This window comes from Accipiter gentilis, chromosome 15, assembly GCF_929443795.1.
Source record: "Accipiter gentilis chromosome 15, bAccGen1.1, whole genome shotgun sequence".
Lineage (NCBI taxonomy): Eukaryota > Metazoa > Chordata > Aves > Accipitriformes > Accipitridae > Astur > Astur gentilis.
In genome coordinates, this window is record NC_064894.1 from 22,319,447 (window position 1) to 22,380,394 (window position 60,948).

At 40.1% G+C, this 60,948-nt stretch overlaps 1 protein-coding gene across 1 annotated transcript; it reads right to left on the bottom strand.

Moving 5' to 3' along the window:
• Positions 1–22,753: 22,753 nt before the first annotated feature.
• On the bottom strand, positions 22,754–60,562 carry RFX6 (regulatory factor X6). Its single transcript, XM_049817733.1, has 19 exons — positions 60,304–60,562; positions 59,864–60,020; positions 58,125–58,248; positions 56,519–56,580; positions 48,662–48,739; positions 45,518–45,545; positions 40,992–41,099; positions 38,523–38,600; positions 38,315–38,428; positions 36,194–36,243; positions 35,251–35,410; positions 33,619–33,763; positions 32,228–32,337; positions 30,064–30,181; positions 28,848–28,970; positions 27,259–27,468; positions 26,212–26,721; positions 25,002–25,220; positions 22,754–23,828 (listed from the first exon to the last, which is right to left on the bottom strand). The coding sequence occupies exons 1-19, from the start codon at positions 60,500–60,502 to the stop codon at positions 23,662–23,664; spliced, it is 2,760 nt and encodes a 919-aa protein (XP_049673690.1). The 5' UTR covers positions 60,503–60,562; the 3' UTR covers positions 22,754–23,661.
• Between the last annotated feature and the right edge of the window lie 386 nt (positions 60,563–60,948).

Genomic DNA, 60,948 nt, shown 5'->3' on the forward strand with positions numbered 1-60,948 from the left:
ATGGAAAGTGCTCAGGCCTCAAACCCAGCAGCTTCAAACGGGACCAACATAAAGTAGCAGAGACCACCAACTACCTTCTGGAGGCCGACCACTTACGAAGGATAGCTGTGAGTGAATGTCATCTACACCGAGGCAAGCTGAAAGCTTGAACGTCTGCCAAGGATGAGCCAAGCCAAGGGACATGACTTGGCTCTCCCTTCCAGACTCCTGACGGGGGCCAAGGGAACTTGCTGTGTGCATATGGCAAAGCGTATAAATTAAATGGGGTTTGATGGTGGCCACCAGCAAGCAGTGTCAGCATCTTGCCACTTGGCTCTGCTCTAGCCCAGCCTCACAGGCTGCAGCAAGCAGCTCAGGGTGAAGGAAGCATATAGCTGGATTACGTCTGAATCCACCCGTGCGTACTGCAGGTCATGAGTTCCCTTTGGTACAGCAAGGGATAAGACCAGAAAAAGCCCTCATTTCTTAGTCCAGGCTTTTATTTTGCCAACTAGTGGCAACTAACCGTGGAAGAAAACAATGTGGCTTTTTTCACTTGTTGCTTTGTTTTCAAAGGAGCAGTTTCCAGTGCAATTGAGAGTGTGTGAGGACAAGAAAAAGGAAGTATCGGCGCTGGCCTTTGTGAATAACTAGTCACCAGCAGCGCTGTTTAACATTTCACACCACATATCTGTTTGAATCGGAGACAAGCCTAAATCCCATGGAACAGGAGGCATGATCTTCCCAGGATTAGTGAGCACACTCTGTTAATATATGTCCTAACTTTTGGAATCTGTAGCTTTAATAATATTTATACAAAAAGAAATCTAAATGACGCTGCTAATTGGAAACTAATGGCAGCTGAATGTACCATAATTTACCTCTAAGTTATAGCTGAGCATAAGATTTACAGTGCCAAAAATGCAGAGAGATTTCCCAGATATTTACCACCAATGAGAGAAATGCCTGTAATGCCTGATGGCAGAGTTGGTGTGCACCGCTCCAGCTCTGGCGGCTCCGCTCAGGTTGGGAGGGATGTGCTGGAGGCAAGTGGGTTTATGATCCATCAGCCACCGTAGAGATCAGAATACACTTTCACTGCTGAATCACATGTTACTTCTCCACATTTTCTACCTCATATCGCTCAATAAATAGATTAGGTGAAGGATGAATATGTGAAATAAAGAGATGCTATTTACCTCTGGGTGTAAAAGATAAGTGAGTGGAAAGGGGAAATATTGCACAAATATTTTTATGCAAGTGCTAATAGACAATGTTGATAACTCTGTATAATACAGAAGTAACAAGTACCATAAAACACACATGCCAAGAACAGACACCCATTATACATGCAAAGAATAAGACTGTCAGTAAAACACAGGACCTAATAACTTCTTCACTGGACCTAATAACTTTAGAGATAGCCCTAACCTGTCACAAATAATAATATTGAGGAGAATTTGGTTTTTTAGACACAGAATTTGGAAGATCTTGGAAAAAAAAATAAATTATTTGATCATCCTAGACCACATCAGTGTTTGATCTGAAGCTGAGGGTATTGCCTCAATCATTTCACATGAAATGCAATGCTCTCAATCAAGAGACACATCTCACCCTGAGTGGTTGTCTAAAATAGGTCAGATGGATCGACCTATGGAGGAAGGAGTGCAGGATGCCTACAGAGGCTAAATAATTAGGGTTTCTGACTTTTAAAGTTAATGAAAGGAATCCTTTGCTGGGGAACTGTAGTTTCCAGTACACTGTGAAACAGGCCGTGCATTGAAGGCTACGTACAAAATTGAGTATTTTAAACATCCCTTCATCATCCCATCAGAATCAGCTGAAACACATGTTGGGGCAGGGGTGAAGCAGCACACGGTGATGTACTTCAAGGCTCTGTCACAGTGTGAATGTACAATGAAGGAGAGTTAAGATTGTTCAGGCAATTTTGTGTTTTAATTGATAACATGGAGTCATTGGCTTATATTGGATTTCCCCCAGTATAACTCAGACTGTAGAAGAACTTAAATTATCTTTTAATGAACTCCATCTTCACTGGTGACCCATGAAACAGTTTGCGGTGTACAAATCAGTGTTATTAACACGCTCGGCAAAGCTGCTGTTTTCACAGACAGCTCATGAAAGCACTGTAACAGAAAAGGTCGCTTCAGAGGAATGCTTCCTCAAACAATTCACTTACTTACAAAATACTTTTTCTTCTAAGTTTTGCACACTGGATGATATAGCTCAAAAAATCTCACTCTGGTTTTTTTTCCCCACCTTCAGTTCTGGGAAGAAAGCTCTCCCTAAATTGCTAATGAAGAGTGTCCCCAAATGTCCTATTTCCTTGATAATGTTCTGGAAGCGACAACTAGCCCCAGCTGTTGAAACATTTTGAAGACTGGTTGTACTGGTGAAGGGTTACTTCATGTGATGGAACTCTGATCAGTAGTCCAAATATAGGATTACTTCTAGCCCATTTGTTTTGAGAACTGCTTCGCTTACTACCACATGGGCTTAAGCACGCTGAGGGATTTTCCCCTCGCAGGAGTCGGTTTGGTAGGTCTTTTGCAGGATTGATAGTTTTGTAAGCTCAAAGCCTCAAAGCAGTGGTGGACCTGAAGGGGTCAGTGGTAGCGTAGCTGCATGCTAAAGGTATGCAAACATAAAGGCATCATATAGAAAAATCTGACTGTAATTAAGTCTTCATTGCCAGAGAAAAAGAAAAGGAGAAACCGAAATCTGATGTTTTCCTCTCCCAAGTTCTTTGTGTGAGCCTCTGACTTCTCTGCCTTCTTTGAGAAGAAGAAGACGTACAGAGACATACTTGTTTAGGTAAAACAGCACTTTGCTAACAATTTCTGTGTGAAAGAAGAAAGCACAAACATCACGTGGGCGATGTGAATATACATATATGTATAGGTATACATAAACATAGTATAAGTTTGTTCACCTGTAAATTAATAGGGAACTAATTATAAATACTCTAATAGAAAATGTTGTATATTAAGGTTGCCATAGTGTCTTCAGCTCACCCTGCTATGCCATGAGAACTTTAACCTACAGTTTATTAGCTGCTGTATGATGCAGACCTAATTCTTAATTTTGGTTCACGCAGGGATGCATAAGGGGCTTTCTTATGATTCACTTCAGGAAAGATGTTAAGGAGGTGAGAATGCTATGAACATTTTCTGAAGAGGGATTAGGGTTAAATGTTTATTTTCTGTTATCATTCTTTTCTTGATAATAAGTTTCTTTTTGGTGCAGGAGGAGGAGTGATACAAAGAACTAGGGAAAGAACGTATGTTACTATGGATTTTGCATTATGATAAATTTAACTGTGTTGTCAATTAGGGATACTCCTAGGTGAAAGCATGTGTTGAATTCACCTTGGAAGGCAGTAAAAATAATGTGCATCTCGTGACACTTGTGGTTGTAGCACAGATAATCAAAGCACAGGTATTTGCGTGTAGAAATCCAAAGTCCTTAATTCTATTATCTCCAACAGTGGTTGTGGTTTTTTTATCTCTGCCTCCTATAAGAAAGCCTCCACTGCTCTGTTTGCCGTTTACATTGTTGTTCCATTCTTTGACTCTATTCAACTCTATTTTCTTCTAGGCAAAATCAAGAACTAGAATGAACAAGGTTTATGCGCACACATCTTTGCTCATCCTCCTCCTATACATTTCAAAAGTGTAAAAAAATTTATTGAAAGTTCATGAAAATGTGCCTCAGTTTTCTCCTGCTGTTTACCTATTCTGCTATTTTGTCTGTTACTGTAAAATTTGAGGATTTCAGCACATGACAAAGGGAGAAAAGGTTTTAATGGAAAGGACCTTGCTGAGTGCTGCTGACAACTAGGAAGAAGTGGGGGATCTTAGAGATTTGGGTTAGGAGATTGGCACTACTGGAACAATGTAATTTGAATGATAAAAAATAGTTCATGATGATTTTTCAAGGTATTCAAGGAGTTACACTAGAATTTGTTTTTACATGCATTTCTATTTTAACAAACTATCATACGGTATTAGGAGAAATGAGCATGAAATTAAATTTCTGCCATAAATGAGACAGACATCAAGACACACTTTAGAAACACAGTCCTAAATTGAATTTGGCCTTAAGTCTATGCAGACACAAGGGTCACAAGCAAAAAGAACACAAAGCTCAAGCTAGGCTTAATGAGATACTTTTGAGCTTTGTAGTACATTCCCTAATAACAAATTTATGCCTGAAAATCTCGCTTTGCTATCATACAGCCCCTGTGAGTTAAGGATGTGTTAGCTATTCCATTAACCCTTCCCCATTACCTCTATGGTTGTTATAACCAAAAAACCCTCATGAAAATAAGAAAGTTCAAGGCTGAAAGTCATCATGAAAAGCTCAATTGTTAGGCAGGAGCCAGCATGCCCAGCGAGCAGCTGGCAGTTGCTCATCTCCCCGGACGGTACTCGGCAGGTAGCAGTCAATCCTTTGCAGACCGACGAGCCTTGAGGTCAAAATGGGCATTTGGGCCCCCATCCTGCCGGAGCAGGCTGGAGGACGCAAGGACGGCAGCGCTGCTGCGTGGTGATGCTCTGCGCCGAGAGCCGTGTGGGATGTTCGTGAGTGAGAGGAGCGTCCTTCCGAAGGGAGAGACGGAGCGAGCGGGGCAGCTGGGAGGTGGCGGGGCTCCGAGCGGGGGGAGATGAAAGGAGGAGAAACTGAAAACAAGTATGCACGCCTCCGGGTCTCCAAAGGCTAAAGCTGTTAAACTTTGGAACCACACTAGCTCCAGGAAATAGCTGAAGTTCACATCCTATCCCCACAGTCTGCATTTAGCTGCACGTTTACTCTTAAGTTTATTTTTAATTTTACGGCTGGTCCACATGCCACCAGTTGGCCTATGCTTCTGGCCCTGCCATATTAACTTGGGAGATTCAAATAATTCTTTTTTTTTTTTTTTTTTTTGTAGTGCAATGCTAAACCAAACAGAAACTAACTTCCACATTCCCCAACTTTCTTTAACCGTTAATGGTTAATGCTTTCCATAGTAACTTTTACTTTAGGAATATACAAGAAAGCAATGTAAGCAAGGTGGTTAAAAAGTTAATTAAGGTTATTAAATGATAATAACACAGGAATCTGTTGCATCATGTACAAAATTAAGTGCTTTAAATCATTATTAATCCAGGAACCGAGGAATTAAACACTTGGCCAAGTAGTCAAGTCCCAGCCCTTCCTAAAATTGGGAACTTCAGCTGGCACATCTGGATCCTGCTCACCCTGCACAGAGCGGGGATCCGGCCCGGGGAGGCCAGCCCCAAGGCTTTTTCACGTCCCGACTTGGGAGCAGAGGGAGGAGGAGGACATGGCAGGAGGTGGCCAAGATGTGCGGCCACTTAGCATTGCACAGCAGAAGAAGGATGAAGAGCAAAGGGAAGCCTGTCAGGGGATGCTCCCTCAGGCTTTCCTGACCCGCTGTGGGACTAGCGGAGAAAATCTATCACCCAAGGCAACATCCGTAGCAGATAGATTTTCCCCACAAACACTAGAGGAATCTGAAAACCCACAGTAGCTGTAATGATGGCAGTTTTGACAATAATATTCATCTTGGCTGAGGTCAGGAACACACTTCTCTGAATGTGGAACATTCACAGGGAGTTAGTCATATAAACCCAGATGGCAAAGCCAGTCACAGCATGGAAGATTTTACTACAGATCAGGATTGGAGCTTTGGTGAACCCATAGCGCATTTGAAAGAAAATGTCTGTAGAGCATCTCAGATTAGTACTCACATAACGGTCGAAGCCTTTGCACATTTGGTAGAGGCTTTTTTTTAAAACAATGCCTAGTTTACCATAGCATTTTTAAATTGGTAAGTCACATTTCCATTGAGCAGAAAACTTTATGGTAGTTGGATGTGGTTTCAGGAGCAATTTTTAAAGAAATCTTCTAGTCCAACTCCTTCAAGGATCCTGTGTTACGTGTATAGGAAACTCTCACACATTCACCTCTGTCGTTAGTGCTAACACCTCTCACCAAACCCTTGTAAACAGTACCCTGTTTGTGTGAAATCAGCGGTGCCAATTTCTGCTGGATTTTGTTAAGCGCCTAAGTACGTGGTAGAAATCTGGCAGAGAGTGGGAAAAAATGAAGGTTTAACTGGCACCACAACAGTGTTAAAAGGGGGATTAGTATTAGCATGTGCTTTGAATTCAGAGTAATAGAAGTAAAACCAGACACGTTTTGTTTGGCATCTATTTCATGTCCCAGTGAAAATGGCATACCACCATTTGATCAGGCACAAAGCCATCCCAACAGATGGTCCCCAGCAGCAGCAGCCAAGAGACCATGTATGAACATCAAATGTGTTTGCAAAGGGCAGGACTCCAGGCTGCCAATGTCAAAATTGTTTTCCATTCCCAGCTTTCGTGCCGATGGCTAGCGGGGCAATGCAGCCACTCCGCTGGCCTGGGGACCAACCCAGCGCTGTGAGGAGGGTGTACGGTCAGGAACGTTGTCAGACCTTTTGTGCCCACCTCCCTCTGGCCCCTTGGAGGAGACCTTCATTACATTGGCTTACAAATGCTCCTGGACACACTTTTCAGGTGTCGGTAAAAAAGATGGAAGAAGCATGGGCTTCCGCTCCATGATTTTATCAGGACCTGTGTAGGCATAAAGGCACCAAAAGTGCTTACAAAATAGGTGCATCTGGGAGGCGAGACATTTCTTTAAGGACCAAACGAGCACAGACGAGCACATCTTACTGTGCCAGCCACTGCATGTTGCAAGGAGAGATTTTTTTTCAGTTCCCAATTAGCTGGCTGCTGAGTAAACCTGTCGCTTGTGTTCCTGGGCTGTAGCCTCCTTAGGTTGTGAGTTTGGTTTGCAGATGTTTAGTTAATCCACTGTGGATCTGAATGAGCCCCAGCTCTTCCCTCTCCTAGTCATCACGCCTTTATGCGCAGCAGCAAATGTCCTTCAGGCTCTGTTGAGCCTTTTGCAGTCACCAGGTATCTTCCTCCTGTTGTACCCGTGCAGGCACGTGCTTGGGTTCCCAGGAAAGACTGGAGCACTGAGATTGCAGCCAAAATCTCTGCTTCTCCTTCCCCTTTCCATCCTGCTCCAAAACAGAAGGTGTTTATAACGCCAGGCCTGGCCTGGGCAGACCCACAGGCACGGAGCAGGAGCGGTGGCAGGAGCTGCCTCCGGACGGCTCCTCGCCGTCATCCCTCTCGCTGGTGCACCGTGCAAAGAGAGGAGAACCCCGAGGCCACCTGGCTCTAAGGGGCGATCCCCACGGCACACGAGGGTCACTGGCTGCGGAGGGGATTTTCCACCTCTTCTTCATCTTCTACACGTTTTTTCCACTCCACAGGAGCCTTTACCCTTTTGAATTATAAAAATACTCCCGAGTTCCTTTGGAGTTCACAGTGCTGAGAATCAGCCTCTCTGTACTCAGGTTCATGGCTTAATTGCCATCCACCGTGTGTCGTGGCGTTGTCCATCAAGGAGCTTCCTAGGGCTTAACAAGCCAGACCCGTAAGCTTCATAAGCATGCAAATATAGACATATGTATTCCAAACAACTTCTCTCATTGCTGAAGTGCAGCCACCCGCCATGAATTGTGGCAATTTTTCAACAATGTGCAGCTGCATGACAAAACTGTGCAGGATAGGAAACGAAGGATACCTCATTTCAAGGAAACCCAGGAGGAATCTGAGGTTGGCTCCATAGAATTAATCCCACGTGAATTTGTCTCCTGACCAGGTTAAATAGTTGGCAAGTGGAAAGGAAACGAGAACATTTTTCATTAATACTGGGGCTTTAATTTGCTTACATTTGAACCCTTTTGTGTGTATGAACCTTGAAAATAGCTTGTGATTCAACATCAAATGCTTTTGCGCAATTGTCCTGCCAAGTGAAACTTGTTTGAGCTCCATTGATGTTCCAATACCAACAACTGATACAATCTGGCTAAATCCTAAATTTCCATTTGTTACGCTCTTTGAATGTTTCCAATACTAAATAACGTGTCAAAAAATGAGATGGATCTATGAATATGCTGGAGAGCAAAAAAAAAGGGGTTGCATGCACTGATCTGTATATTCAGTGAATACCAAAAGGTCCTGAATACCAAAAGGTCTCAAATCCGGCTAGGGTGCCAGACTTGGTGCCAAACTAACTCCAAACAGCTTTTCCAATAGCATCGCCCCTCATTAAGGTCTCAGGTCGACTCAGCTCTAGAAAATGCTGACAGGGTCAACACGACGGCACTTCCAGCAAAGTCTTTCAGCACCACTTAATGAATTGTGAGGTTTTTTCCTGGCAACACCTGCAGGTCTGTGGGAATTCGTCAATCACAGACTGAGCGAGCCTTGAGTCTGGGGCGAGAGAGAAGCAAAATATGTAGCTTGAAAATAATACCTCTGCCTGCAGCTTCCGACTGAACGCTCATCAAGGAGTAAGTCAAAACCAACCCATTTGTAGTGACTTTAGTTTTGCTCAGGTTTGACTTAGCAACAGGTACTTTATGTTTTCTACAGGTTTTGTTTCCTTTGGGTTTTTTTGTTTTTTTCTTTTAGAATGAAATAAGCAAAGATTATAGCAAAACTGCATCAGCTCTGTGTGCGTGAAGCAGAATCTGACATAAGGCCCTGCGTATCACATTGGCAGATTTTAAAATACACCTTTTCCACCCATTTAAAGCAAATACTGGAAAACAGGGAAGAGAAATGTCACAGTTTTGTCTTTCTATTATGAAGTTTTATGGTTCTGTCGGTGATATGTGCACATCTCCATATCAACTGGTAGCAGCACTGAAACAATGAAGTCTCCCGTGGTATCTCTGGCCCTTCTTCTCTTGAGGGATTTTTTTTTTTTCTTTTGTGGCAGGTCACAACATTTTGGAGAAGGGTGTGCTGCCAGCATCATGCTTAAGGACTCCTGTGATGCACAGCAGCAATTTCAGGTTTGACCTTTCGCCGACTTCTTTGCAATTGTCGTGGTTTAACAATCAGCTCTATCCCAGCCGAAACCAGGACGCCAATCCGGTTCAGATACTTACTGGACACCTGTGTGGTTTTGCCTTTTAAATTCTTCTTCCAGTGGGTGCAAGGCCGCTTCGCTTCCCCGCGCCTCCCGCAATATTGCTGACAAGGAGCGTCAGTGGGGGAGTTTTTCCAGCTTTCCAGGACTGTGCTGCCATCTCCTGATCAAACCTGAGGCTTCCCCTGCTCGGGACGAGGCCCAGCAACCTTTTTCCTTCCCTTTCCAGAAAGGACAGCAAATGGCCTTTGACCTCTGGCTATGCTGCTGCCTGCTCTGCATCCCCTGCCTCCCGCCTGCTCGGTCTGGCACGGAGGTCCTGTCCACGCGGAGGACGCCCGTGAGCACCCAGGCACCGGGGCTGGAGGAGGAAGACTAGGAGGAGGAGGAGGAGGAGGAGGAGGAGGAGCAGGTCTTCCTCCTCAGGGCTCTCCCTGCCAGGGGCAGGAGAGGCTTGGCCAAAGGCCGTGCCCGTTCTGGGAAGATGAGGCCCATTTGCTGAATTTAAGTTTTCGGGAAATTCAGCCTAGATTTTTAGGAAGGCTCTTTTCCCGACACGTCCCAAACCCACCTTTTTCGCTGCGCTCGCTATTCGCCCACCTCCCCGGTAGGACTCGGAGGCCTGCGGGTCTTCGCCCCATCTCCCAGCCCCCCTGCCCCACCTCGCTGCCGCGACTTTCAGCTTTCTCTTTTCCCTGCGGCAGCACCATGCTGCACCAGCCGCCTCCCCGCCGCCCGGCCTCCTCCGCTTCCTCGCGTGGAGCCACCGCGCTGCTGCCTCCCTTCCCCCCGGCCCCGCACCGCGCCCCGCCGGGGGCCGGCAGCGCCGCACCGCGCCCGCCAGGGGGCGCCCCAGGGCCGAGGCGGTACCGCCTGACCCGGCCGCTGCCGTGGCCGCGCTTATCCACCTTCAATTTTTATTTTTATTTTATTTTATTTTTTTATTTTATTTTATTATTTTATTTTATTTTATTTCATTTTATTTCATTTCATTTTATCTTATTTTATTTCATTTTATTTCATTTCATTTCATCTTATAGAATTTTATTTTATTGCGTTTCATTTTATTTCATTTTATTTTATTTCATTTTTTAATTGAATTTTATTTAATTTTTATAATTTTTATTTTATTTTATTTTATTTTAACTGTTTTGCCTGAAGGCACCCCCACACACATACCCCTACGCTTGGTAGGTCTAAGAGCACGTTTTGCAGCAATGATTGAAGGGATACGCTTGCTAGCTTGAAAGGAACAAGTAAAACGCTGTCTGCTCTGCTGTACATTTATAATGGCAAAGTGTTTCCCTCTCAGATGGTCAGTGGCGCTCCTGCAACCAAAACCAGAGCGATATTTATTCTTTAGCTCCTACCTCCCTTATTTATTCAGGTTTGTTTATCTCAATAAGTGAGCCATTATTGGAAAATCTTTTTAGCAATAAGGCGTGAATTTGCTACTATGCTCCTTCTAATACAGGAGTAAAGATTTAATGGCGGCGCACCACCTCTCTTACAGTATGTTTTCTGTTACTAAAGTAATGGCAAGTGGAATAAGAGACAGGTGGTGGTATCTATAAACTCTGCTAATGGCCCCATCAACATATGTTTAATGTATTCTAAACTATACTTCACATCCTACTGTTGCAAGTACATTTCCTCTGGCACCTCTTCTCAACAAAGAAATTTGGAGGGGAAAGGAAACATTAATAAACCCAAAGCGCTTAATTTAAAAGCTGATATAAAGTGTAATACTGCTCGTAAGAAGGCTTATTTGACAAGAGATCAGCTCATTATAGACCTCAATAATTTTGTTGCCAGCATTAGTGAAAACCTTTGACAAAGCAAAGGCTTTTTAGATATAGTTATGGCCTTTCTGCTGCATTTGGTGTTTGATCATGTCATGCAACAGCATCACTTTCTAATGGATTACAAAAGCCGACCGGTCATGAGACAACCCTGGGTAAACTTTTGTTGGGAGAAAAAAACCGTCCAGGTCTACAACAACGGGTGCTCCATCGCTTAGCTTTTTAAAACATACCTTCCTCTATTAAAAATGTATTTTGTTATCTAACGCGCAGGTGTATTTCAGGCTGCATTCAGATCCCCTGCTTTTCGGTGAGGCTTTGAACAAGCCTGCCCTGCCGTTTCACCTCCAGACTTTCCGAGGGTGAGCTTTGGGTGGTGACAACTTGCCTTCCCCCTCCTCCCTGCCCCCAAGGAGCCACCAGCACAGCAGGGCCGTAATCCCCGGCAATGTCACCAAGTGTTTTGAGAGCACCGATAACAGCGATGAGGGCGCTGATCGTCCTTGCGCCGGCAGTACGTATCCAAAGCCTCGCCGATGACTTCAGAGTGAAAACAGCCATCTTCAGAGTGCAGAGCTCCCACGAAGAATTATTGCTGCAGAAATAGTCTCCTGGGAGCGTGTGAAGTCAAGACTCCGGTCATTAGGACCAAATTCTGCCTGATCCAGTCATGAAATCCCTACTGAAATCAACATTTAGTGTGGCAGAGAAAAGCAGAATTCGGATGCCGTAGTTTCTAGCTGCCCCGCAGAGATTATCCTGAACGTGCATCGTGTGAAACAGCTCCTGCCGGGCAGCCTGGCTTAATAGCACTATTACACCTCATCACCTGGCGCGCTTTCTTCCAAAGAGTTGTGTTTCTTGAAAAACACTGTAAGTGCTGTGTTAGCATGCTTGTCCTGGTGATGTGCTTATCTAGCAACGGTGACAGCCAAAATTCCCAGCTGTATATTCATATACCGTAGTATTCATAGCATGCCTCTGATTAGCAGTATCTAGTCTAAGCCGAAATCACTCGAATGGACCTATTTTCTCGTACCCTGCTCAGGATACAAGGCCCTTTCCAGGGGCCAGACATGGTAATTTTGTCCCACATGCACTACGGGGAGAGGCTGAGATCCGATACAAACCTGTGGGTTCTGCCCTGGGCTTTTTAAAATGCTGTGGCCGTGCCTCATTTCTTTGGATTGATTTCCTAGTTACAGGTACATGCTTAGGGTAAAAAAGGGAGGCAAGCAGGAGAATAAAAGAAATCGCCAGAAATTCAGAAGGCCTCTACAATATGCTCTAAAGGGCTGTTATAGATTGTTGTTATTGATAGTAACAAACCCATTCATTATCATATTCTAGGAAAAAATACAAATATCTTCTATTCATATGAAGAAATAATTCAAATTGCTTTTGTGTTGTCAGTGCTATGCCAGAGTCATGTTATGACTTCCAACGGAACATTAGTTTATGTTTTTTTCCGTTATTACAGAGGATCAGTTCCACACTAATGAAATGAAACACTTCAGCCTGCACTTAGCCTTAATTGAAAGTCAATGAATCTACTCATATATGTAAATCTAATTCAATAAAAGCAGGACTGGAATATACAGCAATCTGCAGGATCAGGCCCTAGGAATGTTTCCTCTTAATGATTAAGGAGGATTTTCCTTTAGATTCACTAGGGTGTCCCTTTAACCCCCATTTTAGCCAGTGCAGCTCTTTGTCCTGAATGCTGTTATTTACTAAGAACACCAGGGAAACAGATCAGCTACTAGAAACTCTTATTTGACTTAGCAAATACGATCTCAGACACCCAAAGTTACTCTTCATTTCTCAAACTCTGTAAAAAAAATTTTAAAGGGGTAACACAATTTCAATAACTCCTCTGTGTTGCAGTGTCACTGTTGGAGCCTGTTTTCCCTCTTGTTCTAGGTTCTGATTTTGCTTAGGGGTCAGTGAGGATCAGGGATGAGAAAGAGGTGTTGAAGATGATCTCCTGTTTGTCTATTTTTGCTTTTACTTTCACGAGCCCGTCTCTCTTGTCACCGGCTTGCCAGACCCTGCTTTTACCCATCTAGCTTGGTAACAGAGCAGTGCCTCACAGTGCTTCGTATGTAGCGTGGGTGGTGGGTGTCTTACGCAGTGTCACGATGGAAGCAGATGGGACTGGATTTTAGCATATTGCCAATAAAGCAGAGCCGGACTTCCTCTGACTCTTCCGGCTCCATGTTCGAGCTGATGTTTATAAGGGGTACGAGCCAACAGAGGGAGGGTTTGTCACTGTTAAAGAATATGTAGAATATGTACACACTCAGCAAAGACCAAGACCAAGGCTCTCAGCGGCAAGAGCACAGCTTAGGGAGGCTTTCCCACAACATGCTGTATAGGCTTGCTGCTTTACCTGCATGTGAAAGATCAAATCTGTGTCACTTGAAATCATCCCCGAATTTTCCTTTCCCTGTGCCTTCCCATGTCCTGTTATTTTTTCTATAAAATCCATAGTCTAAAATGTTGCAGATTTCACCTGCTCATCTTTTTTACCTCCGTATTCATTCCTGGTAAGGTGCTAGTAATTGTCTCAGTTGTACACTTGCAATATTGGACTTTACATACAAACTTGCTGAGCCTCAGCTTGCAGTATAGTATTGCAGTTTGTTTCCTTAAGGTTGTTTGTGGCTCTCTCACAGCCATCCATTGATACTGAAGCAGAGATGGTTAACAAATACAAGCTGGGAAAATCAGTTGATCTTCCGTTTGCTGAAGGCCTGATGGAGAGCTGTACTGCAGTAGCTAATGCAAAGTTCTGGTTAAATATTGTCCTACCGTTTGCACTATACCGTCTGTTGTTTTTACACTAAAGGCTTAGCAGAGGTTGGAGGCAGTATTGACTTTGTAATTAAACTATTTTAACTTCAGGATTTTGTAATCACCGTACTTAAACCATCTGTTATGGTACATGGGCAACTTCCCCACCCCCCGCTCCACCCCTCCTTTCCAGGAGCAAAACGCCATCGTGTTTTTAATTGCAAAGCCCCTCTTACGATGCGGATAGAAAGGGAAAATGAGGATAATTTCCATTTTCTAAGGCAACGTGCAAAAGCTCATGGAGCATTCGCTCCTTGCGAGGGGAGGTGCATGCAGGACTTCCACTCCTGGCTCCTCCTGTCCCCTGGTCCCAGGGGCAAAGCAGAGGGCTTCTTAGCAGACCACCTCCCTTTCCTGCCCAACTGCTCCCCCCTCGCCGGGGAATTCCACCGGGAGAAGTGAGGAAAGGGGATGGAGCCTCAGGTCTGCCGGGGTTGCTCGCGTGGGGAACCACAGCTCTTTGAGGTTAGGGAAAGAAAACAGAAGAAAAGGTTAAGGTAGAAGACAAAGCAGTAGATTTTGCGAAGCTTTGCGTCTGTTGACCTACCTGTGTATCTCCCTGGCTGACCAAGACATCCAACACCTTCTATCTGAAGTTCTCCATGCTGCTCAAACAGTAGCGCCCCTGCCTGTATAATCTTAGACAAATCCCTCAGGATTTGCCTACTCCTGCAAGCTGCACTAAGTCAGTATGGAGAAAGCCATAGCAAACCATTCCGGGAGTATAACGATCCGGCATTCCCAGCGAAATGAGCATTAGCGCTTGGCAACACCAAATTCTGGACTTTTCACCAATGTAACTAAGTCAATGCAAAAAAGATGACCTTAGCCAAAACAGCTATGATAGTAATACTGCTAGGTATTAAAATCTGGACTGTCTTTCTCTGCACTGGTAAAACAAATTGTCAGCATCTTTTCCTTTCTCCCACTTGTGTGGGATTCTTTTGTTTTGTTTTGTTTCGTTTCACCGGGTTGGGTTGGTTTGCAGTTTCAGCAGATCCAAATGCATGCTGAATGTGTGCTGAGATAAAGTAGGGGGGTTCCTATTTTACATGTACAACGTTAATCAGAAGTCTAGATTTTTGATTCCTGGTTTGCTGCTCTGAATTTAAATCACTAGGTCAGACATCTTTGTGCACCCCTTAGTTAAAAATGTCTTTTAATTTTGCTTCGTCTTGCCTCAGTTTGCTGTGTTCACCTACATTTTCTTACAGGCAGTCAGCTCAGCAGAGCTCTTTTGACCAGTGCATGAGAGGAACGCGCTCTCACATCCTGTCACATAACCCTGAGGTACTGAAAAAACGAGAGGTACAAGTGGCAGGGAATCTTCCCAGTTGTACTGAGCAGAATTCACTTTTTCCCTTGTTCTAATTTGCCAAAGAAGATTTTTCTTTCAGAACAGATGAAAGTGCTAAATCAGACAGCAAATGTTCTATATACTTAAATATCAGATCCAATTGTTCTCCCATGAATCGTGCCCATCACACACATTGTGTAGACCTACGCTTTGATCACAGCCCAAGTTTGTTTGGCACTATAGCTTCTGAAGCTCTTTTTGGGGACAGCAGATAAAGCAGTGCTTGAGGGAGGCAGATATTTGCTGTTAAGCGGTGCAAGCACACCAGGACTCCTGAGGCTGTATTTGTGCGTGTAGATCGAGGGCTGGCCACCCTTTGGTGTGTCCCACATGGCCTGCCCCACTGACTCGTTTCATGAATCTGTCTCAGGAAAATGACAATTTCTTCAAAATTCCTGGAGGCTGAAAGAAAATTGGTCAATGCAGCGTGATTGTAGGTGGGTGAGAAATTCCATTTAATTCAATCCTGTCTGACAGCAATTACCGCTGTTATCAATGATACTGGGTTTCACTAATTTCTATCCCCTTTGTAAAAGAAACAGCATGTTTCTATTTACTTCCCTTGCTAAACAAGGACCCTTGTACCATGCTGTAGTTGTGAAAAAGTGTAGCATGTCACCTGGTGCTACCATAGGCAGGTGACATGAAGAAAGACCCCCCCCCCCCCCCCCCCCACGGCCCACCCCCACTCTGTGAATTTTGTTTATATCTCTGCGGCTCTTCAGCATGCACTTGCCTGGCAAGGCCATTTTGTTAATGCCAGTCAGCAGGAACTGCTGAGTGCGCAACACTTCGGAAGAACTGTTTGCTTACTTGAGAAACTAAAGGCAGATATGGAAGCCTTACCTTACCTTTCTGATTGTCCATAAGCTGAAAGAATGGAGGCTAGCATCTTCAGGCGCTGGACCCCCAGCTGCAAGGTTTTTTTACATGTTTTTATGTGTTGTTCTGCTCAGTATTGCAAGGGTGAAGGGTGTTTCTTTAAAGATAGAGAGGTAAGTATTGCTATAGAAGTAAGTTTTCTATAAATTAGGTGCCTGGATATTTTTAGAAGGTATCTTCTATTACTTACGGGATTAAGGATTAGATCCTCCTATGTATCAAAACCTCTCTGCACCCACCAGTGTTAATAAAGCTGAACTCCAAACTCCATTTTTAAAAATGCTTGGGCACTTGTTAGCTTATCTCCCTAGTCACCTCTCAGCTTAGCCACAGGGACATGTAACACATAGCTGGGTGTTGATTAAACACACCTTCTCCGCTGCACACTCTCTGGATATCATCCAATTTCAGCTGAGATGTTGTGTGATGCCCAGCTCAATCTGCTCTGCTTAGTAAGTGACTAGTATTTCTTGGAGGTTGGTGTTAACTCTCATTGATTGCGTTGTTGGAGGGCTGCAGCCAGCCTGGGGCAGGGACTCACAGAGTAAGCCTAAGCAGGTGGGCAAACATCTCACCCTGACCTCGCAGACTGCACTGAGACTTTCCAGGGCCAACAGCCATGAAGGGACTTAAAGCTTGTCATGTGCTCTACGGCATAACTACCGCGTGTCCTGTTGCCAGCCAGACTCCTCAGCCTCAACGGAGGTGTCTGGGATCCCCACAGGATGCGTGGAGAGGCTCATGGAAATCATGCAAGCCACAACTCTAAGAATCTGTGTGAGCAACAAGTGCTAAGCAAAGGGATTTGCTGAGCAAAAGCATCCCTTGGGGACAGCCACCTGCCAAACCCTATTTTGCCTGGAAGTAGACAAGAGAGGGACGCAGTTCCAGGCCTAAATAGTTCAGTTTTGCTTGTGTCTGATTTGTCCAGGACTCAGGGGTATATCACATACCTGTGATAGCTCATGCCTTGACTACTGGCAGAAGTAGCATGAACCTCATTCCCAGCTCCTTGAACGAGAGCAGGAGACGTGCAAGGCTACTCTTGGAAGACTATGAAAAGGCTCTGGAAGAAAATCTGGTTCACATCGATGATATAGAGTAGACGTGGACCTTGAAGTGGACAAACTTTTTTTTTTTTTTACTGTTTTCCTGCTGAGGGAACTGTTTGGGGTGAAGCCAGGTTGTACTCCAGCAGTTAAACAGGATGAACTGTATAATCAGGAGATAAAGACCACTCCACAAAGCACAGGAACAAACCAAGCTGACTATACAGATACGTCTTTAGCTTCTTCTCATGGCACTGCTCTGCTTCATGTAAGATTTGGAGCAGGATCAGAGATCTGATTTTCTTCCAAATGAGCAAACACCATGATCAGCTGGAATAGCTCAATATCAAACTTAATCTATGGCTCGGTTCACATTTATTTATTTAAGTGAAGTGTTACATCCCCAGTACAATGGACAGAGTCCATTTCAGTCTCAGCCTCAATATTTTACTCTTTTAAGATTTAATTTCCCTAGAATTTTCCACATACCCTTCATTTAGAATGCAATTCACCTTTCAATTTTAGAAGGAACCTAATAGTGTAGGTAACTTTTTATATTCTTTTCTAAAATTCTTTAAAAATTATCCATACTATCAATTATAAAATGAGGAGCATTTTGGTAGTTTCAAAAATGGAACTGAAAGAGAACTGTTACATGTAGGGTACTGATGGCAGTTCATCAGCTATTTTTCTGGACCCAGAAGCTGGATAACTGCTAGCTTAAGCATGCCTGGTGTTTGGCCATATGATCCCTAAAATTAAAGTACTTACCAAGAACTGAAAGATGGGGGCTGTCAGAAAATCACAGCCACTGTGGATCGGGTGCAGAGGACAGATCCAGTATATCAGCCAGTGGATGGCACGCTTACGTAGGAAAAAACTCATAGAGACAAAGTAAAGATGCTGTTAGAGGATGCTGTACATCTGGGCTAGTGTTTGAAGGGTGGTCATACTTTGAAAATGAAGCTTGGTAAAGACTGTATTAGAGAGAAAGGAAGGGCTGTTTATTGTCCACTTCTGTATTGCATACATTTGGTATTTTTACTGTAGTGGAGATTTTCTGAAACTTGTCATTTTAATTAAATTTTGAGTGATCTCTACGTAACTTGATGTGAAACAGGTAACTAATCAATAAAGTCAGCTTCTGAACAAAACTGAATGGCATAAGAAAATTAAATATGACAAGAATTAAAAAGGCATATAATATCAAACTCTAAATATACTATTTTACTGTAAGTCTCTTTTAACTGTAGCAACCAGGGCACAAGGGCAGTATGAACATGTGGCCCTTTATTTGATCAAGGATAATAATCAACTAAGCCAAAAGGAAGGGAAGTAGATTTTCCTCGTTCAGCTGGTAATATAACCTTTTACATGTTTTGAATTGTGCAACCATTACTCCATGCAGCATTGTAACATGCAGCCATTGTTAAATGGGGGAAAACTGCAAATAACAAAGAATCCAAAATGTAGAAAAATGGTATTTGTTGTCACTAATTATGCAGTGGGCATGATATTTTGTTTCCCTGCATTTCAGATCCCAGTCCAGCTTTTCTCCTGTTTTACCTGCTCATGCCTCCGTTGGCAGGCAAAGGCCCTGGTGAGAAGTAATTCTGCTGAGCCTTGTTATTGCTGCAAATGTCTGTTGACCACGGAAGCAGCATAGTTTGTGGTAGGATCTCCTGCTTTCCTGGTCTTTCACCATCCCAGTAATGTTGATTACTTGAGGTCTAATCATTAGTGATGATGCAGCATCTCTCTAGAGGCTACAGATCCTACAGTCCTTTCCATTAAGGCTATCATTCTCATCTTAGGCTGTGAAAGATGCACCTCTTCTCCATCAGAGAGGTTTCAGCTAATGATTACTTAGACGTGCATTGATCCTGGCTTACGGTTACTGACCTAGTCCTAGCCTTTTATTCCAACTTAGTCCAGGCCTTTTATTCCAACTCTTAACTGAAGCTAATGACTATGTCAGTGACTCTTACTAATTTCAATAATGAGCTTAGATCCTTGCAGGTCTTAAATTCATAATTAGTTCAGATTCATTGCTTCATATTGGCCTGAATCCCAACCATGACTTTAGATTCCCCAATGCCAGCCTTAGAAGTATGATTGACAATGTAGTCTCCATCACCTAAGCCCTCAAATTAGCCTCACTCGTTTCTCCTAGACTGGGCTTTAACCTAAATGGCTCATCTTCTTCCATTTCCAAATGTAAATTTCAAATCAACTTTAAGTCTGCTCTTAAGACTAGACTTTGAAGGAATCATAACTAGATCACCTGGTCTGGCAGTAGGTTTCATATAAGCTCAACAACCCCTGCTAAATGCAGAAACAACCCACCTTCACCAGTTCCTGCCCAAGTAAATCTTCATTTTAATTCTGACTATAATATTAATCTATATTGGTCTCCCTATATTCTGTTTTATCTAGAACTCAGCATAGTTTGTGGGTCCCTCTAAGCAGCAGTATTAAGCCGAGCTTGATGGCCACTTCTAAATCCAGTATTGACTCATGGTCTCAGCTTCATGTTGACCCAACCCCTGAAGTTAACCCTAATGCCAAAGCTAACTCAGATTTAAGCTCCACCCTGAGTACATCACTAAGAAGAAAGCAGCAAACTTTCTTGAATTAACTATGTTAAGTTAAACATACCACGCAGGCCCTACTGGCAAGAGCCATAAGCCAAGCTCAGGCATTATCCAGGCCAACATAGTAGCCTGAATCCAAGCCCATAAACCCAGTTATAGCTATTCCCAAATCCTACAAACAGAGCTCATCATAAAAACAAGACCCATGACCTATTTCAGACAAGTGATTTAGTATGGCTTTATAGGCCCTTATTTGCAACAGTCATAAGGCCCATACTAACCAGCCCACCTTTGCACAGACCCCCAAGGCCAATATCAAATTTAATCCAATCCCTAAAGATAGATTAGTGATTCCAATTAAACCATAGCCCAAAACTAGTCATACAAAAGTCTGTTAATTACAACCTGGGGCATATCAGCCCTAAAACTAACACTAATCTATCTCTTCCCAGTTATCAAAACCAGTTAAGGCATCCTGCATTACCTAGCAGGTAATTACTAGCAAGCAGCCTCCACAATTTTAAGTGTAGCTTGATGGCCCCTTTCATTTTAGCACAGTAATATTGGTTGCTGTGGAACTCCCAGCCATACCTCTTTGTCCTGAGGCATAGCATTAATGACATATATCGTTACTTTCTTGATTCTACATATTCTTGCATTTCTCTGGCTGACCTTTGGCTCTGTTCCTAACAGATTTAGTTTCTTTAGTGTCAAATATCTGCTTTTCCAAGAGTGATAACGTCTCTACGGTTTTTCTTTAAGAAGTGCTCCAAGAGTGGGTTTTTTTGTCATTGTTTCTTCCCTGGACCACTTGCTTCATAAGCCTAAAGTCCACTCAGTCCTGATCCCACACCGAGGGAAACAGCACTGTGCTGCATCATATAAAGCATCTGTTCCTATTCCAACATATCTGTGATCTTCTAATAGTCTGCCTTAAATATAAGGTTCTGCTAAATGGCTCATCTCTACCTGCTGCACTGCAGGCTCCCTTCCTCTGTGACCACTCGTCACTCACGTACTAGACAGAGATAGCTGGCAGCATGCTGGTCCGACCAGTAAGAGGCATTTGGCTTGTGGGTTGACGGTATGATACACAGGTTTACTTTTTACAAGTAATTTCACTGTTTTCACTACACATTTAAAGGCAAAGGCAAACTTTCTTTTGTTAATTTTCAGTCTGAAGCAAAATTCCCATGGTCCTAATTGCCTTCAGTGTCAAAAAACTGCACCTCTCTTCCAGCTGAATTCTGCGCTGCTAGACACGGGCTCATGGCACACAGGACAATCGGTTCTTCAATATTGCTTTGTCTTAGTTGATATAATTTGTATTAGCATCAGTTTTACTTTAGAATTGGAAGCAGATTTGACCTGTTCATCCATTTCTTTTGCCTTTTCTAGCACCAGTTCAAATTCACTGATATTGGCAAATAGATCAAAAGGATTTCATTTTTCATCTTTCCTTCTCAGAAAAAAACCCCCGACCTTTTTTTTCCCTTTAGGCAATATTCATTTGACACTGACTGTACTCAATATGTACAATTTTTTGTCACAGATTTTCTGGCATGTATACATTAAAACCAACATAGTAATGCATCCACAAAAATGCAACTGAGCTGAGTAATACAAGACCATCAAGTGGCAACTCCTTTGATTCTTCATATTTACTGTAATGCTGCTATACTACCAAAGGTAAAAATTTTCCCACGGGGTCTCCACAAAAGTTACGAATGATTTCATTTCCCACAGACAAAACTGACTGAATTCATCAAACCACATATTTGACTGAACTAATTGGTCATAAAATGGAAATTTCTCATTTGGTTTTGCTAGTTACAATTATTATGGGTTTGGTTTGTTCTGCAACGCTATGAGAAAGCTCTCTTAACTGGCTATTTGAATATTAAAATATGTTTTTACTCCCCTTTGCTGTCTATAATGAACTGCAGTTTACAACAGTGTGATACTTCATGCTACTCCGTTTTGTAGCCATAACAAGAATCTGCACATTTAATATTGTTTCTCATCTCAGATAAAGTACAGATAAAGTAATTTACGCCAAAAAAACAACCCACAATGCAAAATGGTTCACATGAAAAAACAGAAAATGACTGGAAATCATGCATATAAATCACATATGAGTCACTATGTACCATGAACTGTGCTTTTTATGTAGGGCCTGACGGACTAAGACCCTGTCTGCTAGTGGCTGCCTACTTCCTCTAAATTCTACATATTGGTCTCATGTAAATTCAACAATCTGGAAGTTTCCAGCTTAAAGGAATTATTTATGCCACGCCATTTGTCAGCAGAGGGAGCCAAGCATTTCAGGATAGCGACATATCCCTTTCCATAGTGGCCTGTCCCTTACCTTTGTACTCCCCTTCCCCATCTTATCTCACTTGGAATGGGAGGGATCTATCACTCTTCACTGACTATAGAGGTGACCCGCTTCTGCTCAGATAGGAAACCTGACTTTTATAGGACTAATTTTAGCAGAAAATATATCCTGTTCTGAATAACCATGAAGAAAGAACTCTTTTGCAGTACTTACTTTGTGTTCTGTAAAGCCTTACCCAATAAATATTTGTTTGAACAGCCTGTATTACCACTACATGTCATTGGGAATTCTTACGGAACCCAAAACTTTCTTGCAGCATTTTGGCATTTTTGGTGACAGAATAAGACTTCACCCTGAATTAGGAAGCAACTGAGCTGAAGCTTCTACATCTGAATTACTGAACTATGGTGTCTCATTTCTGCATCAAGTATTTCATATCAGAATTATTCTTTACCTAGCCCAGTCAATGTTCCTTATTACTTTTCTGCTGCAGTCAGACTTTTCATGATAGAAAACACTAAAGGATTAGAAACAAAAACTTCATCATGGTATCATCCATTTTCTTCCACCAAAAATACCCTACTATCTAATTCCACAATACCCAGCATATATTCAACAGACTGAATGGGAATATGGACATCAAGTAACATCTGAATCAGATGTTGGGACAATCTGATTATAAAATAATATCTGTTATTTCATGAATGTGTAGCAAGAAGCTTGTTTTGTAAGTGTGCTCTCTCCTCTGTCCTCTTTAATACCATTAGTGGATATTCTTCACCTGGCTTCTTCAGAAACATACATAAATGCATGTTTGTATACAGAGTATCATGGCACTTGTAAAATACTTTTTTATTAAAATAGCTGATCTGGTTGCAATATTTTTAAATCTTCTTTAAAGGTTTTGGTCTCAGTATACACAGTTGCCCTAAACCCAAGAGAGTTGATGGACATCTTTTTGTGGATTTTCACCAGTAGAAATTTGGGCTCATACCAAAAGTAATTTTGAAATCCCATGACATTTTGTGGCATAGTTTCATTTGTTTCAGTTATCCAGCTATAGTAGCAGGCTACTGCAGTTAGCTTATGATATTTGCATATTTTGTTGGTTTTATTTCAAGAGAAGGTGGTTTATTTCAGAAGAAAAAAAATTCCCCACAATATGTTTTATTTATTTCCTGAGGACTTTAACTTACATAAGTAGGCACTAAACATTTGAAATTGAGTTTCCAGAGCACAAAAGTAAAAAACTTAAGAATTTGGCTTAGTTTCATTTCAAACAGTAAAAATTGACCTTGTAAACATTTCCATAGGAGGTAGGATACATACATTTGACCATCTGTCAAATAAGAGAAAGTAAACAGTTACTCTGTGGTCCTAATAAATAATGAGCAACACAGGCATTAAATAAACATTTTTATACAAAAAGATATAAGTGAAAGACTAAAATAGCATTTTTAATAAATTAGGAATAGATGTAATAATTTCTTTACAACTTAATCTTGCTTGCAAGAATCACTGGCTCTTTATGTTCACCTTGAATTTCTGACTGAAAAGCTGTAATGGTGAGAACAATCCTGAGTGATTCACAAGCAGGACCCAATCTGAATATAGCTATTTTTTGTGTGTGGAGGGCTGCTAATATCTCTAAAATGGCTCCTTTAACACCTATATGTAGTATTTTTCTATTCCACCAATTTGAAGGGGGGTGTCATCAGAGCCTTAATGTCTGGATTTGGAAAGTAAGCTTAAGGCACTGACATGTCTTTCCCAGTTAGGTTCCTCCAGCAGCTGCTCCCATGAAGACAGTGTTGATTGGTGGTAAAGATGACACCATCTCTCTGCTTGGTGGGACATGGGACTCCAGATTTTCCTGAGAAGGGAACTGACCAGATGTTCCATACATACACTGGGAAGAAGATGTGGTTTGCATGTTTGAAGCTGTGGGAAAAAAAGGTTACAATCACTGAAGTTTTCTATCCACTGAATTTAACAAAAACCACTATCTAATTTAATCTGATGGAAACCCTTATCTACCAGGCACACCATCTGAAGGACTGAAATGTCAACACTTCTATAATTCACTCAATTTACCTATACTTCTACAATTTTTCTTCAGTGGCTCCTCACGCCATCAGGGAATAGGTCAAAACCCATATATAAGTGAACTCTGCTAAAAATCCAATTATGGGCCTGAAGTCTACAGCTTGCACATGAGCCATCTTCTATGAAAAGTGTGCAAGGCTATTTATGTGCGCTGTGTTTGTCTTCCCATATCTTGCACCATTTGGGTCCATATTCACTGGTGGTACCACTGCCACCACCTGGCACATATCAACATAGAATACAGAAGATACTTGATGGGCACAGTCACTGCATGGTGGTACTAGGTTTTTTCCCCCTCTTTAGCATCCTTTAAAGAAAGGAGCACTGAATTCTTGCAGAGCCTTAATGGGGCAAGTAATGTCTGATCTTCTGTGCAAGGTTAACAGGTAAGTCGTAGGCAGAGGTAATATTGTAGAGAAACAAATGGTGCCCTGGTTTATAACTTCCATGCAACCCTTTTTGGAATCCAAGACTAAACGCTGCTGCCATTTGTTTAATGCATATACCAAAGCAAACCCTTTGGGGTTAGGTAATTTCACCTAAAATTCACCGTCAGCGGGAGCTTTGCCTAATACACACAGTTGTTGAAGCACAGGACAGGAAGGGACTATACCACAGAAGTATATATGTAGACATCCCTGACCCCAGGGTTCGTTTAATCTGCTCGACAGTGAGGATCCTTAAGAGCCCTTAGAAGAGCCCAGTTTGTTATTAGCTCACTTAATAGTTAGCAAGTGTTTCCTAAAACAGATTTTTCTGCAATTCAGGCCAGTCATTCCACTCCTCATGGACAATGGATCATAGACTTCCTTATGAGGGCGAAGAGTTATTAAACCCACTGTCCTGCAATTTTAAGGAAAACACATCTTATGATAAATCCTAGGTACTGAGCTGTTTATCTCTACATTGCATCTCATATACTACATATGTGAGCTACAGATCAATACTCAGCACTTGTTAGGATGCTAACAAGTTCATAGCTTTTCCTCAGTTCTTGGCTATACTTACGCATAGGAGTCCGACAGACAATTGAAGGTGAGGACTCTGTGTAGTATGAGCCTGTTTGTTTTCTTCCACTGTCATCCAAGATATTCAGTGGATCATGTATATCATTGTACGATGGTAATGATCGAATGCTGCTTACACTGCTGATTACAGAAACATGTTGATCCACCATTGTTCCAAGTCTGTGAGATTCTGGATAATTTATATTGTTTCCATAATATCCTATTGACAAGAGATTGGAAAAAAAGCAGAGTGAAACTACTGTTGAAGAGAAAGGGTAGGGTAAGGGTAGGGTAGGAGCTTGTGATAACCTGGACAAAAGGTAATTGTTACCAGCCGAGTCGCTTAAGAATAAGAAAATTTATGCACACATACAGCCTAGTAACATTAATAACATATGCAGTGACAGACCCAGAAAAGGGGTGCTAACGAGGGAGCAAAAAGATCCTAAGAGTTCAGTCATGGCTTCAATACAGAATTGCCCTTCCATTCTAAGTTCAGAATCAAACAGTAGCCTGCAATCAGTGACCGTAAGAGACACCATGGGGACTCCTATCCACAGTTCAGTCCTCCCTTCTGAAGCACACAATCAGGAAAAACATATGTGGAAAGAAAATCTGCATGGTAATATCTACTGCATATACAAATCCATATAAAAGCAACATTTCCACTGTCTCCTCCAGAAGAGGGAGGTGGGTTTGCTGACTATATCTCTAAAGCAGACTGTGGCAATAACTTTACGTTCGAAGTATGAGAAATATTAAGTCTCAAAGTCTCAAACTGATGCTAACGCACATTTTTATAATTCGTTTCACCATCCTGACCCTGTGACTAGAATGGTCCATTATGCTGATCCCCTTGTGCCTGCTGTATTTCACAGTACATGTTTTGGGGGCTTTTCAAGAGATTATTAAATCACAAGGTCATCCTGGTTTTCCTTCCTTTGTGCAAGACATGGCGGTGGTGCCAAAGAAAGATTAGCACAGGTGCAGCAGATGCATTTGAGGTCAACTGAGGATTCATCAGAGGAAAATAAATCCTTAAGTAGCTTGTTAAGCTGCTTTACAATCTCTGTGTGTCATCAAAGAAGTGGAAAACAGGAAGGTATAAATAAGAGCTGAAAAAAATCTTCCATGGAAAAAAGCAGAGAAAAAGCAGTCTACTCCAGCAAGGAAAGAGAAACAGAATGGGAAAATAAAATATATATTAATACCATTGGAAGCATTAGCAGGATACGCTGCTCCTGGGCACGTAGACACTGAGTTGCTCAAGAAATTGAAACTCCCAGTATTCAGAAACTGCATATTGTGTGTGTCCTGAGACATGGATGAGGGACCATAGCTGGAAGGGGATCTGGCATTGTATGGAGACACAGCACAACTGTTGCTGAAGTAGTCCCTGGAGAACTGCTGTTCACTCAAGGCATTGAATCGGCTGTGCTCTGCTCTGTGGTGGTATACTCCTGAAGTGGAATGGGCCTGAGTTCTGAACATAGCCTGGTAATTGGAATTGTTTCCATAGTAATTCTGATTAGTTTGTGACAAAGTCTGATATAGGGGTTCTGAGTAGGAAGAGCACTGTGAATGCGTTGATAACACTGGACCTACACTTGGAGGTCTCACAGCCATTGGCCCCTGGTTGATAACACTTCCTCGGCTGACCATGGCTGGTGAAATGGGTGGAGTCATCAGGTGACCAGTGCTTTGAGACAGCTCCATCTGACCTGGAATAAATAAGCATTAGCTGTGATTAGCGTTCATCCTGCAGTACTGCTGAATAGAGAGGATCTCTTAAGACACTAACCCTTTAGTGAAGTGTACATTGCCATTTGAAACCTTTACAAAGGATATGCATTGGCCCCTACCTATACAACACACCTTCTTTAATCCATGGCTTTGGGCTATAAAGCTTCCCACTTTCATTCTCCACCTTGGAGGCTGCCACATTCACTGGGAAATTCCAGCAGTTACAAGCCTCATGTGCTCCAGGTGCTACTGTTCTTTCTCTCCTCACAAGAACCTCACCAAGCCAAGAGGTATAGGCTAGTTTTACCATTGTTCCAAGAGGATCTATTACTGGCAGGGCTCTACAATTGCCACCTTCCGTAGTCAGCCCAGAGGGTGAGCTCATGAAATGTTATTTACTAGAGGTCTTTATAAATGCATATACGGTCACTGCTCCTCCTACAGCAATGTGTTACTGTGGACTGAAAGACTAACAAGCAAATAAGAGAAAGAAGACTAGAAGAACTGATACATACCTGTCAGCTGCATATTCTCACTGTCTCCTGTGGCAAAGGTGTTCAGACCAGAAGGTACACTGCTGGGCTGGCTAGCTGACAAGGACACGTAGGTTTGCTCTGCTAGACACTCATTTTTGACTGAAGTGTCACTGGGCAGAGGAGCAGCTTTGTTACGATTTGCTAGGAAGCAAGAGCTTGGTGATGCGGTAAAGGTGGCTTTGCTTGCATCTGGAAGAGTAAGTGAAAACTCTTGGTGGCTGTTATGTATGCTCTTTGCACATAAATTCACCACTAGTATATAGACAGCATATGAGCATCTTTGGTTGCTTATTTGTGAAGCCTCCATATTTTGCACGTAGCCAATGAATACAAATATTGTTATAGTCTTAATCTTCCCAGTGGAACTGTTTGTATCACATTCCCTGACCACAGATCTGCAGAGTATCAGCTCCTTACTGAAGTCATCATAGTGAAGGTATGAATCAGATTTATTCCCTTGAAGTAAATGTCAGCAATGAAGTCAAATAAATTGCACTAAGAGTGAATGAGGCTCATGACACTTCATCTTAAAGAATTAACAATGGGAATATTAGAACGCTTGAACGTTATTTTCATACTGGTATCTAGAGAAAAGCATTTGTTATACTCAGTAGTTCTTCAGTTTTCTGCAGACTACTGATAAAGTCAGTGGAAGTTTTGCTATTCTTCAGTGGAAACCACGACCGCCTTACAGCTTCAAGTACTTCACCTAAGTATCCAAGTATAAGGCAACTGCTACATAGGACAAGTTTTTTTCCTGAAGGCTAAATTAAAAGAAAAAGCACAGCATCTACTGTTAGACAAACTCTATGCAAGTTTCTTGCAGCAAAGTGCAGATTTAGAGTAACAACAACCAAAAAGTTAAAGATTGATTGCTGGAGCTAATGTTAATAAAAAATAATTCAGCAGAACCCAGTCAAGTTTCACTGGATTTTTAGGGATTAATTTGGAACAGATTTTGATCCAAATCAATTTTCATTCATTTTATAGCAAAGAACCTGGAGCATATGACTTCAAACTGTCTAACCTTGAAGAAGCCTAGTAGATGGAAAATGTTAAGGATACTGTTTTAAATTCATTTTGTTTCTCTTCCACGTAGTAATACTTCAGCCAGATGCTAAATAGGGCTCCAAACTTGTGTTCCAACCTTGCAGGGATATTTGGATTTTGGTAACATTTAATACATTCCTAGTTCAAGGTGTAATTACCTATTTAAGCTTTGGCAGAAAAACTGGATTAGGAATTCCTGCCCTTTCTGCTACTTACACCTCTTTTCACACTTCAGCTTGTGGCCCTTCAGGTGTACCTACAAGTGTTTGTTGCATCCAAGATCATTTCAGTGATCCAGTGTATTCACATTCCCACAAAACGTTATTAAGTGAACTATGGTAGGAAGGTAGGAATTAATTGCTGTGTGAATGGTCACAAGCTTTTCAGTTGAATTTGACAACATTGCATGTAAGTACACCTTCAGGAGAAGACACTAAGCTGCTTCTGTTTAAAGTTAAACAAGTACATCAATTTCTAAAAATACAAGAGTACATTCAAAAGAACCAAGCTCTAGTTACCTGAATTCTTCATGTATTTGTCCAGTAGATTCTGGAGTTCTTGTTCTTTGTCATTGTTGAACTGTGTCTCCATGGCAAGCAGGATGTACTCATCTAGTAGCATGCGGATCAAATGAAAAGAACCTTTTGGAGGAGAAAGAGAGAGAGTAGCTGAGTTATCTTTGTGACCATCTCTCACCACTCTACAAGAAGCGAGTGAAACAAATAAATAATTGTGGACTTTAAATGACCTGGCAAGACCAACAAGGAATAGTGCCTAACTTCTAGCTCTAATCTCTCTTTGCACTGGCCCACCTAGCTCAATTGTTTACTGTCCTGTAGGCTATTTGACCACTAATTACATCAAAGAAAAATAGTGATGAAAGTGAGACATGCTTTATACTTGAAGAGGGCACACAGTGGAGCTAGATAAGGCCGAAGTCTGCTAGAATGCCTCTGCTCTATTTCTGTTTGCCTTGTGCTAAATAACCAGACAATAACTGGTGAAGTCTTTGACCTTATTTCAGGGATATATCACATTAAAATTGTGTCTCTCCTTACAGCCATTTAAAATACCCTCTGAATTTTAGATAACAATGTACCTATGACTAAAATTAGGAAAATATGTACTAGACTTAAAATGAGTTTCGCTTGCTCTACCATCTTCTATTTTATAAAAGGCTTCCTGAGAATCCCCCAAAATGTAAACCTTTCTAAAGATGGACACATGAACCTTAATTTTTAAAAACCATAAACACTGTTGAATTGACTGTCTGCTGATCTCAGAATTAAATGAGTTGTGATCTGCCTAATTCCTTTTGCTTTTATGAAAACATACCATGCACAAGAACTTCTATAGAGCACTAATTTTTTACCAAACTGATCCACATGTAAAACTAATAAATTAAATCTTGTCTCCTATACTGAGATATGCAGTTACACTTCCATTGCTATACCAAAATAAACAGAGCTTCTCGCTCTTAAATGGCAAAGCAGTATCAAACAGCAATTCGAAAGAAAAATACCTTTTAAAAATGAACATGTGACACAGGTCACCAACAAAATATTGCTAGCATTTAATGTGAAATGTTAGTTTGAGAAACATGTTACACAGCATTTAGGGCTTTGATCAAAGAATCTTCAGACTAGGACAGGTTCCTCTGCTCAGAAAATGGTGGAAAGCTTTAAGTGCTAGCACGTATGTAGAAAATATTAGTGTTTTACAAAGCCCAAGTACCAAAACTTGACGCGTTGTTTAGAGTTAGGTTATGCATCACTCGAGCACCAAAAAAACTCCATTTGAGAAGGAAGTCTTGAGCTCTCTTCTTTAATGACCTCCCATTTTGCTTGCTTGCCTGAAAGAGAATAGTAAAATACTGTTAAGTATGCTAACATGCTTTCTGCACACAGGAGAGAAGAAAGGAGAACTGAATATGCTTGAGAGTTCAAGGAGTCCTTGACTCAGGCTGATGTGGCAGGGTGGATTGAGCTGCCTGATTCAAACTGTCTTCATAATGTGTGTCCTAAAGTGATAAAGAAGAGCAGCATTCACTTTTTTCAGTGCAACCAGACTAGAGCTCTGTCAATGTTAGATGAAGCAAACTGTTTACTGCTTGGGCTCTGCTGTGCCCTGAAGGTATATAAATTACCTCATAGTCTAGTATTAGAGGTGCCACATTGTTCTGTAAATATACAGGTGTACAGGGCAGAAAGAAAAAACCCCTACCTTCTGGCACTATGTTAATCCACATAAACAGGGAACAGAAACTAATCTTTGTACTTTAATGTAATCTGTATAATACTGGCCAGACTTTCTCTTACAAAATAGTATGTTTACTATTGTAACATTGACACTTTTAATGCTGCTCATTTCATACTGTCACTTTGCTCTGGCAGTGATTTGTTTGTGTGGTAATGTATGCCCTGTTGCTTTCTCAAATGGCAAGCAGAAAGAAGCTGTTGTGTGAGTTTGACAGTAACCACACTTTAGCATGAACAGAAGGCAGACAGCAATGGAAGGATTACATGTTCTGTAAATTATTAGCTTCTGCTTAGTTGACCTAGCCTCATATCAGGACTTGTTGGTATTTCTTACCCTTAACTACAGGAAAACAATGCTAGGAACCATACCTGTTAACTTTAATAATACAGTATCACATAGTAGATGCTGAATGGGAGAGTGTTTCACCCTTTTTGACTGGCTTGTTTATGAGGAACTGTCTTCTGAAATTGTGGAATCAATTTCAGACCATAATCATTTGGTTCTAAAATAAGTTGTGACTGCTTCAGTGGGAGTTTTGTGTCTAGGTAAGTGTGTATGAGGACTTGCTTTGGCTCTGTTGCCCTGAATCATCCAAACTCCTCACTGTGCTGCTCACATATGACAGCACATGTTAAGAAACTCAGAGTGCTTTAAAAAAAAAAAAAAAAAAATTATCACTGTCTCCATTGAAATTTGGGAAAACAGGTAAAGAAAGGAAAAATGACATGCCCATGGTTATTCTGTAAGTGGCAGAATCACTATTCTGCAAGCCAGTGAAAGCTAACTGCACTGTCTCCTCTTCTTGCATCCTTTCATATCAAGATGCTCCCTAAAACAATGGATAAGATATTGCATTTCCAGATAGAACAAGACCTGATGAGAAGACCAGTGTTGAGCTACTAGCAAGCAATGTGCAACATTTTATTCTGCCAGTTTACACTCATTAGAGTCACTAATTGGGTAAATATCTCTTACTTGAGCTATAACTCAGAACTCAATTATTTTGTTCTTAGCTATAGCGTAATCATTCCTGTATAACTACATATATATAAAATACTTGTGATTATAAAGCATCTTGTAAATAGGAGGGGATCCCATCAAAACCATCAATTACTGTGTTAAGCACCTTATAAAGCAACAAAACTGTATCTCTGTATCTTCCATCCTGCTCTATAGAAATCCTTCTACAGGTTAGCTACTTCTGAATCCATCTGCTACATTAACTTATACCACAGAGAGTACCATCTGAATACTATGGAAGAAAGAATTGCTTCTCTAAGGAACAACTTTTGCTCACCTTACTCACGGAGCAATACCCCTGTGATTCTGCATGCACAGAGAAGGTGGATGGGTTTCTTTCATGTACAGTTTATGACAGTGCTGACTAATGTTTTAGTTAAGATACTTCGTAAGTTTGTCACACACATAAGATTGTTCAACAGCACTCAGCATGATTAATTAGAATTAACGGCACTGGAACCTTTCATACCAAATGAAGAACTCCCCTGTTACAATAAGCAGATGGAAGCAGAGATGAATCCCATGTGGGAAACCAATGGGACTGCATAAGTAAGGGACTGTGTAAGGAGTAAGGGGAATAGGGTTTGGTCTTGAATCAGGCAGAACATTTGAAAGGTACCTTGATAACCCTTTGCTCAACCACAGTATCCAACCATTCAATAAATGATTCCACAGTGGCATTCTTCTTTAGAAGGTCCTTCAGTTCTTGGAACACTGTAATAGAGTCATCTACCATGTAAAAAGGAGAACAGATCATTGCATGCTATTCTGAATGTGAGAAAAAGCCACTCACCAGCCATATGACAATATTGTAGCATGGAAAGAAAAAGCAAAGAATTAGAGTAGTGAAGAAACAAGCAATTCCCCAGCAAAGCAAGCAGACACACATCCATCACACATATATATTTTAATTACTTAAGCATTACAATGATACAGGCTATAAGACAATGAAGCTTTACAAGAAAATAAAAGCAAAAAAAATTTCTGATATTTTTCATTCCTTTTAAGTTTCAGCCTTGAAAACCTTTCTATTAATAAGTTTAGTAGTAAAGCCTTATCTGTAATGTGGCAGATTTGTATACTGTCTTAGGTTTCCCTTATATTTTACAAGTTTCTCACAATATAACATAAAGCTAACTTCCTCAATTCCCATTTTCAAAAAAGGTGCCTGAATGACCAGTTATTTCTCTTCTCCATTTCTTTTTTTTTTAAACTAGTATGAAAGAAAACAAAGAACAAAATGGAAAACAGTTACACAAAAAGTAGGAAATGGGCAACTCAAATGAAAATGTGAATAGGATTGTAAACCATTAAAGAGAACAAAGTTTTATGATCAAAGTAACAATATTTAGAGGACGACACATTGCAGTTCTTTCCAGCTCTCCAAACTCTGATCAACATGATTCCTATGCCAAAAGTTACTTTTTTAATAGAGAAAATGGCTATATCTTTTTTTTTCAACAACAGGTATGTATATGAAAATTAACACCCTCAAAATTTGTGCATGACTCCACTCTATTCAGTATAGGAAAACAGCTGTTACCCTTTGTAGAAAATGATGTATTTTTTTAAAGATCAACTTTCAGCAAAAAAAAAATCTATTCATACCAAAAAAAAAGTAAACTAGCTCAAATAGCCTTTAAATTAAGCCATAATGATACAGAATTTTTGAGACATCTTTCAAGAGTTGATCTGTGCTAATATCCCCATATAATTAGGACAAAACTTCAAAAGAGATTTTATTACACTTAGCAACTGACATGTAAATGATTTTTTCAGCAACCATTTAAAGTCATCTAGCTGGGATGACTTCCCAGCACAAGCTTCTGTCCTTGTAGGACATGCTAAGGCAAACAACTGGTTTTCTTAAGCTACTGAAATTAACATTGAGCTAGGCTAGAGAATGCAGTGCCTACGTGTGCCTTTTCTCAGTCCATCTCCAAGTAGACTAGTGTGGCATGGAATGAGTGAATTACTTTTAAGGATACAAATATATCACCATGGACTTACATTCACTGTAGACCTCCCCATCAGAGTCTGTGCTCCCTGAGACTGCAAGGAGTGCCTGAGAGCCAATACTATTCAAATCAACTTTTTCAATATCTGACACCATGGAATTTACCACATGCTGATCAAAAAGGGCTGGCCGAGCAATCTGTAAGAGAAGGCAAGGTAAAACGCTGAACCCTGATGTGGTTTATCCCCAGCTGGCAACTGAGCACCACACAGCTGTTCATTCACTCCTGCACCCCCCCACCCTGTGGCATGGGGGAGAGAACTGGAAATTAAAAGTAAGAAAACTCATGGGTTGAGATAAAAACAGTTTAATAATTAAAAAAGAGAAATTATGATGATGATGATGATAATAATAAGGAAAAGGGAAAAAAATAACAGAGAGAAAAATACAACCCAAGAAAGACAAATTATGTAAATGAGAACAACTGCTCATCACCAACAACTGATGCCCAGCCAGTCCCCAAGCAGCAGCCCCCCTGCCAACCTTCACCCTAGTTTTATTGCTGAGCATGATGTCATATAGTATGGAAAATCCCTTTAGTCAGTCATATGGTATGGAATATCCCTTTAGTCAGTTGGGGTCAGCTGTCCGAACTGTGTCCCCCACCAACTTTTTATGCACATCCAACCTACTTGCTGGCAGGGTAGTGTAAGAAGCAGAAAAGGCCTTGACTCTGTGTAAGCACTGCTCAGCAATAACTAAAACATCCCCGTATTATCAACACTGTTTTCAGCACAAATGCAAAACATAGCCCCATACTAGCTACTATGAAGAAAACTAACTCTATCCCAGCCAAAACCAGCACAGATCCACACCTGGGGATCATCTGAGTAACTCCTCAGAGAAGAATCATATTTTGTTTAATTTTCTTATCATGGCTGGGCTTTCCATAGATCAGGTGAGATAATGTTTCCCTTTCATTAGACTTCTAATGCTCTTCTAATGTGCCTTCCTATCAGATAATCTTCAAAATGTCACCCATGTGCTACTTTTGTCTTAATATTTGTGAAAGAGAAAACTAAGTCAAGATGGCTATATGGTGCATCTACAGTTAATCATGAGGACTATGACCTCAAAACCCAAGCTGTTAGCACTTAAGTTATCTGAAAGGCATTGTGTCCTTTTGTATAATCTACCAAACTATCACATGGGGGTGCCTCCTAATTGCAGATACCTGTATCCTGCTAACACAGGCTTGGAGGCCTCAGCTACCTGTCACTCATATGCTCTCCTTTCAGTCAAAACTCAAAAAGAAATAAGCTTACTAAAGGACATAATGGACAAGACAGTGAACCTTTGCTAGGCAAGAAGGATTATCTGTTATTTTCCAATTTGGAACTAAACCAAATACCCATATATTTCGCTTCATCACGTGATTGCCAAAAGTTCCCATGATAGTAGTTCATTATAACCATTGCCTTTTCTCTCTTTTCTACTACAAAAGTTTGAAGTTTTGGTCAGATCTATTTATGGCTGCTTCCTTTTTGATGGTTAAAAGTACAAGATGTAAGTCTTCCATGGCTAATGTTGAACCTTAAAAAAATAATTCATTATATTTCATAGCCAGCAAGGTGCACTGAACGTAATTGACAGGTTTTTTTGATGTATAGTGTTATTCTGTTTACCTGTGCTAGGTGTAGGAATGATGTCTGTCGTTTCAGGGAGGAAATAAATCTTCGTGCAATAGGCAGTTTCTTTTCCGTCAGGTTTTCTGGTAGATTTTCCAAAGAGGAAACAACCCACTGTTCCCAGTTTTTTGCAAAATTTCTTATATCTGCCAGTAAACTATAGGAAAATAATGTGGTTTAGAGAAGCATCAATAAAAAATGTCTTGCATTAGTTTAAATAATTGGGTTTCAATCTATGATTAACAGACTCCTGGACATATCTGTGAATTACTCCTCAGGTGTCACCATAAAGAAACAGGAAATGACCAATCATCAAAGTGCTAAAATTGACTATATATTGGTCTGTACCTCCTCTGAGAAAAGCTGTAAGCCATCTGCCAATTAAAATAGGTTGAAAAACACTAGCTTTAAGAATAAACCATAAGAAATCCAAGAACCATTAGAGATACCTGAAGCTAAAGGCCTTAGTCAGACATAAAACCCCAAACAAGATGCCCTTCAAGGGAAAGGAAAGCTAAAAAGATTCAGAGACAATTTACGGTAATCCTCTTATTAATGTCTTCTTGAAAAAATGCTTAGATATTATGGCGATGCATGATACAAACCTCAAAAGTATTCTGAAAAAAAGGTAACAATTATTTTTCCTTAAACAACACAAGTACATTTGTTTCCTTTTTGATTTTCTAGGCTTTAGTGTAGAAGAAACCTATCTCAAAATACCCAGCAAGCCAGTAAAATGGAACATTAAAATACTGTGTAGTATTTTAAGGCTGTTCTATAGCCATCCTCAGAGCTGACAGCATTTTGCCATACATACTCTACTGTTCTAAATATGAGCATAAATATTGTGAGAAAATTTCTCTAGGATATAGAATTTCTACTATTTACCTGGAATATGCCTAACAAACAGAATGTAGCATTATTATTGTCAAATACCTACCTTTCTGGCATTTCTTGCATTGTTGCAGGGATGAGTACATCTGTAAGGACCTTTAAAAAGTAACAGAAAATGATATTGAGCTTCCACTGGCCATTTATTCATTCATGTCTGTCTTGTTCACTTAGATTGCAAAGTGATTGATAAGGACAGGAAATTTATACAGAGTAAAGCCATTCAACCTATTGTCCAGATATTTATATACTTAGATTTCTCCTATCACTATTAGATAGGAACATATGAGATATTTATATACCTAGATAGCTCCCATTCTTAATGTATGCCAGCATGCCAGTAAAACAAGAATGTGCTATCATTCATGTCTTACAGTAGGGAAATCAGTAGAAGTGAGATGCATAAACACTTTGTCTTTTCTAGCATCACTGTGAGTCTCAGTATAGCAGATACTCAAACATCTCCCAAGTCTTTGAGTGCTATTAGCCACTTGACTCTTCTTTCTGCCACACTGGATGTGGCACTGAAGGTGTTCAGAGGTTAGGAGAAATCCCTATAGCTAAGTGTGGTGTGGAACTGTTTTGGCAAAAAAACCGTGCCATCTGGCATGCCTCCTGGGGAATGCTTTTAAGGAGGGCAAAGTTGTTAGCCTATATCCCCAAAATCTGTTTCCACTACTAATGTAAATGGTTTGATAACAACACAATAAAATTCCTCCTTCTTTCTGGCAGCTGTGCTGTCAAGAATATCTACCTTGATTCCAAGTGAGAAATAATGAGAGACAAAGAAGAGGCACAATAGTAAATTTATGAACTTTTGAGAAATTCTGTCTTATTCAATTTATAATTTAGTGCTCCTGTAGTATTTCTTCTTCTGTTACATATTTATTACAAATAAAGCTAATATTGGGCCTATTGGGACAGCATGTTTAGAGCAGGAAAAAACTCATAAACTCAAGGTACAATATAACCTCTACAAGTAAATGAGGCTTAATGACTTATCTCCAGAGTAGTAATTATGCTATTTGATGCTAATCACTTTACTTCACTCTGCTAACTAAGACACCTCTTCTTACTTTATAGCTTGATATGCTTCTAAGAAATATGTATTTTCCTCTTTTCTGGATTTTTCCCCATATTTTTGTACAGTAAAGAATGACAAACAGATGACAATAAGGCACTGCTAAACAGCCCCAAGTCTATTCTTGTTTTGACTGCTTGGTGTTTACTGTTATGCCAATAGTTATTTCTTCCCATCAATATGTAGCTGTGAAATGTGTTAGAGAGAGGATGACAATCCTTTTCTATTTATATGGCATGTCCTATCAGAGGAACTTAAAGTACTTTGCAGCTATTAATTAATGATCTCATCTGATTTTCCAAATTAAAAACTCAGGAAACTTTGGTGGCATTACTTTCTCCCCCCCCCCCCCCCCCCCCCGCCCCCCGTGCTCTATCACTTAATCCTGACCTTGAAATACTCCTTAGTTTCACTTAGTTTCAACTATTTGTGTGATCAAGCTGTGAACTAGATCAAAGAACTCATATGGCACATAAACTGCAAAACAAAACAAATGTTCCTCAGACTTTTTTTTAAACCCAAACCAGTTCAGAGTACAGCAGTTTTGCTGGTACATCTAACAGCATAGCAACAGAAATGGAGTGTAGCAGGCAGGAGAGGCAGGAATATCTTAACCCAGTATTGTTCCAGCTTTGTAACATGAAACCATGGCCTGACATAACCTGTGAGTAGCAGATTCACATGTGGAATCACCTCACTGCTCTGCCACAGACTCTCCTTGCTGGTAGAAATGGCAATGATATTTTAAGTAAAAACAAGGCTTCAGTTTTCATCCAGGTTTAATTTAGCCTTGTCAGTGAAGCACACAAGCGTTTCTTCCAGCTACATTCAAGCAAGTAGGTCAGGATTTCACTATTAATGTGCTGCCTGTAGTCACACATCAAGAGTGCAGCAGAGCTGAGACTGGAGTTCAGCTCTTACATATGCCAGCTTTATGTTCTTGATTTCAATGGAATCCTTGCTGATTTACACAAGTAAGAGGCAGAAAGCAGTCATGGCATCCTGTTACTCTAACTTCAATGCTGTTTTTACAAAAGTAAAAGCTGTAATGTGGTTGAGATTATCCGTATAGCTAAATGCTTAGCTTACCTTATACAGTATTGAGTCACAAACACAGAAGATGTCAACGATGATGGGATTTTCAAGCAGGGGAAGAAGATGGTCAGGCATTCCTTGCCAAAAATGCAATAAGAAATGCTGAATCTAAAGGAGTAGGAATCAGATTCATGCACTTAAATAATGCTTTCTTGGCTCCCTGTGAAATATATACCAAGAATGTGTGTTGAAACCACCTTACCTCTTCAAAGTTCCCATTAATTGCATTGTCAAGGACACACTGACAGTGTGTTTTGTACATCATGATAAGAGTATCTACCTATTTTGGAAGAAAGAAAGATTAAACAGAGTTTCTTAGCTCTCTCCTCTACTACTATAGTGATCTAGGTTTCTGCTTTCTGCAGCTAGTAGTTAAATGTAGAATATAAACTGTATTACAATGCACAGTTACAAATAGGCAGTCTGTATATCCAGAAGTGATGAAGAGGTCACTCATCTATAGTTTTGATTGACATCTTTAAGTCTCAATGCTGTTGTCAGAAATGTAGCATCTGAATCTGTATACAAATGAAAATGTGAATATCAAAGTAAAGCAATAGCTAGATTAGCCACTCAGATGGTAAAGTAAATTCACCTTTCTGAAGCTAAGATTAATCCCAAAGGGTAGTGCAAGTTAATCATTAGGCTACTATAGGCGTCTATGAGTGTTCTGAAACATCATCTAGTTGGACAAATGAGAAAATAGCTGCCAGTCATTTGGTCAAAGTTTAATCACTGCCTTACACGAACTGAACTTTAAAAAGCAGAACTCCCTTTCATCTCATCAGGCTAATTTATATGACTGGAGTGTTCCCTGATTTTAATAACTGTGCAGAGGTGTTACAAGATTTTGTAAAAAATGGTAGTAAATCTTAAAATTTGTAGCAAATTATAAAACAAGAAATTTGTAAAAAAAGAAATTTTAAGGAAAGAAAAATGCTAGCAAAACCAGTCTTATAGACCAGAATCACAGAAAGTTTGTCACAGCTTATGAACTTCTCTGGCAAACTAATATACGTTTTGAATGAACCTAGTACGACCTTATTTCAATACGTTTAGCATACAGATTTATTTGAAAATGGACCTTGCCTACTTTCAGGGCTGCTTTTATAACTACATATCTTTGAAAAACAATGGCAAAGTGTGAGATTCAAGAACATTTTAAAGATTTTTTTTTGGAAAGGGTTGATGGAAGTTTAAAGTTTGGGTAAGTTCTCTTCAGAAACATAAAATGCAGAAATTATCAATCTATTTTAATGCAGACTGCTACATTTATGGACTCTCCAGAGACTTAAGCTACATGCAATTTCTTAGGAGTTTAATGCAGCAGTCAGACTTCATGTACGGGCTCTCTTGAACAGAGTACATAGATATCTTCGGTTCAATAACCCTTAGTCAGATAAACTGAAGGAAGGGAAAGACAGTAAGGAAAGAAAACAGGAAATAAGAGAACAAGGAATGAGTAAAGAGCAGCAGGAAAGAGCAAGCAAGAGATACACAGAAATTCACCTCTCTTCCCACAGTCTCCTCATAACATCATGAGTCTGTCCCCAGACAGAGTCACTCGCAAAGACCTGGTGGGCCCTTCCATCATCTGGTTCCAACATCAGAGCAATTACATGCTGCTGACCCCAAAATGAAGAGAAAACGCATCTTTTTCTTCATTGTTGGAGTGGTAAAATCCAGTTTTGCTTATACTGCTGTGTTGGGTCTGCAAGGAACCTCAAATGCTCTTCAGATTTAAATGTTATGAGAATGCTGTATATATGAGAGATGTCAATTCACTGATGGAGACTATAGTAGCAGGAGATGCACACTGCTGAGTACACCAGTTCTTGGGTTTTCTTTAGGAATGGTAAGATTTCCAGCTAAGACCTCTGTACTACAGATGGCTCCTTTTGTTTAGCTCCTCACAACAGGAATCCTAGGCTTCACTACTTTCAGAGAACAAACTTAAGAGAAAGGGCTCATAAAACAAAAAGCTTTAAAGCAAAATATCTCAAGACAGCCACCATCATGACCTGTATTAGCGGCTAAATTAGAGAGTTCATAACGTGTATCAAAAGGTTTCTAGCACAGTTCAGGGATGTAGCAGCCTGTAATGTGACCAGAAACAACACAGTCGTAACACAGAGGTAAGGAGTCAAAGACATAAAACACGTCAGCAATACTTCTAACTGAACAGTTACCCTTAGGACGAGTAATACTTAGTATTGATTTGAAGAATACAATTTTACTAATTTAAAAAGAGAATATATGCTCAGATTTTCATAGTCTCTTTTCAAAAAATTAATGAGAGTAAAGTTCATATAATTATTTGTTGTGAATTATTTGTTCTGATCTAATCAGAACAACATTTACCTTAAATCCAAAGGCATTTGGAATGAATACAACTCTCAGTTATTTGTTTGGTTTGCTCTCCCCGTCTTACATACCATCAGTTTGTAAAATACTAGGTCAGTTAATAGGTAAATAATTCAACCACCTTTCCAGTGGACAGCCGGTTAATCGGTGTTAGTAAAGGTTTGCCCCCTCTATAAATCAGTCACCTCTGTTTGATTATGGACATTTCTGGCCCTTTCATGTCAATACCTCAAAGGCTAAGACATGAAGAAACATTCTGGGGCAATTTTTGATCTGTAAGTCAGAAGAGAAGTAGCTCACATTTTACCTTGTCTTTAGAAATGCACCCTTGAAGCAGAAGGTGTTGAGCACTTGGAAACTCTGGGAGGAGAGTTCCAGTTTTGGAACTCAGAGAATATTTACGAGTGAAACCACCCTGAAATGGAAGAGAAAAAACAGGAACATTGAAATAGCTAATATAGATTTAACTGAAACCAATAATTCATGCTAAACTTGTATATTATCTCATGAGTCTCCCAATGTTCTAGAATATTTACATTCAGATAATCCTTCAAAAATATTGATGCTTATCCAGATCTGGATTCCAGCTCAGGAAGGTAATTAAATATGTGCCTAGATCTAAACTCCACCAAATACAGTTTTTAGAGTGATGCAGCCTTTGAGCCACATTAATTCATGGAATCCTACAAGCTTGGATTTAATCTATGTTTAAAAACTAAAGTAGAATACTACTTTCCTCTACAGTAAGGACTATGACATCGTCAGGGAGACTTAAGTTTTATTTAATATATATCTTTCTAGTGCAAGGATGTAAAGTACTGGAGATATTGTTCTCCCCTGCAAACTTCCTGCTCTGATAGTATGGCAGTAGTGATTTCTGCTGTTTTACTATGGTAAACATTATTTTAGTTTATCATAAAGTTTGAGAACATTTTATGGTGTTATGGATGTCATGGTATGTAGGGTCTACGGACACTTCTGAACTAAGTATTTATTTTATTGCTCTCTGTGATCGTGGCAGACTTGACATGAAGCACCAGTTTCATATTTCAGTAAGAATGATATTCCCAGCCATTTAGTGTTCTTCAGTTACTTTGTTGAGGCATGGTCAATGCTGACCCGGAGACAAGATAAATTCCTCCTGAATTATGCTAAATTCTGCTGAACTGAGAGATTCTTTCAGTTCTTGGAGTTCACCTCCTAAGCCTGTTTAGCTTAAATATCTGAAATATCGTAGATGCATCTTGTACTAGTTACAGACTGAGAAAAGATCTTGAATAACTATTAGATGCTAGCCTTTGGAGAGATGGGATTGAAGGATGAAACAACAAGCAGCCTTGTATGTGTGGATACTGACCATGAAGCAATATTTGGTAAATCAACCCTTGACTCTTAACCTAATACTCTCACAAAATCTGAATTAGTCTACTTCTCAGTAAAGCTGAGCAGTAACATTCTCTAGTGATAGGGTTACTATGCTTATATTTATAATGCATACTACATTAAGCTTATTAAGCTCTCAAATGATATAATTAAGATGAAACCTTCACCCTCAAGAGAAGCAATAAAATCTGTATTATGATTCTGTACTTACTGACCGAATTGTACTTATTCTCATAGGATTGCATTCAAACCTAAAGAAGACTATTTGGCTGAAACCCTTTGTTAAATTTTAGCCCACCCAGTCTTTATGTCAAGGCAGTGTACAGAGCCTTGAGCAGGCCTTCTGCATATTCCTGCAGAATACTTCTGCGCAGATTCCCTTTGTACTAATGGATGGAATTTATGACCTGGCACGAGGCATTTGAACAGTACTTGAAGTGCTCTCTTCCTACCCCTTTGCATACAGTCAGATTTCACTGAAGCAGGAATAGTAGGTAAAAAATGTAACATACAGTGTAAAAGTGTGCAAAGGGGTGTAGTTTCCTGACTCATGAATTGGAGGCCAGTTTCAAGTGAAATTCTATCAAATACTGAATTCAGAAAACTATAGCTGTAACTGACTTATTCACCATTTCTATATCGCTACTTTTATAGGGTGATATGTCTGCCAAAACAGACAGCAATGAACAAAAGCATACATTATGTAAACACACTTTGCCTGTGCTATCTACTATCCAAATACACATAAAGCTCTAAGTCAAAGAAATTGTAGAAATTTAGAAACATTAGTACTTCTTCTGTGTCAATACTTTTGCGATGTTACAACTGCCTATCAGTATCAGGAGGTTTGTTTTTTTTAATAATGGGAGTAATCTTAATGATTTTATTATGCAATTACCCATTAAATATATTAAAAGCTCTGATTAAAAGGGATTAGTTCATTTATAAGAAGGCAGTGATGTGGTGGGAGGTTTAAGAGATGATAATCTGCAATGTTTTTTACCTTGCTAATGGATTTATATTACTGTGCCTCAGTTCTAGGCTTAATATTTTAACCCACTGCCACTTGCCCTTTCAATTTAATGCCATCTGTTTCTAATGGCCATTTAACATTAAGATAATGACAGTAATATTATCTGCCTAATTAACCATGCAGACTCTAATGGTGCACTAACTGGTTTAGATAAAAGAATTTGCTGATATCTCCCCCTACAGAAAGAATACTAGAAAATGTGATAAAACATACCAGAAGTAAACAGTGTCCCTGGCACTCAATAAGTGTTCATTCAAATGCCATTTACTCAGTATATTTAGACAATCAGTGCTTTAACATCTTTTCAATGTCTTTATGTTCATACTGAGAATTACACCTTATGCAATCATTGTAAATCTTTCTGTAATACCTAATTGCATGTACTTTCAAGCAAATGAATAAGGATATATCACCTGTTCACTTTAACGGAAAGTATGATGCCAAATTTTCAGTATGCTGAGATTGTTAAAACTCAGTTTTGACCACGAAAGACTTTTTTTCTTTTAAGACCTGCCTAAATAATTTCAGACAACACAGAGCTAGACAATCAAAAACTCATACTGATGTGCCCTTTCTCACTTATTTCTACCGACTTCTCTGTAATTCTTTTTCTGGGAGGATGAAGTATTGAACTTTGGGGCAGAAACAAGACAGGTTTATGGAACTGTCAATTCCCAAACAGACTGGGAATGCCACATCAGAGATGGAAGTAAATGTGCATTCATTTATGCCAAGGGAACCAGACATTTTCCATCCCCAAATTCTGGAAGAATGAATGCTGTAGTAGTGCTCATGAATTGTTGAGTATGTTGGGGATATCCCATGGCATAGCACTGTCTTTTTTTACAAGATAGCTGATTATCTGAACAGGGAAAATGCAACAGATCTAATCTATCTGAACCTCACTAAAATACTTGATGCGGTGTCACCATGGGAAATGATCAGTTATGCTGGTGAGAATGGGGATTAGTACAAGAATGTAAAATGTTTAAGAAACTGACTTCAGCTGAAATGCTAAGAAATTCTGTTGACAGAGAAACTACTGGGTTGAAAAGGGATTGATGTGAAGATTCTCAAAGATCAGACTTGGGGCTGATCTCATTGAACATTTCATAGATTAAATTGGCTGACATGAACTAATGAAATCATCAATAAAGAGGAAGACCAAGAGGTCATGTAGAAAGACCTGGATGGCTTTGAGATAATGGCAATAAAGGGGATGAAAATCAATAGAGCAAAGCTACACTCTCAGGGACCAATAAGAATTCCTGCTATCAGCTAGGAGTTGCTTATCTGGAAATGAAAAAGGAGAAAGACTTGCTGTGTATCAGTTGGTCACAGAGGGTATATTTAGTCTAGTAAATTAAACGGTGTCAGAAAACATTCCCAGGCAATACTGGAACAGTATTATTCAAAATGACCCCTGGCATTCTTTTGGCCCATGCCAGTTAGTCTCCCAAACAATTCCTAGTCATGCTTCAAGTTACTGCATCCTAGGGACTCTTCTCCGTGGCAATGTGGCTGAGATGTGCCTATGTTGTTGTGTAGGTTCAGGACTTTAATAATATGAATGCAGGCTATTCCATGCCAGTTGAACTTAGTGTCAAAGAACAATCCTGGGAGCAATCCTTAACCCTTAGGGTACAATAATCCCTAATTTTCTAGTATAATATGACCAGGGTATTTCTTGTATAATATGACCAGAATGACAGTGACTATACCATAGGATGCAGTAGTGAAAATGTAGGCTACTTGTGGAAAAAAAACACAAACAAAAAGAACAAAAAAGCAAATGCAGTTCTAGAGTTCATCAGAAAGGATATTTCCAATAGAAACTGGAGACATGCCATTTAGAAGACTGTATGATTTTTTTTCTATAAAGATATTCAAATAGGAACAAGTACAGTGAAAGGCTATAAGGCTGATCAGAAGTGACTAAAAGCTGCTGCTTGTTCCATCTAGCAAGTAAAAGCAGCAAAAAGACGTATCACAGGAAAATGTCACGAAGAGCAAAAAATAGAGAAAGACAATCCTGACCAGGAGGTATAAAATTCAGTTTATTAAAAAAAAATCTTTTGGCTTCCAGCCAGACAAATGAGATTCTGAAAAAGCCCTCCTGCAAAAGTAATGGATGTAAAAAATTAAGCTAGAGCTTGATCCTTTGCTTAAGAGGATCTATTATGAACCTCTGCAGTTATGGGAACTGGATTGGAACAGGAACCCCAGAAGGTGCCTTCCAATCTTATTTTTCTTTGAATATTTAGAGGAGCAAATACTCAGCTTCATAAAAAAAGGTTATGCAGGTTTTAATGAAAAATATTGCTGTAATTTTCAAAGAAATGAATGTGAAGAAAACCACAGGTCACATATTATTTGGATTATATCAGAAGTGAAAGGAAGCAGACTATAGCACTTACCTCATTCTTTAACTTGCTTCCAGAGAACCTTTGAAAATAAACACATTTGATTATTTTTTCATAAGCAGAATATTTTTAGAGTTTGTATATATAAACACACATATAAAATAGATATACAAAATAGATAAATTAGAAAAATGATCACACTTTTCCAAATGTAATTAAAATAAAAAAACATGCTTTTTTCTTAACTTCTTCCCTTGGTTTGCAAGTGCCTGAGGATATAAGGAAACCTACTGATGTCTTCTGAAACATGAAGATTCAGATCATTGACAAAACAGTAGAGTATAAAACTCATTTTCAGATTTTTCTCTGGATCTTTGCAACTTCACAAATAGCAAAAGGCCAACACAGCTGCAAGTCCATAAGGTCTTTATGACAAAATACTTAAAGTTTTCAATATAGATGATTAAATTCAGAGTAGAAAAAATATATCTAGAATGTACACTTCTCAGGAAAATGAAGAAATCATTGTGATTTTCCATTCTTTTTCACCACAGTATTATTTTAATGCAGATGAAATGCGTTTCTGAGGTCAAAGATTCATTAACTGGCAAAAATGTGTTGCAGTATAGCACATGTCCTATTAAGATTCCAGTTGAGAGATTCCCAGTGAAGTCACTGGACTATCAGGCAACTCTTCAGTGCAGAAATTAGAAAGCACATTTAAATTATAACTACTAAAGTAGAGGATGTGTAATGATAGAGATTCTAATGGATCAGTATAATGATAAATGTGTTTGATTATTGTTATTTCCTGTTCTGCTAGCTGCCAACTGATAAGATACTGTGGGCAACATGAGGTCTTATAATTAATAGCGGCAATATTGTGATTTCATGCTGTTGAGATGCTCTGCTGGCAGGGCAGAAAAACAGAGGCTGCGCGGTTGTAGAATTCCTCCTGCCCAGGCCAAGTGCCTGACAGCTCCCATCACGTGATGATCCAGTGTATATTACCTACAGAGTTCCCTTGGTTGTTGATAGATGAGTATGAAAGAAGGCATCACTCAGTTGATTACAACCTGGAGTTAATTAGCTTCATAGCTGGATGTATTTGTTACAGACTGGATTTCCACATGTGCAGCACAATGCACACAGAATGTACAGCAAAAACACAAGGCAGCATCTGCTAGCATTTCTCCTCCAGAGCCTTAATTGCTAGCTAAAGCTACCCTTCACACAGTGCTGTGGATGCTAATGATTTCTGGTCTTAGGTATGCTCCTTTCACAGTGCGAGGCTTGATACTTAAAGGAACCAGGAGGTCAAATTTACAGTGCAATTTAAGGATTCAGGCATCTGCAACCCTGCATTTAAGGACTACTGTACTCAGCTCAATTACCTAAATATTAATACATGAATGCCAATTAAGTTTGAAATGGCAGTAGAGGCCTATATTTAGGCAACTAAACTGAGGCCCATTGCCCCTTCTAATCTTTTGACAAGCTGCCATCTAACATGCAAGCCTGCTGGTAAAGGCTTCCATATGCCTACATTTGTGCATGGGCATGGTGTGATCTGATACCATTATCAACCCGTATATTTTCCCTGCCTATTTCTCCCCCAAGCTTGAGCCAGGAACTATTTTTATAGCTCACTACCGGAACAGATATCAGACGAAGGACAGATTTTATGATGGATCATTATATGCAGCAGCAAGCAACTGGGAGATTCAACTCTCAATTTTGAATCCCTACAATGCCTGACTCTTTCCTTACCCAGAAGCTTGTTCTTAACCTCAGGCTACTGTGTCATTCTCTTTACACAGACAAATCCAACTGCAATGATGGCCCAGACTGTGCAAAATGAGCATTTGAACTGCTATAAATCAGCTAGGAAGGCAATTTGACTCCTGGACCCTGAAAATTCAACACCTCATACATGAGACCACCAGTCCTAACACAAAGAAAAGGTTCCTAACCAGTGACTCTAGAGAATCCAGTGAATCTAGTGAGCTCTCCTGAAAATCTCAGAGAGCATCTATGCCATCTTTATGTGAGTGTATGCAGTCAGAAACCCAGACATGGGGAATTTTGCAGAACCTCCACTTTCTTTGCATTCATTGCTGCTAGATTGTGGAAGGACAGAGCTTTACATGAAAAGGGCACTGACTGACATAAAGCTGACGACTAAGAGTGATTATATTCCCTTAAATGAAAATAACTGTCTTTTAGTTAATTAAATGAGCAATTTGTTCAAGATAATTCTGTATTATGAGGAACCTCATCTGTCTGTGTACCAGTAACACCTCTGCAGCTCTGGATAAATACTGGATAAGGAAATAGCATATTCCAGTCTATAATACCTTAAGTCCTGCAGTGGAGAGATCCGTCCTTTTAAGCATCATTGGCAACATTACCCTCAATTTTTACACTTGTACTATTGTTTGGAAATAGTCTCTTTGGAAATAACCTAAATCTACCAGCGGCTGAATTTCATATATGTGATTATAAACTCATTTATTCCTTTCCTTTCTCAGAGTCCCCATTTATACAGGTATACTGCCATAGACAATGAAAGCCGTCATTCAAGCCATATGTGAACGGACACATTTGTTTTACGAACTATTAATCTTTGGCAAACCAACAGGCAGCTATCGTAACGTATTGATCCTGCTAGCTGTCCCTTAAATAAATATAATTAGAGCTTCCTGGGTTAGGTTTAAACTGATATTAGCCAGTCAAAGGACCTGTAAATATTAATCTACACTGACCCCTCCCTCCTGCCCACAGGTGCCAGCTTCACACCATTCTCCAGACGTTTCATAATGGGAAGCTGTCCTGGGGAAAGAACTCAGAGGGTGACACACAAGCAAACAAAATGAGACAAGTGTTCTGGAAATGGTGTTTTGCTACCTCACACGAACTTGAACAAATCCTCTGCTGTTATAAGTTGATACAGCTCTACACTGACTGTGGTGGGGCCATACTGGAAGACACTAGCAAAAGATCTAGATCAACCTCTTAAAACAAAATCAATGTCTTCAGGGAGCAAGCTGCTACTTGAATCTGGGAATGCCAGACATTGAGATATTCAGCATTACTAGTTCTGGCATCAGTAAAAATTAGTGTCCTACAAAAACCTTCCTAATGGAAGGTTAAAGTTAGACCTTCACTGACTAAGTCTCAGAATTTATGTTATTGTACCTGGTTAAGCCTTTTCCAGAATACACAGAGTGGTAGTATGCACTGCTTTCTTTAATGCCAATTCCATAATAGTGATACCTGTGGGAAAAAACAGAGGAGTGTTTATGAGTGACGTCTCAAGTAAAGCAAACTGCCAAATTGGTTTTCAATGCTTTCTGAAAACTTCTCTTAACAATGTCTACCAATACCTTTCACTGACATGGAACAAAATCTGGTCTCATAGAAAACAGTATTGTCATTATTTGATCCAAAATTCAAGGATAGGACCTTTAAGTTTAAAACACTTTCTTACAAGAATGTAGCTGGAACAGCAAATCTCCTAGAAACATGTTATATCTCTTTTCCCTAATGTGCATTCTCTCTCATTTTACTTCATTTGTTGAAAGGGTGCTGGGTTTGATCTACCAAGTTTATTTTATCAGGCTTACCACTGTTACATTTAGAAAGTCCCACAAAGGACTTCTTAGTTGAAAATAACTTGCCAGTGTACCCTATAAATTAGTGTTCAGCCTCCTATGACTAAAAATACTAACATGTCATTCATTCATTCTTCTCTCAGGTGGTAGGCTGACTGACTCTGAATTATTTAGCAGCGTAAGCAGTTCTCATCCACATTTGTCTCCCTTGCTGCTGTCCTGGAGATTACTGCTCCCAAATAGACCTGGAAGAAGGAACACATGCCTGTTGCTCAGGCTCTGTCTGCAGTGCTAAGCCCAACACCTCAACCAAAGACACTAAAGAGGGTATGTTGGTGCTAAGAAAACTGGCTATGCAGTAGATACTTACTGCTTTCCATTGATTTTGCTACAAAAGAAGTGACCTTCAGGAGAAGGGCAGGAGAGCAAGCTGGGGGCAGCTCTTTCTTTACCAGTCATAGCAAAGTTTGCTTGAGTTCATCTGTCAAAGGTGATAGGCCCTGTCTTATAAATTCCACTCAATAGATTTAAAACCTGATTGTGTTAAACCAAATTTGTCTAAGAATGTTATGGACAGTATACTCATGTTCATTTGTTTTTTACTAAAATTAGCTTGAAAACACCATGGCAGCTGTTTTAACTGAACTGCTTCAAAGTTAACACTTGTAGTTCAAGTACATTGCATGTAAACCAAGACTTAACACAGAGGTAACATTTTGCAACTTATTGACCAACTTCACTGAAACTTCTCAAAAGCTTGAAGACATGCACTCTTAAGACACAAGCCCCCCAGCAAATAGTTCATAGAACACATAAACAAAACTTTTCAGCTCATCTCTGCTGTTCCTGGTGATGCCCATTGAAAAAAATCACAATCTTAAGTGTTTGCTCTTGTATAGGACATTGACAGATAAGAACAAAACCCTCAAATGCTTTATATTGACAAAGCTGACTAAAGGCATTAGATACAAATGATGTTGAAGAAAATGTTCATTAGGGTGATTTGCTTAGCCCAGGTAGCTTTGAAAATCTCAGTTGAAATAGTCATTCTGTTTCTGGACAGTCTGTTGTGTGCATTCGGGATTTTACAGCCAAGAAACATAACAGAAAGTGGCTGCTGTTAAACATCATGGCTTTTACTGTTCGCCTGAAGCTGATGAGTCTACATAATACCATTAGATCGCACTTGGACCTGGTGACCTGTAGGGAAGGCCAAAAGTTTCTCCCCTACTTCTTTATTGTTAGTTTTCTTGCCCCCTAGGTGTATTTTTCTGAGGGATGGTGATGTGGTGAACTGACCATTTTTAAATGCCTGTTAAAACTCAGAAGCTCAGATATAGGACCATCTGTTCCTAACAGTTCCCTTTTTATCCATTAAAGTCAGAGTTGGCTGATCAAAGCAAAGTGACACCTCAGGGTGGTTTAGGAGACCAATGGGACCTTTCACTAAATGCCATAATGCTAGGCTGTTGTCCTCCGGTTCACATGCAGCACTGTGTCACCTATGTTGTGAGTTCAAGTCCTAATGTTTTTCAACTACTACTTTTGGTTTAGGAGTATTAAACAGATAGACTTGGGCCAGAGACCTGGCTGTGGAAACTCCTAATGTTTGACAGAGTTCTGACACAAATGCTAAAGGCATAGACATTTTTTATTCTTTCATGAAAATGAAGTAATTTTAGATGTGACACAAGAGGTATTGAACATATACATGTATGGATTCTTTGAAATAACAGCATTTACTTAGTCTTGACATTGCAAAGGTTGTGCATTGAACAGGATGAAAAACAAAATAGAGCTGTAACTGCTTCTTTAACAATGTTATCTGCACTTTTGTCATTGGCCATGTAAGCAAGCAGTTGCCTACGTCTCATTCGAACACCCTAAACCTCCCAGTTTGAATCACATGCCATTTTTTAAATTCTAAAAATAAAACTTCACACTTTCACCACAAATTTGGAATTCCCTCCTGCTAAAGTTGGAGTGGGCCAGAGGCAAGGAAAAGCATTACTTCTTTACATAGATAATATTCAATATCTAAATTATTCAACATCCAAGTCAATATTAATATATTTGGGCTAGAAACAGGAACTGTTGTATGTTTTGGATTCTCAGGTTTCCAGTGGTAGGCAATATACTTGTTCCTGCTCTGGAATGCCCCAAGATATCAGAACTTATCATTGTGACATTTTGTTATGTAGCGAATAGATATTTTCAGTACCTATTCTGTGTGTATTAAAGGCATAGCAGTTACCATTCTGATTTCCTTCGGTGATTTGTGTAGTTGAATTTTTAGTACTAAAAAATACAGCTTTCTAGTCATGACACAGAAGCAATGAAAAAATTATAATCTGTACTTTTCAAGCTCTGTCTGGCATACTTCATACAGTAATAAGGTATGAAGATTTTTATTCTCTCACAAGCCAAAGTCATTAGCTGAATAGCTTATTTTGGGCTCCCTGTTGAGAGTAGTATACCCATCCCAGACACACTGATAACATCTTTAACCTAAAACTTCAAGTACCTTCTTTCTGTCTCTTTATATGTATATGTCTATGTGAAAGTACAGCATATAAGTATTTTACTATTTATATGATTATTGTATAATTAATAAAATGAAACCAGTTATCATAAGGAACTTATTCTCAATTTGTGTAACAAACCTTTTAAAAAACAGCTGAACTGCTTTCCTCTTTTAATTTCAGTGGTTTCTTGTAACATATGTTCCTATGCAACTAGTAGCCCTGATTTTAGCATACACTGACACAAATGATAGCTGATAAGGAAATGATAGGCTTAAGCTGTTCAGGGACTTGCAATAACTTGTTATCATGGGGCCAGCTGCCATATCAGTTTTATTAACCCACTAAATCACTCCTAATAAATAAGATAATAGTTTTCAGACATGATGGATAAAAGCTAAGATTCATCATTGATCAAAGTCTACAAAGAAATTAAATTGTAACTTGAGCTCAAACAGTCTTCTGTGTCTATGGATTGAGCAGTATTCCCAAATACCTGCTCCAGGTAATACATGTACTGTGAAAGTTATAACTGAATTCTAGCAGTGACCAGAGTACGTTCAACATTACCTATACAAAAAGGCAGACTCAGAACCTGCTGCACAGACAACTGTTGCTTATGAAATACTAATCTAAGAAGAGAGCAGTTTGCAGTATATATTGTGTTGGGTCTTCTTGCACTCAGCAGGAATATAGAAAATTTCCCCTACATTAAGCAATCTGGAGTGATTAGCATGGGCGTGAGAGATGAATGAACTTTGTTAACAAAATTTTGTCCAATATGTTGTACCTTCTTGGTCAAATGTTTAAATGAGTGTTTTAGTATTGACACTTTTGTACAAATGGGTTGTTGGATGTAAACACAGAGAGACTCTGACTTGAAGTTCTAGGATTTATTAGATCTGTTTTTAAGTCTCTCCTTCGCCCGGAACTGGAGATGACAAATGCTGCTTGGAATCAGAGAAGGAACTAATATTTGTGTATCTCACACCTTAAAAGAGCACCTGTATCCCACACCTTAGAGCAGGAGTTCTTTCTCAAATCCAGTTCATGCTTGTGAGAATGCTAGGAAGAGCTTGGCCTTGTTTCAGTGCAGGAGAAAAACAATTTCTGTCACCTTGAAGATGATGGAAAAGGTAACTGATTTTCTTTGCTTTCTTTTGACCACAGCCAGGCTCTATCGACACATTACTGTGTATGCATGCAGTGTCCATTAAGGCACTTTACTGGTGGGGAGTTAGCTTTTCTTTGTGAAAAAAGAACGATTCCGTTGGAGGGGAATTGTCATTTTCCTTTCATGCTTTCACAGCCATGCTTTCATACGGCTCAGCAGAGCCCTGGACAATGATGAGAGCTCCTAGGCAATACTGCCATATGAAACATCACTCTTAGGAACAGTTACTACTATTACTGCTCCTACTAATATTATATCAAAATAATGATAGCAACAACAAAAATAAAACATGTCACTACACTACCATGCTTAAAAAAATAGGATTTAATTGCTAGTAAGAAGTGTCTCTTACCAGTCCCAGTATCCCAGCTTTGTTCCACATAGAAACAGCTTACAACATTTAGAGTCCATGCTGACATAAAAACAGAGGGTGACTAGTCATTTACAAAAACTGAGGAACAGCCCCTTAATTTGCTTATTAATTTAATGGAAATACTTCTTCAAATCGCACTTGTGTAACTAACTGCTACCAGGTGAAAACAGAAATTAATTTGCTCCTCAGTGAGCCTGTGGTTCTGAGGGGAATACAGTCCACAACATCAGAGATCGATAAATAGATAATCAAAGATCATTATTTATACTGTCATTTCTCTGTAAGTACTTGCTGCTGTATTCAGTCTTTGAACTGAAGATATTGTCACTTGTGCCTTTTGTGAGGTCCTTTTTTGCACAGCAAGAACAATGTAAATGTATCTTAGTGGAAATGAGAATTGCAGAGGAAAAGTCTCTGAGGAAAACTCCAATGAAAAAAAATAAGGAGAAACAAATGCCAGATGTTCAAACAAAACCTCCTGGTGCCTCATCTCTTTGAGGAAATTGTTCAAGAACAGTTAATCCATATGAAAATATGGCACATAATACCACCAAGGTCAGTAGGGATATGGGATCTGCCGAAGTAATGTTGGGCATGAGGTATCTCTGTGTTAATACTGTTAAACGTCTTAGAAAAAAGGGGAATATAGTGGCACAAGTCCCAACGCAGAGTTATTTTATAGCTAAATTCCCATGTCAAAAACTACATTTGAAACATACTCCTTCACCTAACAGAGGTTGACTTACTGTGCTTTAAATTATGCAGACACATGATATGTTTTGAAAGTTTGGATCCTTATTGGACCTTGTTTATCAATTCATTAGATATGTCAGAACAAAAATACAATGAGCATTTGGGAGACTTTTCCCCTTGTATTATCTCATTCATTCTAACTTGAAAGTGGTTCTCCAAATACGTTGGGTTATGAACCTGACTAAGACTTAACCAAGGCATTGATGGATTAGTAGGTTGTCAATTATTCCTGCACAGATTGTGAATGCCAGTCCTCCTAAAATCTTAAACACAATACCAGCAGCAAACACCCATCTGCAAAGCTAAGTCTACATCAGCTTATGCCTGTAACCATAGCTGAACTTCACTACAACAGACAACACATGAAATCCCTCTTTTCCCCTATAAATAACCTTTCTAATAGTGACTCCCCTCAAACCCCCTCTATTCAGCATCTATAGGTCATCTACAAAAAGAGAAATGAACTTCAGTTCCAGTTTTCCTCTACACAATGCAGATTGTGTACTCTCTCCTGACAAAAATCAATGGATTACAAGTTTGTAAGACTGTGACAGAAACTATGCAAGAACTGTCCTGTGTTAAAAAAGGAAAAATATTCTATGCAGGCTTTATTTCCTTTGGATTTTATTCTTACTAATGATTATTTAAAATAAATATTTGAGACATACTCAAGAAATAGAACGTCCTTGTAAAAATTTGGAATTTAAATTCCTCTCCACCTTCATTTATACTGCAACAAAACCCGAAATTCACAAATGACATCTCCTATGCATTCTTCAGCAAAACTAAGGTGTAATCAACTGTCTATTTCTTACATTTCTAAGGCAGGAAGAAAACCAACATAACATGAAACAACCCCCCAAAATTATAAAAGTAAACAATGTATCTCAGACATTCATAGTATACTGCAAAGCACTTAGGAAAACCACAGTCTTGTAGGGTTTTTTTCCTTTTCAGTCTCCTTTTATTTTGAGTTTTGCTTATAAATTACTGAAAGACAAGAGTAGCTTTGTTTTTCAAGGCTAAGAGGTTCAAAATAAAGAGTTTTCCCAAACAAACAGAATGTTTGAGTTTCTTCTATTACTACCAGTATTCTGGTTTTCTATCTTAGTCATTAGCAAAATGTTTCTTTGCTAATTTTCTGGGTTTTAGTTTTGTTTCAGTTAACCATCAACTCTTTGTGCTTTCTTCTATAAGTCAAGGATAGTTTCATGAATCTTATTCAGTAAGTACATAAACACATCTGTAATTTTAAGCAGGAGAAAAATCCTAGGGTTACTCATGTACTTAAAGGCATGCATCACCTAAAATATAGGCATTAAGGATAAATGTTTAATTTCTGCATACACAGAGAAAGGTGGACACAATATCTATCCTAATTTGCTCCTCATAGCAATACCTTATTTTTAGGAAAACATATTCTGAAATCAATAGAAATATACAGATAAGTATCTGGTCTAAATTTGATTTGAGATTGAAAACCATTAGGTTTGAGGAGAGTTTAAAAGAACTATTTAACTAGTTCTGTTTTATGTTGAATGATATGGGCACACTATTTAGGTTTAATTTTTTTTTTAAACCACATATAGATAAACACTGAAATAACAGTTTAAAGCACAACACTCAGAAAAGCTCAGAGCCAGTCTTGGTTTCAAGCAATACAGAAAACTTTTGTATTTGTGACTCCCCAAACAGGGATAGAAGTTTCCTAGAATTACCTAACTCATAGCTTAACACTAGCAATACCCTAGAGCATTATTTTGACTTCTCTACATTCGTTACATCAATACAACACACAGTTTTTAATTTCATTAAGAAGTAGCATTCCGCTATTAAAAAACAAAATCAGACTGGGGACAATTCATCAATCCTTCCTCAGCAGTCTTGATATCAGGACATAGGAGCGAGGGTGGGTGTAAGGGAATATGTTGTTACCACTGTTCACCACAGTTTTACACTAACTTTATCATGCCCAAAAGCATGATGCCAGAGCCAGAACTAATAAAAATTTCACCATAGGTGATATTTAATTATCTGTGATCTAATCCTACAGCCTAATATTCCACAGCTCAAATATACAAATTAATCAGATACATTATTCATGAAATGACTGCACTACAGGTTGTGTACTTTGAAATTACCCACAACAAGAGCAGACGTATACCTTCTTCTCAATTTAAGACAATGCTTTTTTCTAGTGTCTTTAAATTAATCCATATAGTTATGTAGAGAACACAATGAAAGTTGTTAGGTTTGCAAAAGGCAAATAAAATTGTAGTTAAATTGCACATTATTTATAGAAAGATGAGCAGCTGTAAAAAAGACAGATGTATTACATAATGTTTTTATATATAACATTTTGACATTTATTTGCAACAAATGCATGACTCTCTCTATATAATGACAAGTTTTACAAGCTCAATCAGTTTAATTTTAGAAATTATGCCTGTGGTAATGTTTTCAAACTCAAACTCTGTATCAGTTTCATAAAAGTTATCACTTGCAGCTTGTCATCTGAATAAACCTCCCTGACAGTTAGTATATATTGTGGAGACATGGAAATACATGTCATTCCTAGAATGTATTCTATAAGTGGATACACAGGTAATTGTGCCTTACTTTGAATGGCCCCTTGTTCCAAGCCGCCTTGTGGTAAGGAGAGGGAATTTCTGGCGAATGGTCTAAAGAGAAAGTAACTGTATTAATTTCTAACACTGGTATACTTTCTTAGCAATCTGTTCATAGAAAAATCATAGTGTAAATATATGGTCTAATAACGTAGTCCATGAATAAGTATTTGTGACACTTGCATTGCAACATAAACAATTACGCATGTTTTACACTGCAGGGGTCCTTCCATCCCCGTCCATCTTGCTGTGTATCTCCAGTCTTCCCACCCATAAACTCCTTCCCACCCTTCCCACCTGTTCTTCCTTTCCATTTTCACTTCTACAATTTAAAATCTAGTTTTCTTCACAAGGGTCCTGTTTCATTCAGGTCCCTAAATTACAACTGTATCTTTTGCTTCAGAGATCTAAACAGAACCAGGGAAAGATCTGCCCTCTAGCTAGTTTTCAAAGTCAAACAACTAAAAACAAATTGATTTTTGATTTGAAAAGTGTGATCTGAAGGTTAAAGCAAGCAAATATTTGCCTAACAGGTACTTGTGTGTCGTCCACTATCAAAGTGCTGTATAGTCTTAAACTTATTTATGCTCACCGAAACCCTATGAAAGTTTCTGTTATCTCTATGCTGCACATAAAGAATTCATGTTATGTGATTTAATCCAAGTCAAGCAGAAGATTCTGTCACTGGACTCCTGAGATTGAGATTAATGCCCTAAAAACATTCTACTCTTCCTGTAAAGAATGATGCTTACAGCAAAAGGTTTATTAAGTAAAAAAGTAATTCAGTAATAGAGGTAGGTCTAATAAATACATCTAATAGACAGATCACTGTCAAAACAATATTTAAATGGAAAGTTATTGTCTTCCTCATTTATACTGAAACTGTGTAATGAAAATTAGGCATATACTTTCTCAGTATGTCCAATTCAACAGAAAAAAATTAGTAAGTGAAGATTTTATGAACTGGATTTTAAATCCATTATTATTATTTAATTAAATTAATGCATTTTGCTATGTATGAACAATGACTAGATCAGTGATGTTTAAAAAAAGGTGATCCTTGAAGCATTTTTGGTTTCCTGTTTCACTAACTACTCAGGATTTAATGTGGAGAGCTCACATCTCCCTTTCATTAAATGATTTCAGGATTAATTGTAGGGAAGAGTACAAAAGAGGATGAATCAACAATTTTTCATTCAGGAGCAATCTGTGTTATTAATTTTTATTCCCCTTCTTGTATTGCTTCTTGCGTCACATCTCACTTTACACTGCCTTTAGTATAATTAAAAGTGTCTTCCATGTCAGATGTGGTTTCGTGGAAATAACCCTATTAATGTCATCATCAAAGAGGGAAAAAAAAAGCTCTCGAAGAGAATGCCTTTTTTGTGTGAAATAACAATAAATCAAAGGGAATTTCAGTTTCATTCTCCTAAAGCTGTCATAAAATCCCTTCCTATGGAACAGTGTAGTTAGATTGATTCCATGTACATGAGCAGTAGAAAACATGTGAATTTGAGTCGAATTTTGACACAGGTGTACTAAATTGTGATTCTGTCAAAGAATTAATCTAACAAATTATGAAGGCATTTATTTTTTACCTTCCCAAAAGTTGCAGCACATGCAGGTTCAAGCTTCTCTTTCCTGCAGAAGTCTAAATAATGTGCATAAAGGATGCATCTTGGTAAACAAACTCCTTCACAGACAATGTAGTTTTCTTCCAGCCTGTATAGAGAAAGAAACTGCCAGAGTCAGAAGCAACATGCCATGCCTCCCAATTTTATTTTCCCTCTGGTTTTTGGTACTGCTGTCTTTTTTTAATTTTACTGAAGAATTCCACGAGAGCACACAGATGAGTTTGTCCTGAACAAGAGAGACACTAGAGACTGACTGCACACTTGGTGCTTAGGTTAGTTGCAGAATATGGAAAACCTGGGGCCAGGTCCCTTTTCTTAACTTGTCTTTTTCAATGTTTGCCCTTTTTTTGCTTTATATAAATAATTAAATGGTCATCACCTAAGAGGCAGCCTTGCTTTGAAAATAAGAGCGCGAACTAGACTATGAAAGGCTTGGGTTTAAGTCTGTCATTTGAACAGAGCAGGGGCTTGAGCTTGCATCTTCTGTCCCACCGTATCTTTAACACCGAGGTAATGTCTCATCTCTTCCTACTTTTGCTTTTTTATTTCCACACTGGACCTGAAGCTGTTTATTGACCAAACCATACTGAAAAGCAAAGAACTGTCTTTTTCTGAAGTAGGTACACTTTTATGTAGCTTCCCAATCAGTTTACAGGATACAAGTGCCTAGTGATGGTCATTAAAGTAAAAATTTAAAAACTGAAGTAAAAAACTGGCTGTCTTCACTTGGACTGAACTCTTACAAACAGCTGGGTATTTCACTGTTGTCCTGTTTCTTTTCTTTATCAGTTTACTTTATTTGCTACTCCTGGGATGATGTGCAATAAATTTATTTCTCAAATTACACAAATCTGTAAGAAAATACTTTGTGGTAAATGCTGCATACTGAATAATTTTGCACTGACTCACCAGCCTCAAATACTTACAATTTACACTCAGAAGTCAGATGTAAACTAGACTAAGAAACTGGATAATTTGGATTACTCTCATTTTTCAGTCTGCATTCGGTAACTAAGTTCCCACTCAATGCAACAGTGCTCCTCCCTAATTTCAAGCGTGCCTTAATAGAAGCACTTATCAGTTAATGTCTGCAGAATTTGACCTCTTATTTGGTTAATTTTTTGCCCAGATAAAATGAAGTAAAGTTAGGGCTTCCAAGGATGCTAGAATACAATGTAAAACAATACATCGTAAGGCAGTGAAAATCTAACAGTCATAGCCTTAAAGGATAACTAAAACATCCATTCGCAAATGTAATTCTTAAATAATGTTTCATTTCTACATTTTTTCGATATATTTCATCGACAGCCAAGTACCGTGAGAATCTGACAGAGACTTCTGTTAGATGATAAACCTCTGCCAATTTAAAAAATCAGAAATTTGGGGGTGGATGTCCTTGTTTTTTGTCGAGGCTTATGCAAAAAAAAAAAACCCCAACCAACCCAACTAACCAAGCATCCCACAGATGACAGGTACTTCTAAAAGAACCGTGAGATGCAACCCTCCTAGCCGGCTCAGCTTTTTAAGAAACGTCCCTTTGGGCCTGACGGCCACACCGGCTCGGAGGACCCGGGGTCTCCCCCCCGAGGGGCCGGGCCCGAGGCCCCGGAGCCCGGGGGGCTCCGCCACCGCCGGCCCCGCAGCGCGGCCGCCCCGGGGCGGGGGCGGGCAGCGGGGGCTCGCCGCCGGCGCCGGAGCCCTACCATTGCAGGGTGAGCTGCGTCTGCTTCTTCTTGTCCTTCATGATCTGCGTGATGCTCTTCTTCGCAGACGTGCTCTGGTCCGCGGCTTTTAGTGCGCCGTCGCCAGCACCCGCATCCTCTTCTTCCGAGGAGAGGGCTTCGCTGGTGAAGCGTGTTTCTGAGCGCCGGGGGGGGAACAAGAAGAGATACCCAAGGGCATCGTTACGGTCCGGCAGCACGCCGCCCTCCTCCCGACGCGACTGCGGCCCCGCAGGCGCCCGTTTAACCGGCCGCCCTGCCCGCCGCTGCCTGAGGGGACGGGCCGGGCCGAGCCGAGGCCCCGCAGCCGCCTTACCCCGCGTCCCCGCCGGATCCCGCGCAGCAGCGACGGTTCGGGCGCCTGCCGCACCTGCCCTGCCCGCGGGCTGAAAAGGGAACGCTGCCGGCACCCCGCCTCTTACCTGCCTTGATGCCGGCGGGCAGCGCCGGCTCCGGGAGCCGCCTCTCGGCGCCCGCCGCGCCGCACAGCCCCTCCGCGGCGTAGGGCAGCAAGCCTCGCCCCACCAAGCCCGCGTAGCGATCCTCCTGCGCGGCGGCGGACACCTCCTGCGCGGCCGGGAGGTGCAGGAAGGCGTCCTCCTGCTCGGGTCCCTTGGCCATGCTCCTCACCGGCGCCTCCCCTGACCCGCCATGGGCGGCGGCAGGCGACGGGACGGGACGGGGCGGACGCGGCGGCGGCGGCGGCGGCGGCAGCGGCGGCCTTAGGGAGCGGAGGGCGCCGGCTGGGGCATGGGCCGCGCCGGCCGTTTGCGCGGGGCTGTGGCGCCTCGGCGGGAGACGGTGTCAGCCGAGCGCCGGCAGCGTGAGGGGAGGAGAGGCGACGACGCGGGGGAGGCGGCGGGGGACAGGTGTTGCCCTACGGCGCCTTCCAGGGAGGCTGCATGGCTCCCCTGCGGGCTGAGGCGGCCGGGCCCGCGGGCGCCACTCCCTCCTCACGGCAGCTCCCCCGCGCCCGCGGAGGGGGGCTCCGCCTTCGATGGGGTCCCGGAGGTCGCCGTCGGGCGGCAGCGGGGAGGTCTGCCGGCCCCTGCCGCCCGCCCTCCGCC

What these genes read in the sequence shown, in the direction of transcription:
- RFX6 (XM_049817733.1), bottom strand. Translation starts at nt 60,502, where the DNA reads ATGGCCAAGGGACCCGAGCAGGAGGACGCCTTCCTGCACCTCCCGGCC. An exon ending in TTAATGGGAACTTTGAAGAG is followed by an intron (nt 38,429 to 38,522) that starts GTAAGGTGGTTT and finishes CTACTCCTTTAG; the next exon opens with ATTCAGCATTTCTTATTGCA. An exon ending in TGTCTGTCGGACTCCTATGC is followed by an intron (nt 23,829 to 25,001) that starts GTAAGTATAGCC and finishes TTTTTCCCACAG; the next exon opens with CTTCAAACATGCAAACCACA.